Source organism: Theobroma cacao, chromosome 2 (assembly GCF_000208745.1).
Source record: "Theobroma cacao cultivar B97-61/B2 chromosome 2, Criollo_cocoa_genome_V2, whole genome shotgun sequence".
NCBI classification, from domain to species: Eukaryota; Viridiplantae; Streptophyta; class Magnoliopsida; order Malvales; family Malvaceae; genus Theobroma; species Theobroma cacao.
Window position 1 is genome coordinate 35,187,175 of NC_030851.1, and position 63,888 is coordinate 35,251,062.

Genomic DNA, 63,888 nt, shown 5'->3' on the forward strand with positions numbered 1-63,888 from the left:
TTGGTGATGTGATTCCATCCACACCATTCACGCCATTCAATAGCAACTTCTTACAACCCTATGTCACGCAATGCAATTCAACATGTCATATAGGCTATAAAGTAAAGAAGCAAAGAGGGGTTAGCATATGCAAACGAATGATGTTTGGCCTGGCTTTAGCTATTAAGAGGTAGATAAGATGAAAGGGCAAGCCGAATAGGTACTTAATAACCAATTCAGCTCTCATTCATTGCACTGATATGGCTGTAAAAAACAAAGAGTCAGCATTCATGCCTATAAATAAAAGGAACCATTAACCATTTGAATCAAATTCAATTATCTTAATCAATCTCAGATAATTGAAAAATGACCTCTAGAGATCCAAAAGTCGAGAAGGGGAAAGAGGTAGCCTCCGAAGAGGAGGAGGTGCTTTTGAGTTTGAGGGACTAGTTGCACATATTCCAGCAGAAAAGCAAATCTAAAACACAAGATGTGTCTCTGAAAGTGGATGGAACTTGTATGAAAGAGCAAACTGAATTGTCTGGTTGAGAATGAAAAGTAAGATACACAAGATGTCCATATGGAAGAGAAAGCCTTTAAGTCCAATAGTGGGGCCGTTGAAACTAGTTGGAGAACAATAGAGGTCCAAAACAACTGAACATAGGACTTGAAGGTTTTCTCTTCCATATAAACATCTTGTGTATCTTCTTTTCATTCCCTAACCAGACAGTTCAGTTTGCTATTTCATACAAGTTCCATCCACTTTCAAAGCAGCTATCTATATATTCATAAGCTATTGATACTCAAGTAGGTCTAGAACAACTAAACGTTTATTGAAACAGAAGGATGGGAAGAAGACGAAGAAAAATTGCTAAAAGTGAGGAGAAAGTGCTGGAAAAAATTAGATATTTATCTTATAGTTGACTACAGTTCTCTTAATGTACAAAAATGTCATTGCATAGTTGGATCATAAAATTCCAATTAGAGTACTTAGCCCATTTGTTTATCCTATATTCATTTAACCTATATTTCATCCTCGTTAAACCTCGCTTTTGACGGCACGAGCTGACAAAGTACCCCGTCCGATGGCATATAATGGGAAACAATGATGTTAGTGGACTCATCTGTTTATCATGCAAGCTAAAATTCAGTGCTTCTTTTTTATCGTACGATGAGTCCACTAACATCATAGTCCATTTCAATAAGTTAAGGTGCACTACCACCCAATGGCCGTTGAAAAAGCACGGTACGAGAATTGCTCAACCTCATGCCATGGCAAACCCCACGAAGGTCTCTAACCCTTTGCATACTCAAGCAGATCGTCTGACGTAACCTCCTCACTCGACTTAAATGTCTTCTCGGTGGGGGAAGGTTGCATTTCTTCACTCAATTGTAGCAAAATAAGCTGTCAATTACGTTATGCACAATAGTTAGATGCAATTAAGTAACCCTAAACCCTATACATTTGAATAATTACAACTTAGTAAAATATAATATACTTACATAGAATGTGGTGTCAACGATCAATATTCTCTACTTATAGTGTTGTGGATGGTGCTCGCGCGCCTACTTACACAACACACTGATGCATGCATCAATTTGTTGGGTGTCCATCAATTCTGTCGGCATCTTTAATCATCGAAAAAAATCAAGGCCCTCCTACCTTTCGATGCCCAGAATGTTAACCCTGCAAATTTAAAATAGTGTTATATTAAAATTATAGTATTACGGATTGTTTAATAAATATCCTAAAACCGTTAACCCTAATATGGTCTACTGTTTTCATTTTACCTAGCTTGGTTGTTTTTCAAGAAGGACTTATATCTGTCCTTCAAATCGTCCTTCGCTTTGCGCTAGACTAATAGCGGGTTAACGTACGAGCTTCGAAGGTATTTACTGGCCAAGATCACACGTGCATCTTCGGGCTCAGGTGGAGGTGGAGCCTCAGCAGAAGGTCTGATCTCACCATGTGGGGGGGGGGGGGGGGGGCGTCTGTTGAAGTTGGGATAGGAGCAGGATGCGCAAAAGTTGTAGCTCCACTACTCGTAGGATGAGGTACCTCTTCGACCTCAAACAGAAGAGGTGGAGCCTCGGGAGAAGGTGTGGGCTGAGAATGTTGGGCTGCCTCTATTGGAGATGGGATAGGTGCAGGATGATGTTTAATCGGGCTACTAGGAGGTGAGCTTCGAACTTAAACGATCAAAAAAATCAAACACATTAAAATAGTGTATACATCGTACATGTTATAACTCACGCGATGAATAACCTAAAACCTCATACCTCAAAACGATCGATCAGTCGACCGACAATCCGATCCTTCAGCCCTTGCAGTGAGTGTTGGATATGCTCATGTAGTGACTGCGTCTGCGTCTGCATCTGCATCGCCCCCTGGATCTCCAACTGCATTGACTGTATCTGCATCTGCATATTTGTCTGCAATGACTGGAGGTTTTTCTTCCATTGTGTTAGCATCTTTTGCAGCTCTCTCTTAATGCTCGTAGTCATTTGCGGATGCAGCGTTCGGTTGCGATGCTCAACATGAGGGGCAGCACCTGAAGTAGAATGAGGGGCAGCAGCAGAAGCAAGAGGAGGTGCAGCAGAAGTAGCAGCATGATGACCAGTAGAAGATGCACCATGAAGAGCTGTAGGAGGAGAATGAGGTGCCTCAGTAGCACCGAACTCGGAATGGACCTCTTCGTCAGTGGTGCGTCTTCGCTTAACGGCTCTTCATATTGGACTTTTCCCTTTACGGTCCATTATTTTCCTCCTTTGTTGGGGACCAAATTCTAGGCAACCCTCCAACTTCCATAATGGAATGTATTGTTGCCCCTCGGAGATATTGACCTCAATGTCCACCCAGTATGTGGTCAACATCTCTTCTGTCGTTGGCTCCAACATCCTTACTGCCCATAATTGCACCAAAACATACATTGCCATTGGGTATAACCCTTGTTACCCTATGACAATAAAAATAAAAATTAATAAAATAAAAAAATATGGTTTCTTTACTCACCTTTCCCTATCTCTCCAAACTTGCAATATTGGCGTGGAAGCTTGAAGGCTTCTCGTCACATTGCCATTTCAGCATTCTTGGCCAAACCTGTCCGAACTGTCACTGCCTTTCGAACAAGCTTCTGATTTCAGGTATTGCTTCTAACGCCCAAAACTGCACATCAATTGTGTAACATTTTTACTCACCTCATAAATTCTTATGGGAAAAGAATAATGATAATGATAAACATTAGGCTATGGCAGACTACTTGAAACACCCATATGAATCCGTAGATGTGGTAGCGCTTCTTCTCTGCTTTGTCCGTAACAAGAGGTTCGAAACCCCTCCGCAAGTAATCCACGGTCAGACTCCACACATATGTGCCCCATGGAATGCATTCCACTCGTCGATGTTCTCAACCAGCGACAACAACCATGGAACCACAGATCGTCTGTAGTCTTGATCGAATAAAACATTGGTCGCTATCAAGACAAGGGCCATCTTGCTCGCGTATCCCTCCTGCTGAAATTGCCCTCCCTTGAACGTATCTAAAACCTGTTGGATCTTTACCTCCTTCCCCGGTCCCCAATATCTTAAGTGAATTCCTCCAAGAAAGGCCTTGTACCGATTGACAATGAGGGTCGGTAGGGGACCAAACTTCAATCCTATCACCAGACAAAACTCCCTCTTAGAAAAGCGGGACTTCATTTTTCCTATTGTGAACCATAACTCTGCCTCCATGGTGTCAGGATCGTTGATTTTGCGCAATATTAGATTGTGCACTAGACTGGCGCAGAATAAACTCTTGTTTGCTTCGACATCCATCATGTGCCCAAAGCATATTCTCTTAAAGTTTTCCAGCTCGTTCACTTGACACAGCATCTCATGTATGACATGCAGATGCGACCACTTACAGTGGATGCTAATGCCTGCATTGAACCCCTACCGGTGCCTTGGCACACAAAGCAAGGACTCCACATTTTCCTGCTCTGTTCCTATGCTGGCCATGTGCAACATAAAACAGATAACATTCCCATTTTAGTCATGTCAATACCATCATTGTAGATTAACAAAAAAACTAGAGGAATTTTTGAGAAATAGCCCTCCTCATAAGCTCACTCAAAAAATAACCCTAACAATATTTTTAACTGTTTTTAGACATCCCTGAAACAGAGTAATTAATCCGAGTGTGGAGCATGGATTATTAAGTAAATCAACATATACACATTGAAGCATTACAGTTGACCCAAAATAATACAGAATGAACCCATGCAGATAAATTTCATGCAGTTATGACACTCGTGCAATTTCCTACAACAATAGTCACGCAATGCCTAATCAATTAGTCACGCAACGATTTATAAACAAGTCATGCAATTCTAAGAACAACTAATCGAATCACGCACACACTAACTGACGCCATGCCTGAACAATATTCTTGCAATAACATAAAAACCAGTCACGCAATGACTTGTCAATCAGTCACGCTAAGTTAAGCCCTTTTTCAATCACGCAACCCCAACGTGACCCCATGCCAAAATCCACTCACGCAAAAGGTGCCAACCACTTAAGCACGCCCTCACTCACGCAATATCTAAACCCTCAACCGAATTCCTAACACATACATATCAACCAGTCACGCATGACCGGTCACCTTTTCACCCCAACAACACCAATAATACCACCTTCATGTTTATATTCAAAAATTCCAAACAACAAAATATCAATATGAACATGCAATATGTATAGGTTTATGCTCAAAAACCTTAACCCTAAACATGAACAATAACCATTCTGTCAAAAACCTCCACATGGTTCAAAATAAAATAAAATAATTCATAAAAAATATTATACCTTTCTCAACGTAATGTCAACTTCCTCACACTGCTCAATATGTGAACAACCTTTGTGCGAATAATAACCACTCCAAAAGGCTCCTACCATTGCCAAAATGCTTGGAAGTTGAACTGTTGATGAATGCTTTTGCAGACTTGTTTCTGAGGATATGTACGGTCTCTCGATGAAAACCGAAGAGTTGTGGTCCATATAAAAGACATACTTGACCCGTTAATATGTTTCGGGTTGAGGCACGGAGCCTAACGAATGGGTCGGTTTCATTAAGGACAATTTTGTTCAATTTTTTTTTCTCTTGGCTAACAATAGTTAAAATTATAAGGAAGGTCATTCTAAAAAACGCCTTATGCTTGAGGCTCATTTATGAAAAGTACTCTAAATTCAAGCTATAGCTTAGGAAGGTGGTAATTAGCATGGAAGTGGGAGGGGCCTGAGAGAATTCAGATGTTTATTCTTCAATGCTTACATAATCGACTTTTGACAAATGAAGAAAGGTGTCATAGATATCTTACTATTATTTCTTTATGTTTGCAATGCGAGGTCGAAGAGGAGACCATTATTCATGTACTTAGGGATTTCGCTAAAGCTAGTGTGACACAATTGCGATTATTACCACCAGTTGCGTATCCCATGTTCTTCAATCTTTTTGCTGCAAAGTGGTTTTTGGCTAATTTGGACAAAGCTAACGTGAATGATAATGGCATTCAATGGAATATTATATTTGGGACTACTTGTTGGTTCCTTTGAAAATAGAGGAACACATTCGTTTTCGAGAACACAGAAATTCCTATTGAACGACGATTGTCAATGATATATAGTATGGTCTCTGCTTTGCAAAATGTTGAGGTGGCAAACATTGCAAATGGGGGATGCTCATCTAGTTCTCAAGAAGAAATTTTGAACGGTTGGAAAGCTCTTTCCATTAGTTGGATTTCATTAAATTAGGACAGTACCTATAGTAGTTGACAGAACAAGCAGCAACTGGTGGTGTTTTGAGAGATTCAGTTGGTCAATGGAATGGTGGATATGCAACGAGACTTCGTAAATGTTCGGCTTACAGAGCTGAACTTTGGGGAGTATACAGAGGGCTTAAATATGCATGGGACCTTGGCTCTCAAAAAATAGACTTACAAGTTGGTAGTAAGCTAGTTGTTCTAGTACTTTCTTCTCAAATAGATCATCCATATGCAAATTCAAATTTGATTCAAGTTATTCAAAGACATTGGAAGGTTCAGATTGGTCATGCGTTTTGAGAAGGAAATATAGTGGCAAACTTTATGGCTAATGAGGGATTCTCTATTATTGAAAACTTCTTAATTTTTTCTAGTCCTCTAGAGAGGGTTAGAAGTTTATTATTGAATGATGCAATAGGAGTTTTTTTTCCTAGATTAATCAGACAACAATAATTTATTCTTTCTCCATAAATAAGATTTATAGTAAAAATTCTATAACAACATTCTCTTTGGCTTAATTTGGCTTCCAATTGGCAAAACAATTTTTTTTTTAATTTTCTCTGTTGCATGGTATGGAACAATTAGCATTTAGCTAAAAATAAAAATTAGTGATGACACTTGAAACTCCATCCATGATGAATACAACCTTTTTTCCGGAATATAATTATTTTATATTTATTTTATTATGTTTATTAATTGTTTTTTCTTAAAACAACACTATGGATTTACATGAAAAAAAAAGGACTTAGGCTAAATAAGTAATTAGCTTCAATTTGCACCCAATCTTAATTAATGGCTCTTTCACTTTTCCTTTTTATCTTTATTTTTCCTTAGCATCATCTTATTCTTCAAGTATGCATTGGAGTTTCCTGTTCAGATACTATGTATCTAATTTCAACAATCATGTAGTTGTTTGATTGGAAATTAATTCCTTCCCATGACAGAGACATAAGAGGAAAAAAGAGTCAAAGTGAGGTACCAAAGAAAAGTTGCATGAGGGAATCAAATAAAACGAAAATTCATCCATCTGTCTTCCTCTATGAAATTCTTATATTCTAACTTAATTAGATTTCGAACTTTTAATTATTCAGCAAAAGGTGTGTGTTGAAAACCCATTTTTTGAGTCTTATTCACTTTGACCCATTAGAAAATGATTAGTCATGGTTACGTGGAAGAAAAGCTTACCTCTGTCTACCACCCACATTTCAGACTGCTTATATTAGCTTCAAAATTTCCCTGTCTTTGGCTCATTGAGAAGATTATGAACAAATTTCTGAAAAATCAATTTGCTTTAGCGAGACGGCAATTTGAGTGTGATAGTTGTCTATCTAACCGTCCATGCATGCATGCATGGAATTAAACAGACAAATTCCAAGTCTTTAGTTAAGTACGATTTAGTCAACTAAGGATTTACAAAGATTAGCTAGAAGAATGAATTTATGAGCTAAGGACAGATGAAAGCCATATAATTTCTTTGTGAAAAAGTTTTCTTTCTTTCTTTTTTCCTTTTGGAGGAACATTTTTTGATCCTTTTGATAATCTTCCTTTCTACATAAAGTTTGGACTAAATAAGTGAGGCAGTATTTATATGTATATATATAATTAAGCAACGTGATTGTATTAATACTAATTAATCAAATTAAGATTAAAGCTTGAAAGGGCTAAAGTAAAGAGAAATCCCATGAACTAGTGACTGGGATTAATCCATACCAAAGGGGAATAAAGGGATATGGAAGTTCTTGAGTTATAAACATCAATCACATTCACATACCTAAAATATCAGTCTGCTTTTGCCCCAGCATGATTGAATACATTATCACACAAAAGTAGCGACTTTTGGCAGTGAGGCTTACCCACCATAAAATTCTTTTTCTTTGTAGATTTTTTTTTTTTAAAATCCCCAACCTATAACCTATTTATTAGAACCCAAAAATATTAACTAGGTTAAAACTAAAAAATAGTAGGATTTTCTGGGGCGAAAATAGTTACCTTCTATGCATTGTGTTGTTCTAAATCGTATAGGTTTTCATATGTCAAAAAAGGAGAAGAAGAAGAGAAACGTTGTTATTTGTGGGTTAAATGCTTATTTTAGAATTTAAGGTTTGCCAAATTTATATTTTATGATTCAACCTATTATTTTGTTGAAATCTAGATGTAACCTTTTCAATTTTATCCATTTAACAAATACTGATAATAAAAGTTGATAAAATTACCATTAACAGAATTAAGCGATTTCAAGTTTATATTTGTTAAGAATTATGTTTACCATTAATCCTATTAACTCCCTTGGCCACCTTTTATCATCGTTTTATTTTATCATGAATAAAATTTCGAAAATTGCATCCTAATTTGAACAAAATAATATATAAGTTAACTTATGAGATAAAAGCTTAAGAAACATTAACTCTAAAATGGAGCATTAGCTATTTATGGCATGCATCTGTTGTTGTTAAGACTAAATGGAAAAAACCTTTGAAGATTTCCTAAAGATCAATAATAGAGAATCTTCTAAATTAAATGAACCTTTCTCTTTCAAATAAAAAGTGGGTTCCATCTACATATATAGGGTTGCTAGCATCTGAATAAATCAGAGTTAAAACTGTGCTGCAGATGGAATTCAACGTCAACCACCTATCCAATAGCTCAGCCGCAATTCTGAACCAAAATATGCAGGAATTGAGCAGTGGTTGTAAAGCCTGGTTAGAGGCGCATGAATGGCAGAAATGAGTGCCAGGACTCAAGACTGCGCTGGCCATATGCCGATGGAAAGGTTTGAATCAAATGCTGGGGGTCCATGTGTACTTGATCAGGAAAAAGAAAAAAAAAAGGCGTAAAAGGACCCCAAGAAGCCTAATAAAATTTGAAGGGAGAAAAACACTGGTCACACTGACTTTCTAGCAATGTAAAGTTTCTATCATAATAGCACGTGACAATCCACATGCAGATGCATTCTTTCCGAGGGTCACCACACACGTGCACATCTCTCAAACTAAAGCAGCCCTCCCAACCCTATCTTCTTTCTCCTTTCTCGTTGGGAACTCACCACTTCTCTTGGACTTGGAGTTCGTATATTTTTTGTTGGTTTTGAGTATTTAGCCGTGGCATGCCGCCCACTTCCTCCATTTGCTACCCCAAACACAAAACGATTTAAAGAGTGCATAGGACAAACAGCATTTATAGGCTATAGCGATATTCATGTGCTAACCAATACCAACGGTAGGTCCCCTAGCTAGCTAGTCGATCCATAGCTAATCTTCTTGAAAGAGCCTAAATGTTGTGTGCTGGCCCTTAATTTGAGACTTATTTTACTCGGTAATTTCTTTTATTTTCTTTAAAGAAAAGAATTATTGATCACTTGGAATGTTTGATTTCCAAATTTCAAGCTATTTATATAGTTCAATTTCGTGGGATGAGAGTGCATGCATCTTCTTACTTATAATTACATATTCGGTCGTTTGCTAATTTTCTTATTATGCATTGATCAAAATGTTAGGCTTAGATCTCCATAATAATCGATAATCGATTTGAAAGTGGAAGAGAATGATTGAGATGTGAGTGGAAAAAGCAAGGGAAAAAGAGAAAGGGGTTATATTAAGGGTCCAATGGTTGAATGGTTCAAAAGATGACACTATCATTTTGCGTAGATAGTCATAGTAGGTAGAAGGTTAAGTTCGGGAACACAACAGTATATAGTCTAAAGATGCGAGGCTGTCGGCCCATTGGGCTTGTCCCCCACCACGCCCCGTCGCACCCTCGTGCTCGTCCCCATCTAACCACGCGTGCTGGAGCCCCCAACCCCATATCTCCCCCCCCAATGCGCCTGAAAAATTAAGCTCGATGCTCTCCCACACACATGCCCAGTTCCTTTTCTTTTGTTTCTCGGCGATAATGATAGAAACCTGTACAACTGGCAAGAGTTTGTGATTGAAAAAGTTCCTTCCAAAAGGCCATTCTGCACACTGCCAAACTCAACACTGAACCACATGCCCCAAATTGGTCACATGAACCACATTCTTTACATTCTTCGTAGTATGTGATAAAACTGTCCAAGGGGACTAACTTTGTGTATATCTTTAGCTTTAAATCAAATGATTCTTATTAAATCTTATGGTCGATGTAGCATTTTAATATCACACTCCATTCATTTGTCTCCTTAAAGTACCTTTTCTCTTTCGCTACTTTATTTATTTATTTTTAATTTTCATCTTTCTTTGGGGAGGACAAGGTACCAATCTTTAAACCCCACACAAGGTTTTGGTGCTAAAAGGTTCACAAAACCTTAATCAAGAACAAGAATCTAGGACCATAGTTCAACTTGGTGGTGGGGATGGATTGGCTGTTAAAGAGGCTTACCAAACAATGTGGTAGGGTTTGAGACCCTGGACGCGTGAACCAACATAAGCAACACCTTAGTCAAAAAGTGTGCCCTTGATGCAATTATATTTGATGATGCTTGGTTGATCTATTCATAACACCTAAAAAGGTAACTTAGATTGGGCTCAGAAGAACATTACTAAGATTCTCAAGGAAAATATCAACAAACTTTCATTTTTGTTATTGAGACATGACATGATTATTGTCTAATTATTACTACAATTTTCCTTTTTAACTTCTAACTTAACCAGAAATATAATTATATAGTTAGTGCTCCTAGTTATAATAGACTAGGCAAGGCTTCTTTTTCTCAAGAACTATGATGATATGAATGTTTCTTCTCAATTATTCTCAGCATTGACTACTCGTACTGTTCCAAATCAATGTGCCATTTTAGCAACCGAACCAGCCATTGCAATGCCAACCAACACTTTCTTTCTCTCTGTCTGATCCAATCCTCAACGAAGACCAATTTCATCCAACAAATGCACGTGCAAACTGCAAACACCATCGGCCCACCCGTCAAGGAACGGATCCTTCCATCATTGGGCCTTGTACATATTTTTGTTTGGACCAACGACGAAGTGGCCCAATTTTGAGGATTCCCAGATAAAATGGTACCATAAATTGGAGTTATGTAGCAGACTGAAAACAAAAGCAAGGAAGCCGCTCCGTCCGAATACGACAACTCTAACTTAATTATACACTTCACAATTAAAGCAACACAAAGATTGTTGTCATGTTTAGGCAACGCTATGTTTTGGACCAAACCTCAACATTTTCACATGCATCGTTACGTGGACAGTTAAGCCAGCATTAGCCGTTGGACACGTGATACGTGGAGTTGACTCCATTATAATGGATCTCAATCTCGAGCCATGATCATGCTTAAGATAAGGTTTAATCATCACTAGAAATAATTAAAGATGAAGGAATGATGAGATTAATAAACTTGATTAGCACCAATGAAGAGTTTTGTACAATTAGTGAGGTTTGGAAGGTTTCGTGGTGGTGGAGCAATGCTTGATTATAATGATTGTTTATTGAGTCCAAAGCCTTCCATGTGAAAGAACATTCTTTTTAAGATAGTGTCACTCGATCACAACAAAATCCCCCCCAATGGCTAATGCTTTCCATACTCCCATAAGCATTTTGTCATAATTAATCTCTCTTTGTTTCTCCAAAAGGAGGAGCAATTTCCAAAAGACAGCTAAGGCTTGCATTGAGCGATCTCAATTCCCCTTTGGAGTTTGGACTAACCGCTTGGATTTATTGAGAAAATAAGGGAGCATATTTGATGGGAGTTGGGAACATGTTGAGTTCATGCTTCTGACAGATTCTGGGTTGGGAAGGAAATTTGGTGACAAGTTCTCTGAGCAATGTGTCACCGCTGCCGCAGGCGTACCCGTGAGCAACCATTTGCGGTTGAGTTTGAGGCCCATGTGATTTGGTTTAGCACTTGGAATGGATCAACTTACCTCACAAATGTTCGGTTGGGAGGGAGTCCACGTTAATGCTTAATCATATTCATCTATCCTCAAAAGAAAAAGAAAAAACACCAACCCTACTTTTCTTTACCCTTTTTTTTGTTATTATTATTATGATAATATTTTGGAGAAACAAAATCCAAATCTCACTCCTTAAGGGATGCATATACCTATCGAACCAATCGAAAACAAGCCCAGAACAAGGATCAGACTCCATATGCCATGAAAATCAAGCAGAGCTTTGATTTTAGGCTACATGCCCCACAAAAATAAGATCTGAGTTGTAGGGGTTAGGTCTTTGTCTCAGACAGGGTCATAGCGTGTCTCCTTGGGTTTATGTGAAAGGGGGAGAACCCCTCCTGTTTTCCTAGCTGTTGCCCAATTGGCTTCTGTTCATCAAGATTTGTCCGTTCCATGTTCAGCATCCATCAGCAATTTTCAAATTAAGAAATTTCAAAGACTTGCAGTAAATTCAACAAGGTCTTTGCACACCTCCCATGCAACCCCCATAAGAAAATCTCTAGCACTATTCTTTTTTCTGAGACAAAATCAGGCTTTGGCCCAATGCTACTTTTATCCAAGCGTTTGGGTGAATATAAAGGCGAAGCTCCAAAGTAGGCCTTGATTCAAAGGAAGGCTTTGGTCCAACTTATAAACAGATCTCTTTACGCACCCATTTTTAAAACCAAGCCACTCCCTCATTTCCATGTGAAACTTCGTTATTATATAATGTGAAAGTTAAAAACCTTCTCGTAATACGAAGTTTATTTTCTACTTATATTCTGTTTAAAATAGTACTTACTCACATACTTGAAATATTTACATTTGGCGTTGGGACTTGGTTTTGTTCTTTTACATCCCCCCGATATAAAAAGGTTTTACTCAAGGCTTTTAATTTTGAATAGGAAATGACTTCCCCAGAGTGAAACTTCCATTTTGTTTTTCTTTTGTATGTTAGGGGATTGATTGGATCTTGAGTTGTGCAATGAGGTAACCACATAACTCTTTTCATCTTAAAACGCTCAACCTCAAATTTCTTATTTAAGGTTTGACGGTTGTATACTTAAAGAGACTTTCTCAAGAATGTTCCCCTGGTTGTGGACAAAAACAGGAGAGCGAATGACTACGGCTCGTGAGAAAACAATTCTTGGTAGGAATTAATGGTGTTATTAGAATGACTCCATGAGCGCGGTTAGTTTGGCACTTGTAATCTCCACACCACTCCATATAAGATGAGGAGTTGTATGCTGCACATGGAGACATGTAATCTGCAAATCAGATCTTAGGGAATTTATCACATTTATTTGGAACCAAATGGGCTAGCTGATCAACTGGCTAAGCTTGGGGTATAACGTCCTCAAGATCTACTGTTGATTTGGAGTAAATGAAAACTACTGGGGTAGTAGCTGCTGTGATAGGGACACTAATTTTGTAGTCCCTTATGTATATGTTTATGTGGGTTGTTGCTATGCTAGTTTTATAGTGTGTTATGTTCATTCTGTTGCGTCTCTTTTTTGTACATGCCAATGACTACTGATTGGTTTTCACTTGTTGACGATGTGGTGGGTCTGGGGTAATTAAGCAGCTTGTTTTTTACTAGTTTGGTCTATTGGCAGACCTTGATGCCCTGTTTATTGGGTTTTTAGGTTCTAGTTATCGAAAGACACTTGTTATAAGGTTCATTGGTGGTGTGGAACCTAATAGGGTAGTAAATGTTATAGTAATAAAATCATCTTGGCTTTTTTTTTTTTAAAAAAAAAAAAGAGCTAAAGGATCTCTTGTTGTTTATTAGGATAGATCTCACCATTTGAGGGATCGATGCCCTTTTCAGAAATTTTTGAATTTCAGGTGCAAAGATCGATCCCAAAGGTATCTATTGGCTGTAACAAAGGTGGAAATTTAGCATAGCAACGGCTTGTTTCTTATTCAATGGTATACAAGGATTCCGATAGGATTTGCAAGCATAAACACGCCATCTTTGGATCATTTTTGCATAAGAATTAGAGGAGAAACAAGACACATATTATGAGCAAACATTTTTCACATTCTTCTAAGTATTTCAAAGCATTTGAACCTTCATTCATATTCTATTATAATCATTTTTGATATTATATAGCTTATATTCACTAAGCAATATCTAACTATTAAAGGATTTCTTGCTTGTATAGGTTATCAAATACTCAAAAGCTTGATAGATAGGGAGGTTATACTTAGCCTTCAAAATGTATTTGTATTGGTTGAATTCAATAGTAGACTGAACTCCTTAGCAAGCTACAGGAGAGGACGTAGGCACAAAGGGAAAAGATCGAAACCTCTATAATTCTTGTTTGCAATTCTCTTTATCGTTTACTTTGTATTTTTTTTTGCATTAATTTTTGATTAAATTTTTATCAAATTGTTATCATTTTAATATTTGATATATTTCGTTTGAAAGTTTATTTTTTCAAGGAGATTTTTAAAAATACAATTCAATCTCCTCTTGGATTATTCATTATAAGTGAGCTAACATATAAATTTTCATATGACAGTTGTGTAAATGATCTTTAAATTTAAGATCATTTGGTTGATTTTTGTGAGGATTGGCATATTTTGATATTATCATTCACAACAAGATGGAACTTAAGTAGGACAAAGTATCGATTAGTTTTGGTCATGAGGGAGGCCATAATCGACCGAAATCGACCAAGCCAAGAGAGAAACTGCCTAAATCTTAATTTTGAAGAAGGGTGATTGTTGTCTGCGGTTGGCGGTTGTAGGAAGAAATGAAGAAGGGTTAAGGATTTTTATAGGGTTTCAACTTATCAGGAGCTTTGAGGGGACTCGGGGAGGTGGTGGAGGCGGTTAGGGTTGTAATTCCCCTCCCCTCCCCCCTATTGAAAATAATATGTACATTAATTGGTTATTTGATCAGTGCTGGGGGAAGGATTTCCCATCGATGATCGAGCCAAGAAACTGTCGCAATCAGTAGCCTTAACTAGCTCCTCAACTGGACCATTTTCGGTTAAAAATCATCTACACTTGTCGATTAGGCAATTTCAACCGCTCATTGCTCACCCCTAAATTCAAGTATAGTATGAAACATATGGAGGTCAATAAATGATTAATAGAGGATTGATTGCTCTAAGTGATATAAAATGGAATGTCCCATTACGTCTTGATATGTAATAAATCAAGGGAGTCTTTGACCAAGGAAAATAAGGATTCGAAAAAAAGAGTTTTTTGAATCATATTAATAGAATTGATTACAAATATCAAAAGCTAAAAATGATAAAGGTAATATAAATTAAGTAGATAACAAGCGATGCTTTATGTCTTGCTGAGATATTAGATTGATGAAAGAATATTAATTAAACGGTAAGTTGTACACGGAAGGATTGAGTCAAACTATTATGACTCTTTTTAATATTTGGATAGTTATAATGCATTGCTAGATACCAATTGTAACTTATAAATATAAATTAATAACCTCAAAATTAATGTTGAAATCAAAAGAGTTTGATTCATCTAATCCTATATATATTTTTGTTGAAAAACTTATGAATTATCATTGATATATCTTGACAAAATCAGATAGTGGCTAACAAATAAAAAAGGCCATTGCCAATACCTAAAAAATCCGCAAAACGGAGGGAGCTTAGCGCGACCACCCTTTCTAGATAAGCAACAGCTCCAAAATTTGACACTGTACAAAGTCAGATATACAACAATGCTATAAACTTTGAGAATCACACATTCCAACATCTACTTACAGCATTCAAACCATTGTTAATTCACAGCAAACTTTGAGACCTCTACACCCCATCTCTTGCTAGTGTGGAGTGCATCTCATCCTTTCTTCCTTGAATGTGATTCCTGCAACGTGGATAGTTGGGTCCAAAACCCGTTTGAAGTTCCCTGGAGATTGAGGTCACATGTCATTCAAATATCCAAGCTCCTCGATATGTTTATTGTTAACATGTTAAGAACTTAATCGGTCATACACATAATTGCATGGTGAGAAAGTAAAATGGAGAAATTAAGTTGGACTTAATTGCATGGGAGTTATGAACTTGAAGGATTTAAGTGAAATGCTCATTAAATCATTTAAGTAAAATGGAGATGATGTTGTTTCTCCCCTAGTGTTCTATGAGGGCCCTAACATTGGCACAATCCTCTCCCCTTATTCGACTCTGCCTCATGTGGTCCTGTTATGGTTAATGCCACTGCTGTTTCTCTCTGAAGTGCTACATCAACGGATTTGTTCTGCTCCCAGTTGCCCGCAGCTTTGATTCTGCCCCATCAAACGTCTCCACGTCATTTAGACTTCATTCTCCTTGTTTTTTTCGTCTCTTGTTTTGCTGTTTTCTGCTGGTCTCTCATGTAACACTGCTTTCAAGCCATGACCCCTTGGCTTTTCTCAGAGCTCTTCTGCCATGAGCGATAATTGCTTACTTTCATATATTTATCTTTTCTTGTCAATAAATATCTATCTCTTTGACTGAGAAAAAAAAATCATTGAGACAATTTTGCAATAACTTAAGAGTTAAGTTAACCTTAAATTGCTCATATAAATACTATGCTTAAGGGAAACCTAATAACACAAGAAAAACAAGTGACTAAGGCCAAAAATTGAAAGGTAAAGGCAGAAAAGAAAAGAGTGAAAAACACAAGTCGGGAGCCCTAGAGGATAGAAATCGGCTGTTTATCTTTTTTTATATAATTGAGGGAACGAGAATTCGAACACTACTCTTCAAAACAAGAGAATTATACATCAATTAATGAATTAAATGCTCAAGTGCAGTTACCCATTTTATTCAACAATGAAGTCGATTTCTCTCTTCATCCTCCTTGCTTTGAGATTTCGGGTTTTCCTTTTGGAAGAGTGTAAACTAATAGTCCCTTGACATTGGTAGCATAAGAGGTTCGATCAGCACAAGCAACTCTTTCCTCCTTGGAGTTTTCCTCACAAGCAATTCGTGTGACAACTCTTAGAGGCTGAACAAGTGGGCAGCTTGTGGTTTAGAACAAGCAAAATTTAGTGGGTTGGAGATTTTGGTTTCTTGATTTCGACATCAAGGGTCCAAAAGTATACCATTTTTTGCCCCTTAATTACTGTTTTATTTTGAACGAACCCAAAGGATGATCTTGATTGAAAAAAAAAGTTTGGAATTTCCATCACTTAAACAATATGATGGCATGGCTTTTCCCATACGGAACATACTTTCCAACAGTTAGGTAACTTTGAAGTATGGAGCCAGTGATTATGAAAAGTACTAAAGCCATCAGGTGTCATCCACTTTTTCTTTGTTTCCTTGTTAATTTTGTTTGATTCTTTTACCGCCATTCTTTTGTTTTTGGTTGAAGCACATTATGAGTATTTTGGGTAGTGACAAAAGTTGACATATGAAATGAGATATTTAAGAGAGCTCATTCTTATATTTTTGAATGAGTTTTGGGAGTTTGGTTTTAAAATGCAATGACAGTGAAGAATCCTTTGTGGATTCTATTTATAATTTTCGATAGAGTTAAAGTGGACTGTAAGATTATTGAAAATAAATGTATAAAGGGTTTTGATTTTGATTCGAATTATCAAATATAGTGATTTACATGTACTTCTAATTTTTTTATAATAAAGAATTACTTTACTTGATAGACATAGATAAATAACCAAACTACATAAATATTTATGTATTTTGTCGCTTGATTTCACTGCATTGCATTTTGCTAAGCTAACATGAGGAAACACGTTCATTGGAACCTTTGTATGACTTACCGTATACCTTCATTATTGCTGCTCCTCCGGTAGATATTGATGAGTATTCGTGCCCTATTACTGGGATCTCTACCTAGTCTATAACTTCTACTTCTAGATCAATATATATGTTTGCACTTGGATACCGGTCTAGGAAGTGCCACCTGCGGTTCAGGTCTTAGACCATGAACAGACACCTAAGTTGTTAATACAATTTTCATAGGGTGGCGGTTCTGGTCATGAAGCTCTCATGCTTTGGTGGAAGGAAGGCATGATTCAAAACCAAGTTTTGAGTAGAATTGACCAACCAAGATAATTAGCCGACAAAGTTGAAGGGTTAAAACTGTGGGGAGGTATCATGATCTAATATAAGCATTTGATATTAGGGTTAAACCTACCACGCTTTTAGCATACATAGACCACGATGCGAGAGGTGTGTCTACCAAGTTCGCGCACATTAGTGTGTTTTGTTTCTTCTGGCAAAATCATTTGAAAGTGACCTTGGTGAACTTTTTGCCACAAGTCATTATGGTGATGCCAACGAACCCCACCCCTTCTTTCAAACACTTACAACTGAACCTTTTTTGGATACCCATTGGTAATTGCTCAAATGCTCCTGCCTTAGCAATCCAGCTCGTGGTTGCTACCTACGTACCGCAATCAGAAGGTATTCGCTAACCAGACATTGTTCACTTGAGCTAGCTAGCAGTTTTTGACTTAATTAGGATGCTTAATTGTAGCTTCAACCTTTGTTGAATATTGGCTAAAGGCGGCACAAATTCATCTTCATTCGCAGCTAATAACAGGATTTTGACTCGTATAATTTCCACAATTTAAACTACCTTTTTAGCTATATATTGACCTTGGAGCCTTAAAGTCTCATCATGTATGTGTTGGTTTAATTTTGTAATAATAGATATGTCTAATTACATGTTGATTTGTTTGGCTATTTCATTGATTTCTTATAACAAGATGTAATAATTTACTTGTAAGTTGTAACTTAAAAGAAAAACCAATCTTTTACTTTTTTTTTTTTTAATTTTCATAACTTAAACCAATTTAATTTCTCTTTTCTTAGATCTTCCTCCCGTTCTTTTTCTTTGCTTTTTCAGGACAAACAACCACAAGAAAAAATTGCGGATTTCCAACAACTTTTGCGGTTGGAAAGAAAAAAGAGATATATAGTATAGGGGCAGGCAATAATAATTAAAGATTGATCGATAAAATAAAGACAAAGCAAAAGCAAAGTAAAATCCCTATATAGATTAGATACCAACATATTGTATCTATCCCTTACATTTTTTTTGTGTAGACTAATATGAACATTCCCTAAAATCATTTCCTTTTAAAAACTCTTAAAGTGGGTCATTAAGCCTGACTAACAAGCCGCCGAAGATGGCCTTGATTGGAGGGCCGATGTCCCAACTTTAGACGACAATGTGGTGGCAGTGGCGGTGGCGGCGGTCATTTTGGTGGGGCCCTTGTCAAGGGCAGTGGTGGTGACTCGCTCGCACCGAGGGCACATTGTAAGGGTTGATGCTGGGAGAGGCTCACAGCTGTGAGGCGAAATCACGGTTGGTGGCCCTACTTTCATGGCCCTTAGCTCCTCCACCTCTCTTTGCAGCCTCCTGTTCTGTTCAGTCAGTGATCCAAACCATCTTTTCAGGTACTCACACTCCATCTCTGTCTGCTTCAACTTGCTCCTATACCATGTTATTGTTTATTTGATCAACATAAAATATATACATATAATATCCGAATCTAAGTTGTATCAAAACTAAACTAAACTCTTATCTGGCTCTTTGTTTTATGATACGGTTTTTTCCTTTAGCTATGCACGATGTACAAATGAGAAACTCATACCACAGAATTTTAAAACTTTCCCAATCCGGTACGATATGCCTTTGCACAAAAGAATTGGTACTAATTTCAGCACGATCAGGGAAGCCTTGCTATAACTTTTTCTTTTTGTTCTTATTCCCTTTTTCAAGTCATTGTTTGATTCCAAGGGGATGACTCAAAGAAATTTCATGCTTACAGAAACATGATAAACACTGACGTGCAAGGTCTTTACACTTTCATGTGGCGTGACCAACCTCGCTTAAGAACTTGAGAACAGATATTGCATTTAAGTATCAAATTCATAAAGCTCTTTCTTAAATAAGTGAAATCTTTCTGTAATTATCTTTTCCTCCCTCGTCCCTTTCCTTTCCCTAAACTGGTTAATGAAGAGTAATAAATTCAAACTTGGATTTTATTCATATCTAAACATGAGTGCATTTATTATCATATTAAATGCTAACCATTACATACTAGCTAGCCAATGATCTATAACCCAAAGAAACAGCAATTTCTATTACAGTCATAATGCTTTAATCTGTTCTCACTGCTCATGCATTGATAAAAAAGAAAACAAGAACATGATTACAATTGTAAAAAATTAGTTTAGGTGTGTCCTTCCCCTTTATTGATTTCATTCAATAATGTAATACACGAATGTAATAATTCATAAATGCATGGCTAAGTCCAAAGAATGATGGGTCAAAGCAGCACTTTATTATAGAGGGTGATGATCTGACTAGCACACGAGGCCAGAAACAGACATGCAATCTCAATTGCTGCTATCATTGTTATATTGATGTTGTTAGACAAACCATCATTATTTTGATCCTCCAACCTCAGCTCATGAAATAGAACCACATCATTAATTCTTCATAAATCTGTTCAGCTACTTGTCGGTCATGTGTCCGTTTTCTGCAACCTGTTATAGGTTTTGTTTATTGTTCGTGACTGTTTTTCTGTCTATGAAATATTAAGAAAAGGATTTAATAAAGTGTTCTATCTCTCCATATATCCTTCCTTGATATTCATCTAAAATCCGCGCTAAGTTTAATAATGAGAAAATTATTTCGAGAGTCTGAGAGGAAAATTATAAACTCTCTCTTTAATTGACATTAATGCACATAGTATTATATCATATGGCACTGCAACTTGATGTGGCAGCATATATATCAAATCCTATGAAGTATTCTCTGAATGATAAGTTCTACAAGAAAAGCATGCCCGTAAAGCTAACAAATGGCAAGATATTTTTCCTATATTATTAGGTCCTGCATACACGACCAAAAAGAATAGGTAGGAAAAAAAGGAAAAAAACGAAGTAGTTTCCCTCTAGCCTGTTATTCCTTGTTCTTAAGGTGCCTCAAGGCCCTGAACAACTGGTTTGATAGAATTTTACAGTGCAAAACGTGGTATTTGACTTGCTTTTACTCTAAAATATAAATTATGAATGATAGTGATATATCAACGTCCGAAGGCAACCGTTTTGTCCGGGAAATGACTAGAGAAGCCCATAAAAATGAATCAAGTTATGGTAGCATCATAAAATATTATATCCATGTAACTAAAACATAGAAAGTAATTTGTTTTTTAAAAAAATCTATTGTTTCACTTTCTACTTTACATTATTAGTGTACGAAAAATATACGGGTAGAATCTGATTCAGATTATACACTTTGTGATATTCTGTCAACGTTTCGATATTACTCTAAGCTACTTTTAATCCCAACAACCAACAAAATAATAAGGACCCAGAAAAATGAAAAGAAAAAATCTATGGAGAAAACTGGGAATTCTTTTAAATGAATATATATATATATATATATATATATATATATATATATATGTATATGTATAGATAGGGTAGGGTAGAGTAAGTAGTACCTGGCCCTACGGTTCTGGAACCAAACTTCAACCTGCCTTGGCCTCAGCTTCAGCTGCATAGCCAATGCTTCTTTCTGCTTCTGCAAGCACAAAACTCCAAAAGGCATTAAATAAAGAGATCATCTGATAAATTTATTGGCTATTTTATGTCCAAAAAAAAAATGTTGGTGTTTGGTGTTAGTTAATTGCATAGGTAGTAGTGGATGGGGGTTTTGAATTACATACAGGGTTTAGGGTATGGTTTTGTCTGAAACTTTCTTCAAGAAGGCGAGACTGTTCTTTTGTAAGACGAAGTTTTTTGCGAGGAGGGGCTCCATTGCAGCTTTCTTCTTCATCCTCCATGCTTGCTGTGATCCATTCATCTTCTGCTCCTCCCGATGGTACTTGGTTTATATCTAAATCTCTCACCGTACAACCCCCTTGATCACCTTCGGTGTAGTATTTTCATTCACAAAAACAGAAACAAAGAAAAATATATCAAATTTGAATCGAAATCAATCAATATTCGTCAAACATGAGGATGATCATATGAAAAGGAAAACGAAAAGCAAAAAAAAGAAGACCCTTTTGGAAACCATGCATGGAATCGGGGTATAGAAGATCAAAGGCTGAAACTTCTAAAACATGGGATTTCAAAAAGAAAAAAAAAAAGGTTTGATATATATCTTATTTAAATTAAGAAGCAATAAAGAAGAAAAAGGGTAGGACAAAAAAAAGTGAAGAGAAAGAGAAGGAAAGGGATGTTTCTGTTGCTTACCAGAAGAAGGAAGAGAAGGGGAAGAAGAGAAGCCGGGAACAGATATTGTCAACTCCAAGTTAGAAGAGCCGGTGGGTAAAACCGCCATGTAAGTTGCAGAAGCAGAAAGAAGAGAAAGATAACGATTGATTTTAAGGAGAGAAAAGGTAAAGTTTTACAAAAGATAAATAAAAAAAGAGAGGAAACAAAAGGAGACAAATGAGAGACACGGAGGAATATGATATGAAATGAAACGAAGGAAGGAAGGAGAAAAAAGAGGTGTGGGGGTGTGATGGATTTTAAGGTCAAAGTAATTAATAGATATAATAAATAAATAAATAATTTTTAATTAGGAAAAAACAGAAGCAAGGAAGCAAAATAAGAATTGAAGATCTTGAGAGGAAGTGCTAAATAGCTAGGGTTTTTGACTGTGGTCATCAAGTCAAAGGGTCTGACCCATCTGATCTGGGACACGTGTCAGAAGATTGAAAAATCTTGGTGGTGTAGGAGAATAACCGGCAGGTTTTCTGTTTATAAGTGGTGAGTCTGATTGTCGGTTCAAAGGTCAGCTGATGAAATGATTGGGAGCTTGGGCTCGGGGAGGCTTTGGGCAGCGCAGGGCAGGCAACCATCCCATTCCCATACATACCTACAGCTACTGTATTAATAGCGCCCTTTTTCATTTTTCTCCTTTCTTTAATGCGTGACCCTTGACCTTGAGGCTTCGGCTTCAAGTTCAAGGGCAGGGGGGGTTTTTACATCCTACAGCTCAATCACATTGCTTGTGATGGTGCTTGGGGCATCTGGGTCGTTCACTTTTCTGACTTTTGGTGGAGAAATAATGTGAATGGTGTCAGAGTGGTGGGGTTGCATGGGGAAAATGTTGGGTTAGGATATACTAGGTATTACCATTATTATGAGAGAGTTAAAAGCACAGAAAAAGCGTCCATGAATAGTTATTGCGTGGGGATGCTGAGGAATTTAATGCTGTTTTACCTGTTGACGGGTACACAGGAATTGTAACGCCCCCCATCTCACATTAATGCAAAGGGATGGAAGTCATAATTCAGGGATGTGGAGTTTGGACAATGGACATTTAATGGAGGAAGAAGGCTATGCCTGTCTTCAACCTTTTTTCTTTATGTTTTTGGGATCCCACTCTTCTTTTATTTAACCTTTTGGACCATATTTAAGGCTACAACAATATCTCGTCGTTTATTTCTCTCCACCTTACAATTTATTTGCCAAAGTTTGATGCATAACAATAATAATAAACAAGGAAAATTTAACGTATCCCTTTTTTTTTCTTTTTTCTAAAAAATATACTAATTTATTATTAACTTTATTCTAATTCAAACATATGTTCTAATGATAGCGTCGCATTAAACCTATAACAATTTCACGGTAAGAGACTTCAATTAGTATTTTGATGCTCCTATTCAACGTATTTATAAAATTTAATGACGACTTGCATGTGTAAAGTCTGAATAGGTGTTTCCCACCATTTTAATTAAAACAAGTAAAGGAGGTTTTGTTAGCGATAAAAATTAATCTTATGGTTTGACTTACGAATATTGAAAGGAAATTTTGGTCCACAAGAAATGGGGATGAACCTTGATGTGGCCAAATTTGACCCGAACTCCCACCGCCAATCACAAGTCAAGATTGAGTCCATTGCACATTCCAGGGGTTGGTTTTCGGTTGGGACCTTGACTGCCACGTTTGTATGCATATCGCCAAGCGGCAGTTTCCTTCAGTTTTCACCCCCATTTCCATTGCTATTAGTTATAATCCCACACAAAGGAAAACCTTTGTTTAAATCAAGGGTCAAAGAAAGGCAACAAGGACACCCCCCCTTCTGACTCAAACCCCTACACTGTTTTTCTTTTCTTCTAATTATACTATAAATTCTTCGATAATTAATGTCACATAATGTTTAAATATTTTAATTTATAGATTCCAATACGAGGTCAAGTGGTAAGAATATGGGGTTGGAGAATTATTTATATGTCAATAAATCAGGCATTTAATAATTTGGGCAGGAACATTTATTTCCAATTAAACTAATTACTCATCATGACTTTTTGAACATCCCTACTTAGAACAACTTGATGCAAAATCTCCTGAAAAACTCCATAAGATTAATGCAAAATAACAACTTTATAAATATATATTTATATATTTATATATGTCAGTGCTTTCCGGGTGATTTACAGAGCCATGCTGACTCTTTCTTTCCAACTGCCACTGATTTACACAGCTCAAAACTTTTGAAAAATATCACATATGCAGGCATAGTTATTCCTAACCACCCCTTGTTTCCCCTATCAGAAAACTGTACAAAAATCCTGATTTTGCATTGATAGCTTTTGCAGAATCTGGTAACCTGTTTTTTTTTTTTTTTTTATAATTGAGGGAGGGGATTCAAATTTTACTTTTTAAGTAGGGGATAATACATCAACCAATGAGTCAAATACTCGGATACAGATGGTAACCTATATTATTTGTATTTCTTTTCTGATATACAAAACAAAAATTGGAAGAAATTAGATATTTTAATTTAAAATTTTTTTTTTTGGATGAAAGGTGTGATCAGCACTATATATTGCACTAAACTGTATATACTTATTTTCTTGTACACAGCCAACAAAAAGCTTCAGTTTCTCATTTGTTATCCAATGTAAGAATAAAATTTCATGGAATGGTTAAGTATTTAGCCGAAGATTTATGTCTCATTTAGTTAATATTTTTTATTTAAAAAATTTATTATAAAGCAAAAGCAAAAGGTAAAATGCAAGATCATAAATTAGAAGTTTATGAGTTAGGTTTGGGCTTAGCCTCAATCAAATTTAAACTTGGCCCAATGCAGGTATTTACATAATATTTTATTATATTAAAATATTTTAAATGATTTTATATTAACCATTTAATACATTTAATATATTTTAAGTCAAAATTAAATAAAAATATATATTATTCATCAATAAATAATCTTTGAATCGATCTAATCAAGTTAGGACCTTAAATAATATATATTTATGTCTCAACTTAATCTAAGTTGTACTACACTTAGATGAGCAGCTTAGTTCTTGGACACCTTTTAATTATAATCTTATAACAATTATCATATGATTAAGTCATATAAGAGTAGATCATATATATGTTTTGTTACATAAAAAAACATAACTTTTTAAAAATAATAATGTTTGTTTTTGTATAATTCCGAATCAAAACTAGCAGCCAAATTAAGGAGGTAAAAGGTTAAAAGATGTGCATCGTAGAAGCTTTTTCCCACTTTTTGGGCCATAGCTAAGGTAGTATTGAATCCCTTATGACATGCAAACTCATAAATAATGCACCCACCACGAATGTGATGGAAAGCATAGTGCCATTGATGAAGTTCCAATGATGCAGGCAAACATTTGGCTTGACAACAACACCACCACCCAGCCCCTTGCCTGGGTTTACATACCCCTGGCCTCTCTGTATATATCTCATGCCTAAGTTAACTATCTTTCCTTTTCTTTTCTGTTTTTTGAATAAAGGAAACTCCGATTATATGTATAATGGACTTGTTTAGAGTATTCACTAAGTTGAGTCTAATTAACCCTAAGATATGGTCTAAGGTCTATTTTTGGTCAAAATGAGGGAATTGTAGCTGAATACCTCGTAACAGTTGGTTATGCCCCAATAATTGGTTTGAATTCTGAAGAAACAGAGTCTGCACTTTTTCATTGGAATATTAACTTATACCAGCACGATTTATGTGGTGGAAAACCTTTTGTTGAATGTCATGTCCTTGCATGCCCTCTTAAAAAGACTAGTGTAGGCAGGTAAATGTTTGATGAGTACAATGCCGACACTTTGGTCACTAAAGTAAAAAAAAAAAAAAAGTCAATCCATTCTTTCATTATGCTTTGAACTTGTCTCGTACATGAAACAAAATCCACAGTGAATTTAATGTATGCAAAGCTTTTGTTTCTACTGAATGAACAATGATTATCATTATTATATATATTTTAATAATTGATCAAAATATTGGACCAATTAGAAAAAGAAAAAAAACATCTAGCCTTCTTTTTTCTATATTTGCCCTCTTGAAAAATTGAAAGGTGAAATCTTATTTTGAATTACTTTATAACCTCTGATCAGCATCTTTTTCCCAATTAAAAGTTGGTACAAAAAAATTGAACACTTATAGTGGGAATAATTGTAACTATTTGACAAATTACCAATATAAGAATGATAGTGGGTAGAGGGAGTTGTGGGCTTGAGGTTTGAACCCCTTAGCATTAACATCGTACCAATTAATAAACTTTGATTGATTAAACACAAAAACAGGAGATGAGCAAAGGACATCCCTATCAATCACGGGTGATGCTTGGTTCAATTGACGGAGGGGGATAGGCATTCATTCCATCAAAACATAAATAAACAGAAAAAAAGCACTTGATATTTGTATTCACCATATGGAAGTGGGGGAGTGTGACAATGACAATCATAGCATATAGTACTATGCATACTAGCTAGCTAATCGATTATTTTATAAAGCAAATGATGCATTGATTTTGAACCTGGTTTGCTTTTCTGTAAAGTGTTGTTTAATACTCCCAGGCAAAAAGCAAAGGGCAAACACAGCAAGCCCACCCTTTTTTTTGGGTTTTTCTACCCAGTGTGCCGTAAAATGTCATGCACGCCCGGACTCAACTTTTCCACGGGGAGGGGGCATGGGGAGGGATGGGAATGGGATGCTACTGATAAGGAGAAAGGAGATCCTTGGAGCGGAAGAGTTGAGCAAATGTATGGCAAAAGCGTGGGCTGTGGGAGTCGAGGGTCCAGGCTGGGGCCCACGACGGATGATGATTAGGTTTAGGGACAACACATGGAACATGGGAACCTAGTGGGTCCCAGCCTTGATGATTGGGTAGGGAACCAAGTGTGGGCTCCACTTGTCTGCTTGTCCTCACCCTCCCGGGGATCCCTCATTGGCTCGTCATCCACATCCCATGTTTTGTAATCTCAGTGGATAACATGTGGGACCCCTCTTCACTGCCTCCCGGCCGAATAACTGTTTCAATGGCCACATGTGTGAGGATTATCATTGCGGTGAAAACCAGTACAAACAAGAAAGCAATTTACGTTACTTTTTAATTTATTTTTAGAGTCAGGGACCCCGAAACTTCTGAAATTAATTATGCTTTGATTGAGAGGCATTATTGCTATAGTCAAAGGGGTTTGTCGTTTGTGTACCACAACCAAGATGAAGTGAGGGGAGGGCACACTGTGATGTAACACAAGCCGTGTTATAACAACATATGAATGAATGGATGAATTATATAGGATATTGTTCCAACAAACAATCCACACATGCATGTTTTCAGCTCAAAGACAACCAAAAATAATCTGAATTCATGTTTGGTACATGTCATCCTAATATCTTATCACCCTTTTTATTCATATTATTAGGGTTTTGGGTTTACAGGTTTTGGGTCAAGCTGAAAGGCAACTCATTTCCTTTATATGATTGTGATTAGTGGTAAGAATGTAGACTAGATTTCCTCTTTTGATACTGAAATACATTTCATGATTTTTTTAAATTTTTTTGACATTAAAAATTATAGAAATATAATATTATAAAAAATTAATAAATTAATTTTCACGAAAACCAACTAAGAACTAACAACTCGAAAACAATAATACAATTCTAGAATAGAACAATATCATTTGACACTTTCTAAAAACAATGTATATAGTATGGGATGTGAATAACAAAAGACTAGTTCCTTTTCTTTGACTTGTTCCATGTGAATCCAAGGTGCTTCTTCTTCTTTTCTGTTTTATTTTTTAAATACAGTGAAACAGAGCCAACGATGTTGTAATGTATTCACAAAGTTTAAAGTTTTAAGGTTGAGCTTCAGATATACAGTAATGGGGACTGGAAAGGAAGGAAAAAGTATAAAATAAAATAAACAAGAATAGAAAAGTCAAAGGAAAGGAAGAAAATTCTTCCTTGTATTAGTGTAATTAAACAAAGAAAAGTTATAAACACATATAGTAAAAAAAATGTAAATTTCCTTGGCCTGGTAGGAAAGCGAAGAGAGAAGAATATAAAATAAAATCATGAGCCGTACTACTGTTGGAAGAAATAAACAACTTACACAATTTGACCGTGTCACCTGAATTTTCTCTTCTAAATTGATTGTTTACAGGTGCAGGTGACAAAATGACTCTTAACTACCTATAAACATTTCCTATAACTTTTTCCCCTTGTACCAAGCAGTACTAGTTTAATTTTCCCATCTTTACCATTCTCACACCATGCTACTTTTCAGCCACAAACAAGTCAAGCTGTCTCAGATAGCACGAAACAACAAAATATTTGGTAGAATTGACAATCAAATTAGTCAAAACTAACCCAACAATCCGTTTGAATACTCGAAAGCAAAAGAATCAACCCTGCTGCAATTTTAAAGAATGCCCGAATCCAACTCTTACTCAAAGTGGCTAGATGCTGTGACATGCCAGTAGTATGAACTTGTAGAATTGTATTTCATCCTTTTTCTTTTAAATGGAAAAATTCAACTTCATTTATTCACAGCAGAATATACAACATTGAAAACTATACAGCTTTAACTAAACGATTGTGGATTTACAGCACATCGAACGAGCATACAGCCAAAATAGCAAGTAATCCCCCTAAACAGAATGCTATAAGAGGAAGGTCTAAGTTCCATGCAAAGACTGCAGCCTATGTTCAACATAAATTATGATAACTTGAATTTACCATGCCATAGCTCAATCACCCAGAAGACAAAGTGGCTGTCGCATGCTAAGTTCTGCTTTGAGTGCTGGAAAACGATCTAAGTCATGAGAATCACTCAAGATTTTCTGCATATAGAGAAACCAGTGTGTGTTATAGATGCACAAAAAGTGCACCAGAATTAACAGTAGAACTCATTCTGAGGGGCAAATCAATGCAATATGGTAAAGCTTAAAGCCTAACATCGGAATTCCAGAACAAAGACACGGCATTGTCAATAGTCGAGAAACAGCTCGATAGCACTATTATCAAGAGACTATGGTTACTTGCATAGTTTTAGATTTTATTAATAGTGATTATACTGCTAGGAGTGCATGTTTGAATAATTATTTCATGCAAACAGTGAAGGACGTAAAGCAAACACCTATATATGAGACATCCCTCCATAGAAATGCAGAAATCCTAGGACATGCAGTGATCAATTGTTTAAAGAAAACTAGCATCTTAATCAACAACAAGGATACACATATTCCCTGCAATGGATAACTATTAACAAGGAAAACTATATGCTATAGGAAGACATGCATAACTCAAAAGAAATTAAACAAAAACAAAAAGCATTTAAATAACAAAGAGGGATGACATTTACCAATGCAGCAACATGTGCCTCTTGCAAAATATTGCCATCCATTTCCAATCTGGCAATAGGAAACTCAGGAAGGTGTCCAGACTGTTTTTTGCCAAGTAAATCACCAGGTCCACGTAGAAGAAGATCCACACTTGCTAAGTGGAAGCCATCTGATGACTTCTCAAGCACGTTCAGGCGATTTAGGCTACCAGCAGTAGATGCTACAAATATACATTTAGACTTTCTTGTCCCACGACCAACTCGTCCTCTAAGTTGGTGTAACTGAGCTATTCCAAATCTCTCCGCATTCATAACAACCATCATAGATGCATCTGGAACATCAACACCAATCTCAATTACTTGAGTGGAAAGCAGTATATCTGTTTCTCCAGACCTAAACCTTCTCAAGGCTTCTTCTTTTTCATCACCCTTCATTCTTCCATGTAACAACCCACAGTTATAATCCTGAAACCGATCTGATATGGTCTCAAGATCTGCAGAAGCAGCCCGAAGCTGAGGCAATTGCTCAGATTGTTCAATGACTGGATATACAAGATACACTCTTCCTCCTGCTTCCAACTCCTCTAGCATCATCTGTTAGGAAAAAAAAAAGTTCAAAATAAATTATTGGAATCTTCACCAGTTGAAATAAAAAGCCAAACTGAAATTCATGCACAACTTAACAATCTGCATTTTGTTGAAGGAATATTATATATATTTCTTGGTCTTGGCCCTGTCTCTTTTTATTGCTCTGAGAACTATAATAAATAATTTCGTAATTATACACAAATCAAGCATTCATTATAATAATGCAAGGCAGGCTCATAAGGATTTTCTACAAAATATAATAATAACCCACGCGAATAAGAGAGAATTTTTATTCTACTGTTCTAGTTTTTCTCTCTTCAATTGACTTCTCCAATATGAAATGCGTTGTTAGCATTCCCAAGCAGTAACTACTACAGCGGTAGTTTTTTTGACTCCAAAAGCACAAATAAAACATGCTTGTGAAGGCAACCAAAATGATGCCAAACACATTATACAACTAAGAGTATACTGTATCACATTTCAGTTACCCAGAAATCATCATTCTTTTTCCCTTTAAGTAAGACAGAAGCAGACACATGAAGAGTTTCAACAGATTTTTTTTTTGGCCAAAAGTATATCAATAGATTCAAACAAGGAAATGCTTTACTGCATAAATATTCTCAAAGCCCTTGTCAGTTCCTTCAATGACATGTGTTTCAACAGGTATTCTTCCAGGAGGTAAGTCTGTAATCTGTCATTACAGGAATGAGAGAATAATCATTAGCAAGAAATGAGCAATATAACTGTAAATAAGTCCCTCAAGTGCACTATTAAGTTGTCCAAATTATCCTAAGGGTCTGATTCTGTAACCCACCTCAATCTATCATTTAAATTTTTCTTCTAATTTTCAGGGATTTTTTGTTGAATATTAGATGCTGTAAACTTAGACACTCCTTTCTTTCCTAGTCACCTTGTATACTTCCATGTATCATGCTTCTATTCTTTTTTTTTTCTTTTTATTGTATAAATTTTTGCATCACTAAAAGATATATTCAAGAACAAATTGAGCAGAATCATGACAAAGTTTTCAATAAAGAAATTAACAGAATTTGAGAATGTATTCTAGATTCTGACAGGTTGTTCAATACAAAGCATTTGAAGGATTTCATCTAATTTAAATGCAACTACAGAGAATTCAAGCAACTGGAAGTATAGCAAATTGTACATACATGTGTCAAGGACATATCCCCATACAAAGCCAGAGCAAGGGTCCTTGGGATAGGAGTAGCTGACATGGCAAGAACATGAGGAGCCATATGTGTGTCATGTTTAGAGGAAACATCCAAGTCAGCCACTTGCATTCTCGAGCTTGTAGAAGTATAATATAGCTGTACGGTTAAGTTTTTCCATTAACTCATGATATAACAACATTTGCACATAACAAAAAGAGTAATTCCTGCTAAGCTATAAAGATGGAATAATCATGTCTAGCAAAGCCAAATAAGACAAATGACACCTTCACAAACATTCAGGGTTAATCAACATATTTCATTAATCAGACTCCGGGATAAAAACTTCCCTTTTCCTGCATTGTGTTTGGGGCAGGGGCACCTAGCAGTGTTTCTTTCTGATGACCAGCATTCTGGTATCAAATGGTAGTTAACTTGTAGATAACAATCATAATTCAGGAGTCAAGCAGTGTTTCTTTCGTGATTGCCAGCATTCTAATGTCAATTGGTATTTAACTTGTAGATAACAATCAAAATTCAGGACTTCAAGAAGTTGATTGATATGTAAATGTATTGACAAACATGTTGTATGTTAAGGTTAAAAGTGACAGCTGAATAAGATGTCAATTTGTTAGTTGACAATAATATCAATCCAACATAAATATAGCTACACTTTCCATGTATCAAACATTTCATGAAAATTGAGCCAAAAAACAAATCATGAGAATGTTGACAATGCAATGAAACACAAGATTTTAGGTGAACAAGGTACCTCACCACTAACAAAGCAAAAGGGGTTAATATATTCCAAATGTAATTCAATGATTAGAAGATAAAACTTATATAACTGTTGTGATATATTTTTATCTCTTCAAAATGATACTACAACTCCACAGACTAAAAAACACAAACACCCACACAAAATTTGGGTAAGAAGACAATAAAAAAAAACATGAAGCAAAAATTGAAACTTGATTGCACAGAGCTCTTTTGTCAAACTTTGTAATCATTAAGAGGGCATAATCAACTTTTCAGCTTTGTGATAGTGAGAAGTCAACGTATATTTTACAAGACCCAGGATCACACAGGGACAACATACAATGTGATCACTTCTGTTAGAGGAGAAGATGGAAAACACCAACATAAATATAGCTACACTTTCCATGTATCAAACATTTCATGAAAATTGAGCCAAAAAACAAATCATGAGAATGTTGACAATGCAATGAAACACAAGATTTTAGGTGAACAAGGTACCTCACCACCAACAAAGCAAAAGGGGTTAATATATTCCAAATGTAATTCAATGATTAGAAGATAAAACTTATATAACTGTTGTGATATATTTTTATCTCTTCAAAATGATACTACAACTCCACAGACTCAAAAACACAAACACCCACACAAAATTTGGGTAAGAAGACAATAAAAGAAAACATGAAGCAAAAATTGAAACTTGATTGCACAGAGCTCTTTTGTCAAAATTTGTAATCATTAAAAGGGCATAATCAACTTTTCAGCTTTGTGATAGTGAGAAGTCAACGTATATTTTACAAGACCCAGGATCACACAGGGACAACATACAATGTGATCACTTCTGTTAGAGGAGAAGATGGAAAACAAGAAAAGAATCACGTCCAAACTATTATTATCCACCATTTTATTGATGACTAAAACACAATCTCAAGATATCACATTCAATAAGAATTCATCATCAGCACATATAGCTCCTTAGATAATTGCATATTATGTATGATTTTCTAGCCCAATAAAAGTGGACAACCTTACTGTTAAACTTTCCTCTCTGGATAACACCAAAACGATGCTGCTCATCCACCACAGCAATACGTAAAGAAGAAAACTCCACTTTTTCGGCTATTAAACTATGGGTTCCAATGACAAGAGAGATATTCCCAGTTTGGAGATCCTGTAGCCTAAAAGGTTAATGAAATTCAAGATGGTTACACACAATGTAAAGGCAGCAGATGATGATACATGCCTTATGAATCAGACGTGATTGCTTCAGTGGGGTTGATCCTGTTAGTAAAGCAACAGAAGGTTTACACTCAACCTCCTCCATAATCTCTAGCAGATTGATGAAGTGCTCATAATGCTGGATTGCAAGCAACTCAGTAGGAACCATGAAAGCTGCCTATAAATCAGATAAAGTCAACTCAAATCAATAATTATATGCTATTAAAACCAGTCAAGAATAGCACACCAGGGAACACTAATAATAACACAAACAAGATTACCTCATACACTACCATAATTAGTGAAGTTACCAACACCATATATATGCTTAGCAGCATGTATTGATCAATTTTCAAAAGTTTTATAAAAGAGGTTTGAGCGTGGAAGTAGCTTAAATTTACCAACCTGATAACCAGAGGCAATAACCTCCATGCATGCCAAAAAAGCTACCACAGTTTTCCCACATCCAACATCTCCCTAGAAAGAGCATCCACATATATCAAGGAAGTTTATCAGTTTCTAAGAATAACAGTTACATATACAACAAAGATCAGATAAAAATCTAATCTCAACTCTCTTTATATAGATTGTGTTCCTCTTCCTTTCAGGTAAAAAATTGTTCTTTGTCTATTCAAGATGAAGCTATTCCTTATAAGGTAAAGTCACCACTACAAATATATATCTTGCTCTTAAATACAAAAACAAGCACATATAAAAGTTCAGGGTTTCTATGAAGATTATATGTTGCCATTGGATTTAGTATTTTTATATTTATTGTGTCAAGGATCATTAGTAAAAATATTTCAGGCATGAGCAAGTTGTTGAGATTGAATTTTCCAATGTAGTTAGTGCCCCATTATCTCATTCTGGGTGGTACAGATTGTCATACCGTCAACAAATTCAAGGTTCTAGAAAAAATCCAGGTTCTCATAATGTGACACCTCAAAATCTGAATCCATATCTACATCTCATAGTAAACTAAATCCCATTTGCACACAATAGTAACTTGTTGAATATATATTTATTATTCATATTTATATCAGCCCTAGATATCCTTCCTCTACTGCTTCCTGTTGTTTCAATTAAAATTGACATTCTTAGTTCTTAGCTCTTATTTGCTATAGCTATTGTCTCTTTTAGAAATTTTATCAAATACACATAAACATAATGGGACAACCAGAATATCAAGGAATAAAAATGAAATATCTCCAGCAGGTAGAAGAACCCAAAACCTAAACCACTAGAGGCTAGCCTTAAGCATTGTCCTAAACTAAAATTTTGGGCGGAAAATAATCAGGAAAGACACAAGCAAGTTCAAACTAATCTTTTTATTTTTATCAGGAACTAGTCAAACCAGTAAGCTTTTCTACATTCCATTAGATTTGCAAAACCTCGCAGAAAGTATCAAGAAGTCTGCAACCTAAAGCAAAAAGGAGATTTACCAATCCTTTCCTCTTCAATAATCATAGAATGATAAGTGAAGCAGATGAAATGCAAGATCAAAGAGATTTTAAAATTACCAAGAATTTGCTAGTAATTGTGGCAGAGTATCATAGTCTTAGAAGGGAGGTGCACATATATCATTTTGTTTTGGAGGGCTGATTTGGAAATTCAAATTATTGGATGTATTTCTTTAAAGGGAGTTAGGGTAGAAGGTGAGGGGGGAGGCACATGCAAACCAAACAGCACATTATAATTGTTGACTCATAAACAGCTCATCTATACTTTTGCAGTGAGAGCAAATTCGCAATCAAGATTACAAATATTAGCTTCAGGAACAACAGCTTTAAATATAATTTCAAAAGAAATATGCAAGCCTCAATACAACTAGAAACAGATTGTAGACAGTTGAATAATGAAAGAACAGTAGCATTCATGCAAAATCCAGAACCTGTAAGAGTCGATTCATGGGGACTGGCCTCTTTAGATCCCATATAATTTCTGAAATAGCACTAAGTTGACCAGAGGTAAGGGAATATGGAAGAGCTTTCAAAAATTTCTTGGTCAGACTAGACCATTCTTCCATGTAAGCAGCATTCACTTCAGGTTTTCTGTACTTGTCCAGCAATCCATCTTTTTCAATTTTTGTGCCAAGACCTTCAAGCATTTGAAATAAGCGTCCTAACTGCAGATAGGATTATTTTTCTGTTGAGTATTTGTGCAACTCATGCAAAATATTAAAGACCAAGGCATTACAAGCAAGAAAACAGTATGATATTCAGATATGATACCAGGAATGAAGACATCATAAATTTCTAATTTATCTACTTAATCACAAATAGCCAATAACCCTTCCAACAAATTATCCATCAATGACACAATTGCATTCTCATCTAAAACAATGTTCATTAACAAGAATCTCAGACAGGACATTCTACTAATGCAAAGATATCACAACTGTATTTTCAAGGTGCACAAAGCACACCTAATAACAATGTCATAAAAAAGGGATATCTCTTTTTGCCCATGCGGGCCCCATATAGGGTTTGATTAAAGTAAACTATGAAGACATAAAATAAAGATAAACTATTACATATAAAAGCACAGAATCGCAGCTTTTATCTTAGTTGAATCACTTGATAAACTTGGAAAGAAATACAAGATAATCAACCAAAACTGCAGCCAAAAAAGAAACAAAAGAAAGCATGTCTAAACACAATGGCAGCATCACACAGTGCTACAGTTGAAGAGCACACTCATGGTCAATGAAATCTGTAAATCATGCAACGCTGAGTAGCCAATGTATGCCTAAGCTCACTCATTTGCAAGTAATCTTTCCCTGAGTTCAACCCAGCCTGATATCACCTGACTCAAGTATAGCCCATTATAAGGAATAAGCTTCAGACAGAGTTGTATTACATATCAGCATTCAAGTGCCAAAAACCACATCTCCAACATTTCATGTAAAGAAACATTTTCCTTACTTTACGTATGACGATACAAGTAGATGCCGTGATAGTGCAGATTCACCACTAAAAATAAGAAATAAGACAACATTTCAAGAATTCAAAATATCTTGAAATTCAGAGAAGTCCTCAAAATCAAACTTGGGAAGAGACAATGAAGAAAATGAGCTATCCAAACTCCTAGTTTAAAATCTGATGTGTAACAGCCAGGAGGTTGAGGTTTATAGCTGTTTTGTAATCCAAATGCTTGAGGAAAATAGGAATGTTAGATAAAGAAAGAAGATCCTAAGCTTCACCCGAAGGGTTCCTCAAGAATCACACCTAAGGTTGATTACATCACAACAATCAAAAAGCAATAGTGCTGGCAATAGACAATAAAAAAAGGAAATGATCACAGCGCGGGAAGGTGGTTGCAGCTATGGACAAGAGACAAGAGAAAAAGGAAATGAAACAAAAAGAACAAAAGGAAGAAAATGGTCTGACAACTGAGGGATGAGGGCAAAATGGTTCAAAAAATTTTGCTTAGGATTCTCAAGTTGTGCAATCTCTAAAAGACACCTGTTTTGAGGGGAATTGAATTCCCACAAGACTTGGTGGTCTGGCCCACTCAACAATCATTGATGACCCCTTCAGTTAGCATGTGAGTAGTTCTGGACTTTGAGATATTTCATGGTTCCCATATAATTCTCAGGAATAATATCTGAATCCCCCAAATCCAACACACCCTTAAGTATTAAGGCAATCATCTTATAAAATGGAGTACATGGAAAGGAATTTCAACAACGACAGAAGAATTGGCCAATAAAACAAACAGACAAAGCCAGAAGGGGTAATAGAGTAGTAGTGAGAACTGAAGATAAATGTGGTAGTAAGTATCGGAGATCAAACATTGGCTCACCCTTTCAAAGGATGGCACAACTAATGAAAATGGCAAGCATAAAAATATATGTAGGAGGTATGAATTGGCGAAGTGCATCTGGAGTCTAGTATGACTGCAAAGTACCACTTAAGAAAAAAGCTTTAAGGACATCTAACACTAGCAATATTTTATGGCACTATATATTAGGCAGTTAAATATCAACATGTACAAAAAAAGAAACGTAGCCGAGATTAGGCTGCTACAACAGATGTGTGAGTATACAAGAAAATGACTGCTAAGGCAGAAGGTGCATCGTAGAGTCAGTTGAGAATAAAATGAGGAAGAAATGCATAAATTAGACTACATGTGAGATAAAGGCTTATGTACGGTCCTGTAAGCAATGCTCCCTGGTGGAGGATGTGTATGTCAAAGCAGAAAGGGAAAGACTAAAGAAGATGGGTGAAAATTATTTGAAGGAAAAATGATAAAAAAACAATGTTTTTTCATGATCTCACAAAAAATATGATACGAAATAGGGCACAGTGAACTTAGTATGATTCAACTAGACAGCCCACAAAGTGGAAAAAGGCTTGATTCTTTGTTATTATTAACATAATACCACAAAAGTACTATAACAATCATGTACACATCTCCTAATAACAATACATGTCTACCAATACAATACAAAAAGAAGTAATTAACGACAACTAAAAACCTAAACAAAAGATCCACACTAAGTTTCCACGAAAAATTATATTAATTGCCCCTCAACATGCTTTCTACCACAAGACAATTTTAAAAGAATAGCTACTTTAAACTGCCAAGACTCTGTCAAAAGTCAAGCCCAACTTTATAGCAGAAATCTACAAAACAATTTAGCTTCCTATTCTTAAAATGTAAAGTGAATCAATAGAAGGGCCAAACTGACATGAGGTGATAGCAAGAAGTGCCTCAGCAGTTCCATTTTCCAATACAGCACTAAGATACCACAATGCTGGTACGGTGGTATTTTGTGGAATGTGGAGGTTTTTAACTATGATGGAAGTAAATCTAATTAATTGAAAGAGATGTCATCCAATAGAAACAGATGCTAAAGAAAAAAAAAATCATAATGGTAGCAATAAATTAATAAATAGTATAATACTAACATCTAGCAAGTACTAAATCACAAATGAAGATTACCTGTAGATAGAAAAACTCATCAAATATGAGCCTTTTGCGAGCTAAATCAGCCTCCTCTAAATTCTTTGGCTGGTGAATCCCACTGTATGCCTACAATGTTAGCAACACATACTTAGCTTGCCATAGAAAAAGAAACAACCAATGAGAACAAACCACAGAAATACTGCTAAACAATGGAACATCAAAAGGTAAGAGATCGCCTGACCATTTATCTTTCCCTTCCCTTGAAAGAAATTTTGTTAATTTTGTACTAATACCAAAATCCTCTTTTTTATTATTTTTTTCTATTCTAACTCCTCAAAAACTATATAAACCACTCTTTTTTATTATTTTTTCTTTTTTAAATCCTAAAACTATCAAATTATCTAGAGTGTAAATGGTTTCAAGTGGCTTTCAATCTCTAGTTTAATGATGACTTGAAACTCATATTTTATACTTTAGATTTAATCTCATAAAAATCGATACTTGAAACCATTTGGACTATTAAATACTTTATATGTTCTTTTTATATATTGCTAAAGGCAATACTTTATAGAGATTCATAAATACACACACAACCTACAACAAATATACACATATCTATAGACACAAACCTTGATACATACATACACGTGTCTATAACATGCTATGTTGTATAGTGCTGAAAAAGCTAAAATCATATATGAAACAACTGATACCACTGCATATGAACCATATTTAGAAACACTGAAACCCCGTCCACTACAATACTAACAACCTTGCTTGACAAAGCTGAAACCATGACAAACTCATTCAATTTCACTCCTATTTAAAAATTCTTTTTACCTTTAGTAGTTTCAGTACCTGCACAAGTCACAAGTCCTCAGTGTAATTCATCAAAAGATTTGCTTTGGGCCTTGTACTTGGGGTTTTTGAAATTTGGGTAAAGTTTCATAGACATGCTAGGGTTGTGGCTGGTTTCTATAGCATATCTTCTTAAATGGTTTGATTCATGTTTGCTTTTTCTTGGGAATTTATTTGCAATTAACTTAGGTGTTGTTAGATAGACCATTAAATTTTATTTTTCTTTTGATAGACCATTGTGATGATTTTCATTTCTTTGAAAATTCTTAATTTTAATGACTTAATCTTTCAATGCATTTGGTTACCCATTTTAAAACCAAAGAATAGAATATTTTCAGTGGAAAAAGTTCTTGAAAGGTTACTTAATACATTCAACGGTATTTTAATTTTTTTAATCATTTGACCATATAAGTTTCATATTCTTTCCTTCTTAACTTTATATACTCTCTTTTCTTTTAACTTTTATTAGATGTGGAATCTTGTATTAAATCATCTCTCTTTTTGTAAAATAAGCATAAAAAATTCCATTTAGTATTTGATTGTCAGCAACATACTAAACAGTTTTAGAGTATAAATTCAGTGCTTAAAAATTTCAAGACTGAATACTTAGCACTTAATTTTTTAGCATTTATTCATCAAACAGCATCATAGTTCCAAAGTTTTATAAATCTTTTTGAAAAATAAAAATTAACCAAGTTACATACATCTCTACAACTTAATCAATTTGTAGTCACTCTTTAGAATGACAATCTCTTTTCTTTTTTATTAATAAATGATTTAAGATGTTTCGTACTTCTTGGACCAAATTATTTTTGACACAATCTGTGACGATTAATGGAACCTTAAATAAATTATTCCAAAAAACTGCAGATAATTCAGCAAATCATTGAATTTGTAGCAGATACCGTAATCCGCACACAAGCTCCCACTTGAACACAAATTTTGTTTTACAAGCCAGGCTTGCCAAGTGCCAACCAAACCTATAAGTATGACCAGTGTCCCCCAAGACTGGTCGACATCAATAGAAAGATTATTTTGGGTCAAAGCCATTGAACCAATAGTCAGTCATGATGGTCATTTATCCCATTCAGGTAAAGATTTTAACTTGAAAACATTGTGCGTTAAAATTTTTTATAAATATAGCTTCAAATTTCAGTAATCAGGATATCAATAGCTTTTGCTGTCAAGCCGGTCCTGTTATTAAAGCATATTTATTACTTATCAGAGTCACAGAATATATGATTTCCAGGGATAGAGGACATAAGCAAAACATAAAATTCATAAAATAATTCCAAATGAGAATATTGCGGTGAATGTTTGATATTTGGAGTAAGGGTCTGATTAACAGGTGCCTATAGGAATTTATAAGATCAGTTAAATTTTTATTTTAGAAAATAGTTTTTCACTTAATGCACTTTACTCACCAAATTCAAAAGAATCAATACATTAATTAAAAAAAATACTTTCTATGAGTATCCCCTTAACCAGTGCTTATTGGCATGGATAACATTTCCCTCTAGTAAGATAAAAAAAAAAAAGAAATAAAGCCAACTGAGAAAACGTGAACACCAACATTTATTGAGGAACACATAAAAAATGGCAAATTAGATGGTTACAGGTTAAATTACAAGATAGGCTTACAGGTGCATGTGTAATGGTTGAAAGAACAAAGAGGGGTAGATGTCATCTAGAAAGATTTGACATCTAACCATTTCTGAAGGAGTACGGATTAAGATAAAGGAGAGGAAGGAAAAAACTAATGTAACTGTCCAAACTAGTTTGACAATAGGCTTAGTTGAATTTTGAGGAAACAGTCGAGGTGAGTAGGGCTGAGCTAAGTTTTATGGGAAATCAAGTAAAAACTCTTGCCTCTGGGCTTCAAATAATGCCCATCTTGGGAAAAAGTTCAATATTAATAATCTGATACGTTAGCCAAAGTTGTTCCAGTATTTTGAGAAGTAAGATTACAATGCAACCACCAACAGATGCTTTGTATTGCACCAGACCAAACTTGTGGGAAGCAATAGTTTCATTAAATAAAAAAACATGAAGCGTCATGAGTGAAGAAAAAGTCACTTACATCATGGAGACATAAAAGTCCAAATTCTTGGATGATTTCTTCAGGTATTGGATCAATATTGACCGGCAAGGCTTGTAAAGCCCTAAAAGATTTAAAGGAATAGCTCTATTATAAGTTAAGAGGACTATTCAAAAAAATAATAATAACAATAAGTTAAGGGGCAAAACTAAAGTTAAGACAAACGATTGCAGATTAGTTAAGTAAATTAAAGCAAATGCGATGAGTAAAAATCAAATTTTACTGCATAATAGAATTTATAATTATGCCATGAAGGAAAGCATCTCATAGGATTCTCATCATTGACACATTGTACATTGAAAATCTTATTAAATAATTAGAGTCTAAACAGTTGGCTTTTGTCCAAAAACAAGAACCATTGTACCCGCTGTACATCTTTCTTCCTGATCAGTAGCATTTTATGGTGAACATACTTTAATTATGTTGTCTATTTGTACTTGAGTTGTTAAACATAAAGGAAGTGAGACGCTTGATATGGGAAACAACTACAACCAAACAGCAGCAATCCAGTTAATGAGCTGAAAGATCTATCTAGAATAAGCTCAAGTCACATGATTGTCATGATGGTAGCAGTTTAGACCATAAGCTATAATGTCTTCAGAAAATGTATTAGTTAACGTGGACTACAAACCTAAATCACTTACAGTCCTGCTGCATTCATCAAAGAGGCACATGAGGACTTAAAGTTTTAGTGCCCTCACCACCAACCCTCATTTCTACCTCAATGAGGCATCAGTCAACCGGTACAACAACATAACTCCCAGGACAAAGTAACACAGATGAGTTAATGCTACACTGCACCATTCTGGTCAAGATGTTAGGACATTAAAAGCAATCATGATTCAACTAAATTATGATGCAATTGTTGACTCAAAGATTAACAAAACAAAAATTTCTCCCAATAATCTTTTTGGCCATGATCAAAGGCATTAGAGGAGAGTGCACTGGATATGCTCCAGGGTTAGGCATTCTCCAATTGCATTGAGGCACAAGATTGCTTGATTAAGCCTCTAACAAAAAGCACAAAGACTGAATACAATTCTTCCTTTTCCTGTGTTTTGAAACAGTGAGAGCACCTCTGATTTGTTTTAGAATAAAAAAAAAAAAAAGAAAAGTGAAGCACAGTGCTAGAGTTATATTATAAAAAGAAAAAGAATAAAGCAGTGGAGGCTGATTAAAAAATTTTAAAAATTAACTCAATGATTTTGAATTGTTAGTCATGGTGTTTTTCAATTCACAATGTTTAACTAATTACATCAATTTTTTAAATAAAAGATACAACCTAAGAGCCATATTCCCAAATGCTTCAAGGCATACATCTCATCTAAGCAAAAGTAAAACACCTTGTCCCACTCTTTCCCCTCTGAAACATTGAACTGAATCAAAGGATCCACCCAAGATGAAACACATATACGTGCACATCTATCAAAAACCCACCAGAAAAGCAAACTTTCCAATAACTAGGTATTCAAGTATAAACTGGCTCCAAAAACAATTTTGTTTCCATACTCAGTCAGGTAGATAATATTCATAGCAGCAATAAACACTATTACAATAGTTCAACTCAAATTACCACAGAATAGAAATTTTTCAACACAGAAACAGAACCTTTATGGATTGAGACAGCTTTACAGTTCATAGACATACCTAGATATTAAGAAAATTGTTAATTAATTAATTATACGTACATACATACATATATATGTATACATATATATATATACATAACATAAAAACATATAAAGTGGAAAAGAATTAGTGTTAGAAAATAAAATCATGCAGACATAAGCACTCGAGCACTGATCTAATAACTCTTTGTTGAAATCCACTGATAGAATAATGAAAAAAAACATTAAGAGGGACAAACCTTGCAATGATGTCTCTGAGAAAATTAGGCTTTAAGCCACCTTTTGAAGGATAGATAGGATAAGGCCTCCCTTTTGTGAGAACGGATGAATCATTTTCATCTTTTAGCACGTCAATACTGTATTCCCTCATTTCATAGTGATCTTTAGTACCCATAGCCCTCACCTAGATTGAAAACAAACTATTTGAAAACAATTTTTGGATGAAACATTCTGTAAGAAGTACAAAGCAATAGTTAAGGATGAACGAAAACATCTTAGAAATGGCATTCGTAGAAGTTTTCGTTCTTTTTATATAGATGAAAAATCTATATGAATCAGTGTCTATTTTACTATGCTGATAAGAAAGCCAGTCAATACAATAGAGACTCCTTCAAATCATGAAAATTACAAGTGAAACCTGAAACAATAAGCTCAGTAATCCAGAATCCCCCTAAGTAAATGTTTTATGTTCACACTCCTGTTACAGCATTTGCTTCGCAACACCCCACCAAAATGATCAAAAACATGTTTGCCAAAAGAGTTAAGGTAACTGAAGCAAACAATTAATTAACAAAAAACAAATCCATCAGTACTGATGGCCATATAGATGACAATAAAGCAGTTTCAGAAGCCAGAATTTAGCCTATATATGTCAACCTTTATGCATGCTATTACTCTTTGAAAGAAACAACGTGTTGGCAAGGATATTAGCCAAAACATTTTGAAGGGTATGAAAGAAAAAGAAACTCACCTTACCACTAACACATACAAATTCTCCCAATTTATGCTTTCCTTCAAGACTTCTAAGAAAAGGTTGAGAAGCAAAACGAGCACCGCGGAAAAACTTCTTCAAATGCAAATAAATAGTCTTCTCCTCAGTGTCTCTATCATCATCATATATGTGCCCCAAAGTTGGTTCATTATTTGCAACTTCACAACCCACAACCACCTCAAGAAATGAAAAAGAATAACTGGCTCGAATTCCCCTGCAGGAAAAATGATAAACATGAACAACCTAGAAGCATCAGCATATCATTCACAATTGAGTATTTCAATATTTATTTGCTATAAATGTTAATCTGTGTTCTACTAAGAAATTTACAAGCTATGGTACATGATTTTTCCCAATCTCATGGTTTATATTTATCATTTGCTAAACTAAATTGTACAAACATATTTTTAGAACTTTCAAAAGATAAGGCCAATTTCATTTCAATATGCATTTTTGTATGTACGACAATTTTTAATATGTATTTATGTATGCATGAGAACATTTTCAGGTTTTTGGGATAAATAAAGACTACAAGGTCAGGTTTAGTTAAATGCTGTGATGTTATATGCCAAGTGGGCTTCTCATCAAATAATATGCAAGCATATCTTGTCATCAGTAAACAACTTCACTTCAATGCTTGATCCAAACAATTGCATTCTGAAACATCATAATTCCAAATACTTTATATGTTCTGGTTTTGATTTACCAAGTAGACGAATATTAGAACCATAGAAGAGTTGGCACCCTAGGTATATCGAGGCACTTCAATTGAGGCTTGAACCTCATCTCATCCTTAATGTAAGGTTAGCATCAAGAGCAGCTATAGAAATAGTAATGAAGATACCTAGTAGACCAAACATAGGCCTAACAATTAGTGCCCCAGTCAAGAAAATGATTAGAATTTCGTGAGCAAGTCGTTAGTCACCTTGAAGACAAAATTTTGCCAACAAAAATCAAGTACTGCCCATCATTGATCTCAATTTGCGCATTCTGTAAATCTGCATAAGTCCGAGGAAAATGATGTAACAGTTTCCGCAACTGCATGGCAGGAGGGTAAAGAAAATGTAAATAAGGTGAACCAAGCTTGTATAAACACAAGAACCTCCATCAACTGTGGTTTTAACATAATTTCAAGAGAACCTACAGTGTAAAAGCCACATTCTTCTAGCTGGTGAGAGTGCCTTTTACTTAAACCAGGAATGCAACTGATGGATCTATCAAGAAATAAAACAAAAGTTGCAGTATCTGACTGTGGTTCAATCCCCACTTTGCTAGAGGATTCCTCCTCAGTAAGACGATCTGACTTTCCTTCAAATTCTGAAGTCATGGACCAAGAAGATTGATGCAAATTGCCAGTACTTTTTTCCACAGTAACTAGATGACCTGTCTTATCTTCAGATTCCAAAGTTGTGGACCAAGAAGACTGATGCAAATTGTCTGTACTTTCTTCTACTACTATAGAAGAACCAGCCTCTGAAAGGGGTTGATATAGAGAGGGCCATGTTTCACACAGACCATTTGGATTAACCCACTTTTCATCCATAGAGTTAGAGAAAAATCTTTGAGCAGCTAACAGGCCCCTGATTCGTGAGCTACTAGTTGTCTCATCATACAGTTCTACTGGAGGGGAACTACCCAAAGTGATGGAAGGAAATCTTTTACATGCCAAGGAAAGTTCAAAATCATCTGTGGCATCTTTGAGATTTCCATCAGGTTGCTCATCAGGTCTTTCATTCTCAATTAAATCATGAAGACCATTATAACCCATCAAAACTGATACCTGTAAGCAATGAAATTTGGAAGTTTTGAATGGAAAAACTCCAGATGTATACAAGGGCAGAGCAGAGGATCATTTCAAAGTCCATAAGCAAACACCATCAGATTCGTTTACAAAACTTTCAAATGCCTCATTACAAACTGAAAAGAAACATTTTAAATACATTACTGCAAGCTGCCAAGAAATTCTTGAGTGCAAAAACATAACTTATCCCAGGGAATGACTCAGAAGATATATCATAAATTAGTATATCAGCATCAAGTAACAGACATAAAATTCAAGTTCATAATATTAACCATAATCTTAAGATATTGCAAAAGCCAAAACTGAACTTTCTGTGCAGCAAATTCCAGCAAACTGCATTCTTGCTTGCGGCCCCTATCTTGCCATCTGATCTGAACATAAACTCCCATTTCCATCTATGATACAGGAGCCCATTAGCCTAACACCCTATTTTCATACGTTTTTGTAATTTTTATTTGTTTATTTTCATTTCCTGATTTTTTATTGTTCATGATTTGTTTAAGAGTCATGTAGCACAAACTTAATGAACTTGGATGGCTATTAACTTAGATTGCGAGGATATCAAGGGCTGAGATTATTGGGCTGCCATATAAATAATCTTGTAATGCCTTGTTAACAGTGTTTTGCCATATATTAAGATTTATTCAGTTGATAAAAAGCCAGACTTTTAGATTTGATATCTTTGGCTGTTCTTCTCTTATGTACTCCTTCTAGTGTGATTACTTCTAGCACAACATCAATCTAGGAACCCAACTCCCTTTTCTATACAAAATCAACCTGTAAACCCTTAATTTCCAAGCCTTGACCAACTGCAAGAACCAAAGAAGTAGATTTTACCCAAACCTGATTTCCATTAAAGACACCCTGTGATAGGTCAGAAGAACCTAGCTGCAGACAGCTGCTTGTAAGCAACAACCTAAAAAACTTGCCCAGAGAAACGGCAAACTAGTACAAAGAACAAGCTGAGATTGGAAATATATGAATGGATTTTTATCCAAAACTGAAAAACGATAATTTCTTACACATTTTGAGATTGCAGAAACAATCGATAAATCAGAACAGCCCCATTTGGCAGAACAAGGAATAGGTGACCCAGCCTGTGGGCTGTTTTCATAATTTCAAACAGATCGTTGAATACTACACAGTCTACACTTTCCATCTGTTGTGGTTTAAGAAAAAAGCACTTTCAACTTGGTGGCTTCAACTTTCTGACTTGGCACTTTATTTTGCAGCATTTAACATCAGGGAGTTAAGCTCTTAATTTGTAAATAAATTTACATTAACACCCACTCTCCAACTATAACATGTATTCTCCATTTTATAAATTTGTTCATTCTTAATTTAACCGCACAAGTTTTCAACAAACTTGATATCAACCATTAATATGGAAAAATGTGAGATATAGAAGTATTAAATTTTGATTCTCAACACATTCGCTTATATCAAATATTATTATTGTACGATTCAAGCCCTCACTGGCCTTTTGAACTACCAAAAAGAAAGAAATAAAGAAAATGTAATATTAGTCAGGATTAAATACTATAATATATAATAAAATAAATAATTTCTCATGAAGAAATGGCAGGGAAAAAAACAGAGAAAGAAAAAAGACTTTAGAGATCTGCTTCTGCATGGTAAGGAGTAATATAAAGTACTGCATGTTACAATGATATAAGCATTAATAGTCTAAGAGTCCTCTTAACTCAATCATCAGGGCATCAGTATGGATTTGAAGAAGAAAATAGAGAGAGCATAAGAGAGGAGAGAGGGAGAAATTATGAAAGAGAAAAGGTGGAAAATTTTTATAGAGTGGCATTGTCATTATTTTATTTTAAATTAACAGCATAGACTCCTACTATTGGACAGTGCAAACCACAAGATATCACATGATAAAACTACCACAAGGTTTAAAGTTATTTTATCTCAAACCACAAGGATTGAAATTCTAATTAGCCGTGTATGAAAATATGAGATCTTACCAAGGAGCTAATTAGAATGTTCTTTTAGGGTATATAAATTTGAATGTTGAGAGTTATGGATAACAAAATCTAGTCACCCACCCAATTAATCTGCAACAAACAGTACATTGGAATAACATTTTAACATATTAAACTCCTATAACTTCTTGTTAACTTTGATAGTTATTATATAGTATGTGATTAAATGGAGACTCAATAAAGATAACTCCTGTCCAGGTTCAAAGAGTGTAGATGCTACAGAGATGAAACACAAGATATAACCCCTTATAGATGAATGCATAATTTCTTATGAGTGAAAGCTTTAAACATCCAAGCAGTCCAACAAAGAACCAGAAGTTTTATAATCCTTGGAATCACTCACTCAAAGGCTTCATAGCTTCTTTATCCAGTCTTTATGCAATAATCTATTACCTCTTCCTGAGGAACATCTCCAATTCACTAGCAACTCATTAACATTTTAGAAATCACAGTTGATAGATTTCCCAAAGTTATAATTACCCTGCTGAAAAATATCACTTGTAAACCCAATAAATTCACTAGATACACTGTGTAAATTAATAAAGTCAAGTATGGCAAGCCAGGAATCTGCCTAGTTTAATAATCAATATGATATTTGGATTTTTACAAAAGCAGACACATATTGTGAAGATTCCATCAGGCCTAGGAAAAAAGCTGAACTGGCAAACTGATAATAGATTGTATTTGATTTTGTAGCATCTCAGCATAATGAAGCGACATTACATATATGCCCATTCAACAGCAAAACATGTACAAGTCAAGTTACTTGGCTACGGAATGTTCGTTTCGCACCCCTCCATTATTTATTTTTAACCAATATTATCCACTGCATAAGATCCACAATTCATGTTAGGGTATTATACAATATGGTTGGTAACAATGAATGTATTGGAAAGTATTGGTCAAAAAATAACGAGGGTTAATCTCAACCCATAAAATGCAGCTTGCTTTCAACAAGTAAAATAAAATATGAACAAAAAAATGACCACAAAACAAAAAATATATATATATATATATATATATATTCTACACAATGCAACAGATGTAAAACATAATGTAAGCATAGAAACTGAAGGAAACATTTATTTCAAACAGAGATACAAAGAAAACTCTTTGAGAATTACAAGCAACATCCAATAGCGAAAACTTGTACATAGGCATCTACCTTATTTAGCAGCTTTGAGCGATCTACGATACTGGCTGTATCATAATTATGTACTTCCTCCAATAACTTTTCTGGAAACTTGTGCTTGGATCGAGAACAAATTTTTGAAACTTTATCGAGGAGAAAATTATTAAACCTGAAATAAATTTGAAGGCAACTCAAAGTAACACACTCCTCAATCATCATGCTTTAAGCAACCAGAAAGCTGAATGTAGTGCATTACCTCATTTTTCTTCCTAAAGCATTCCTATATCCTCTCTCTGCTTCAAAAACTATAGCACTTCTCAACCCTTGCCCACTAAAACACTGAAAGAAAAGGAAGAAATTTCTTTAAAAAAATTTACATGTGACAAAAATTCAGTATCAACTGCCTCATTTGATGCATAAGATGCTAAAAAGGCATAAATAAAAATTCTATAATGGAATAAATAAAACTTGCAAAGTTCTCAGAAGCATATCTAAGGACCAGGCAACATGCTTGGTTGGATAAATAAAACAACTACGAAATAAGTTAAGGCAAATAAAGGGGTCTGAGCAACATGCATGCAAGTACCTTGACATTGGCAGAAAATGGCGGAAGAGAAGAATCAATTTATGTCAATGAAAAGTGCTATGAGTTAGTGAGAGAGAGAAACAAAATTTCTAATTTGGCCCATCAGAAGCATATCTGGTTCTTAATAGGAGGAAAATTAATGAACAATGGTATCGATGACCACAAGAATGTTTAAAATATACTCAAATTTCCATAACATAAATTTGATTTAAAAACTTTCGAGAAAAGAAATGCAAGCAAATATAGACACAGTAGATAGAAAGACAAGAAAAAAAGCTCTCTACTTTGCCAAGACATTGTACAGAGAGGAGAAAACAATTTAAAAGAAAAGCAAAAAAAGGAGTGGGAGGGAGCAAAAGAGAGAGAGAGAGAGAGAGAACCTTAACCAATGAGCAAAATATAAAGGTGTTGAACAAACAGTTTCTTTAATAAGACAAAGAAAGAGAGCTCGATAAAACTTTCCAGATGTATAATTTATTTAAAACAAAAAAATCTTAAATAATAGTAATAATAAACATATTCCACAATCAGCCAAGTGAAAATTCAAATTGAGGAGAAACCATGTCTTTAACTCACTTTATCAAACAAACACGTAATATTTGTGTCTAAAATCAAGGGAAGAAGAAAAAAACTTCATATATGCAGTGAAACTTTAATCATAAGTTATAGAAGTTATTTAACATAAGAAACGAATGGGGCTAATCAGAAAGCCTAACTTAAAGATCCTAGAGAATGGATAGTTGTTATGCATGATTTGAAATAAAAAAAAGAGCACAAACCTTCTTAAAACTAATAACCATCGGGAGCCTAGTTTCCATAATTCGCTCAAACCCTTACAAATTTGGAATTGGATCGCAGGATCCTAATCCTGGATAATTTGCGATCCAATTTAGTAGTTTCTGTATTATTATTTTATAGCTTAAAGCTGAACTAGCAGAGGCAGCTACAATAACAACAAAATTACTAACAAACACATATGTATTTATCGCTTTTTTATTTTTCAAGAAACACTACTAGATATTGTTATTAGTTTTGACAAATTTTAATTTTAATTTTTAAATTAATTTAATTATCTCATTAAAAATATTTCTAATTAAATTAATAAATAAACAAGAAGACTACCCCTATTGTACTGCATTCCATATAGATAATAGATTACATTTTGGTTCCCATTCCACGAACCATCTATGTTCCAGGTAACTTTAGATCAAGAGATTACATAAATAAGGTCATTGATGCAAATGTGTTGGATCTCCCATAAAATTTGGGAACGTGGATGAGAAAAAATCAAATTTCATGCTCTTCAAAATTCATATTGAGATTTTGATAAGAACAAAATAAAAGTACCGAACACAATTATTTCAGCAAACCAGGCAAGCAAAGAAGCTTAGAAAATTTGAAAAGATCATTGTCTGTAAAAAGCCAACGCAGAGTCATCATCACAAGAACCTTTACTAATGTCCTCTCCAAAAAAGCCAATAATGAGAATTTGAAAGCATGCAATAAGCTGGCAGGTAAGAATTCCTGATGCTTGTTATCTAATTCATAATTCTAATAATGTGTCTGCCATCAGAGCAACCACATAGTTTAAGATTGTCTCCTTTCCGTAAGCCAGCAACTAAAAGAAAGGGATGCTTGTGTTGCATCTCTGAAACATTATCTTTCATGATCCAGATTGCAAATGCACTGCTGATTGGGATCATGCAATCTAAAACATTATTCAACAGGGAGTGGGGAAAATTAGCCAACTCAGGTCCTTCCTTTCCCACTCAGTACTTGGTGGATGGTTTTGTCTCCAAAACGATGTGGGGAGAAAAGGAGAAAGAAAGGACAGTAGAGAGTAGAAACTAGAATAAACCATGCACTAGCAGTAACTGCTCAGTATTTTAATAATCGCATCATCTTTTATTATCCAACACTAATAACAGATATAGATACGGGAATGGCTTGATAAAGCAGTCTCCCTCATCTTCTAGGGCCTCATTGGCATCCCATTTGCAGACACTATACCGTGAAGCAATTGTTGATGGTCACCTTGAAACCACTCCATTTATGTTACTCCTTCTAAGTTCAAAACATTATCTCACATTGAAACTAGATCTATAAATGCAACTCGACCATTTAAATATACAGTGTGAATAAATAAAACTGAATAGTCCAATATTTCTCTATTCTATAATGGCCAGTCTCACTAAACCCTTCAAATTTGCATCCTATATTTAAGATTGTTAGGATCTATAGACCTGGAAGAATTTAAGATTTTCATATTAAGAGAATATGGTTGAATCTGAATCAGATATTTCACTTTCAAAGCAAAAGATTTCAGGATTTAAACTCAGCAGTTACCTTTCAACCTATGAGTTTAACCAGGTATTACAACTAATGAAATGGATTTGCCCAACATTGCTGTCTTTGGCAGTGTTTCCACTAGTCATTTATCCTACTTGGTTTTTCACCTGTATTTATATTTTTACTTTACAGTAGCCTCTCAAATTTTTCATACACACAAAGACACATGCATTACCGTTCATCGTTCTACTCTAAGTCTCACAACTTCATGGCAGAACCTTAGCAGAACCTAAAACAATAACAATCTAAATTGACATATAAATGCATGTTCTAATTATTCGTTTAAAAAAATGAGATTGGTGGCACTGTAAAGACAACTAAATTTACTAAACATAAATTTGATTCATACCATGCCACATGAATGCACGATTGAGACCGTCAGTGCCATGTGAAACAAACTTACTGCACCAAAAGAACATGCCTAGCCCACCAAAGCATGTATAATCCTGCAACACAGCATATGAGATAGAATCTAGAGAATCAAATCAACTGCCGCAGCCCATACAAAATGAAAACATAAACAATGGGATTTAGAAGACTTGGGTTTCATTCAAATCAAAGAAAAATACAAGTTCTCGCTCTCCTGCTTCAATTCTGGAAGGAATTTGAAGCTGTGACAATTGAACCAACGAAGTTTATGCAAGGGGAGTTTGTTTGCATGCAGTTTCTCGGCAACCAAACATGGAAAATGTAAGAAATGCACGCAAAGCAAATTGAAAGATAAAATATGGATGGAGATTATGAAATTACGATGTAACTGGATTTTGCAACAAGATTTCTTGTGTATGTGGATGTCAATGCTTCCAATGGCTAAGAGTATATAATAAGTTCTCAACGAAATTTGCTCAGGAAAGGCGAAAAAAGGAATATATCAAGAAAATTGGAAAAAGAATATACCAAGAGACTTGAGAATATATATAAGAAAGACTCAAACAAAGCTTCCGTGTCTGAATATCATTTTTATGCTCGGTTGGAAACTGCTACTGCTTGACGGATAGAGATGTTCTGTTCCTTCTGCTACTACTCTCCGTCTTACCCTTTTCTTTCTAACTCCAAACAACAATAACGAAATTAAAAAAAAAAAAAAAATCAACCATGAAAACAGTAACATATATCACCACGTGAGCATCACGTGACCGATTGCCCTCGTTTGCTCAATAAATAGACCGAGTTTTATCACTAGGGTTTATTCAATTTCAGCCGCGATGCCATTGCCAAGCAGTACTCAGGAGAAACTGCAGCAATAACCTAGGTCAGGCCTTCAATGTTCAATCATAAAGTTTTCATTGTTTTCCCATTTCCAAAAGTTCTAATAGAGAGAAAGGGGCTGAGGCGAATAGGGGAGAGCAGCATTTTCATCAGTGGCTCTTAAAATACCTGTGGGTTCTCTACAGGCTGCCCTGCCTTTCCATCGGCCCTGCACATCAAACTTTTTCAATGGCATCATAGTACGGGTTTTGTGCTTTCTTTTGCTGTTGGGTTTTGGTCGTCAGAATGGGATCTTTGGTTTTCTTTACCAATTTCCCTTCTTTGACCTACCCATCAGTTTCTTTCACCACAATCCCGCCTCCAAACGCCATTACATCTACATGAATACCACTGCTTTAAAACCTCTTTTGATTCTCCTTTTTCAGAATTTGAAAACGAAAAATGGGTTTGAATTGGTTATATATGAAAATGGTTATGGCAAATTTCAAGGGCTTTTCTAGATTTGCTTGATAACAAATATCATAATTTTATTTAAAGTTCTAGCTACTGAGAATTCGTGGCTAGGGCGGCTGTTACTTGCTCTGGAGCTCTATTTTTAGTTCTGAATAAAATGATCATGCCCTTGGATTAAGTAAATGGTTGATGCTAAAAATCGTTAAACTGTTGGTTCAATAATAGGTAATACATTTGAATTGGTTCAGTATAGTATAAAATCAGTATAAGCCTATAAGGTTACGTAGCTTGAGTCTGCTAGTCACTACAAAGCACAAAAACGAGAACCAGTTTCCGAGGAATAAAATTCAGAGTTCCCCCATGACATTTGATTATGAACCTTTTTGCTCCCAACCAAACTTGCCCTTCTCCAAAGCCCAATCCTCAATCATAGCCTAAAGCACATAGCAAGCAAGCTCCCCATTTACTTTCCAAACTTTTCTGTCAGCCATCAAGAACTTCTCAATTCCTTCTCATTTTCATTGTCTTCACCCATGCTTCTGTTGACACCACACCATCCTGTAATCATAGAGCCCTTGATACAACAACACCTTACTCTTCTTCACCAAGGATTCCATTATGTACTTCACGCTCTTCATCACATCTTCATGCAATGCAGCCCTAAGAACATCACTGCACTGTCGACAACCATTGACTAGTTCACTCGTAATGCTTTCTTTACCTTAGCTTTGTTTCGAAACTCGTCTGGTAAACTTCTGTGGTAGGGCTTTCTCTGTTTAAAGTCATGCAAAAGTGGCCAAACCTGTCATTTTTTACAACAGATTCAACCCCTTGGTTCTAGGCTTCTAGCATCTGTTGCCTCACTCCAGTTCCCCATCTTAACCAATTTAGCTCCCTCCCATTGTGCTTCCTCTAGTTCTCCTTTCTGCCTCTCATTAACCATCACTAAATAGCAAGCATTGTCAGCATAATTTGCAAATTGGGTGATCGGGTCCGTTAACCCATCACCTATAACAAGACCTCTCAGGTTCACTCGTTTTGAAACTGGCAGATGCAGATTTTTGTTGAAAATGTAATATACCCAATTGCAGGAACATAATATCCTGCATAACTCTCACCGGTAACATAAATAAGACGATGCTTAAACGAAGGATCTAATGAGATAAAACTTGTAATTACAGCAAAAAGATTCTTAGCAACATAATCTTGGTCCTGAGGATGTTCTCATGCCGTTGAAGTTATGCTAAACTCTAAACCCTGTTCCAATAGGATTATCAAGAAAAAGAAACCAAATAAGCGATTCTAAGCCTGAAATAGCTCAACAGACAAGTGCTCCGCATTTTGCCCGTTAGAAGAAACAAAATGCCATGGCCCAAGCTCGAAGAAGTTTCCAAGGTGCAGTCAAATGAGAAATCGTGCTTTTGCTAGGGGTGAGCTGGGATTTCTAGCTTCATAGGTGTAGAAAATAGCAGAACTAGCAGTAGGATTGACTGGGAGGTAACCCGATTTAGTGGGACGGCTCCTTTGGGAAAGAGAGGAGTTGAAGTACTGTGATGAAGCATGGAGAGGAGGAAGAAGAAGAAAGCATTTGTTGACTCCCTTCCCATATTTGTTAAGTGCTCCTTAACTTTTAGTGATGGTTCGTAATGTTCTGATACACATAAGAGCTAGTTGCTTAAGAGTGTGGCAACACCGGAAGACTCCTTGGCTTCTTTCATGTACACGTCCTGCCCTGGTAGTGCAACAAAAGAGAAGTTGAGAACTTTAAAAGCAGTGGTGGACACTTCAGAATTGAGCACCGCTGGAGTTTTTTGTTAGTCTGGGTAAATTGAAATCGTCATTTTCAATTTGAGTTACTTTTGATTTCTTTATCTTCTAAACTGTGCCTAAATCATTTCATTTTTAATATTGTCAAACGCTTGTCATTTAATTTTATTTTCCATTTTTTTCTTTTCCTCTTTCATCAGCAGTTGAATCAACAATTTAATCATTCCATAAAATAAAAACGAGGTAACAAACAATTCTCTTTGCTATATAGCTCAAAATGAAACAGTCATCATAATTGATTAAGTAGCCAGAAAAGGTCATGGATGTATCTAAGACAAAGAACTCCTTCATTTCAAATTAAAATTTCCCATTTGATTTTGAGATATTCCAAACCGCTTAAATTTTTAGTTTTGTTAAATATTGAACTTTTTATTGAATGAAATTGATCACGTAGTTTAAGACTGCCAGTCAATAGAAAGCAGAACAACAGGAACATGTTTTAGAGCAATACAATTCAGAGTGATCCTCTGAAATTTGATGTTGATGAACCTTTTTTCTGTCCACCAAACTGGCCCTTCTCCAGAACCCAGTTCTCAATCATATCCTGAGAATTCAAAGCTTGGTCGGCAGGCAAAAGATGCCCCGCCCCCAAAACCACAACATGGGTTAAGCTCCCCCACTTTTGCACATATCCAGCAAGCTCTCCGTTCACTTTCCAAAGCTCTCTGTCAGCCATCAAGAATTTCTCAAGTCCTTCCCATTTCATTGTCTTCACCCATGCCTCTGTTGATACCACACCATCTCTTAAATCATAGAGCCCTTGATACAACAGCACCTTGCTGTTCTTCACCAAGAATTCCACCATGTACTTCACGCTCTTCATCACATCTTCATGCAATGCAGCCCCAACGACGTCACTGCACTCCTCGAAAACAATCGATTCATTCACTCGCAATGCTTTCTTTACCTCAGCTATGTTGAGAAACCTGGTTGCAAACTGTGTCTGGTAAGGCTTTTTCTTTGTATAGTCATACAAAGTGGCCAAACCTGTCATGTTTTGCAGCATCCTCAAGACCCTGGACCTAGCATTTGTTGCCTCACTCCAGTTTCCTATCTTAACCAACTCAACGGCCTCCCTTTGTGCTTCCTCTAGTTCTCCCTTTTGCCTCTGGTTGATTAAACCAGAATAGTAAGCACTGTCAGCATGAGTGGCAACCTGGGTGATCGGATCTGTTAACCCATCACCTATAGCAACACCTCTCAAGTTCACTCTTTGTGACACTGGCAATTGGGGATTTTTATTCAAAATGTAATACCCAATTGCAGGAACATACTTTCCTGCATAACTCTCACCAGTAATATAAATAGGACGATACTTAAACAAAGGATCTAATGAGGTAAAACTTGTGATAGCGGCAAAAAGATGCTTGGCAACAGAATTTTGGTCTCTAGGAATCTCCTGGGGCGTTGAAGCTATACTAAACCCTGTTCCAATAGGACTATCAAGAAAAAGAAGACCAAATAAGCGGTTCCAAGAACCTGGATTGCGCTTGAGAGACAAGTGGTCAACGTTTTGGTTGTGAGAAGAAACGACCCACCATGGTCCAAGCTCAAACAAGTTGCCGATCATGGAGGAGCAGCCCGGGCCACCTTGGAGCCAAATGAGAAGTGGGGTGTGGGAGAGAGGGGAAGTGGGGCTTTGAGCTTCATAGAAGGAGTAGAAAATAGCAGAACCGGTGGCAGGATTGACCGGTAGGTAGCCTGATTTGGTGGGGAGGGCTTCTTTGGGGAACAGAGGAGTGGAAGAACTGCGATAAGGCAAGGAGCAAAGAAAGAGGAGCTTGAGGAGGAAGAAGCAAGCGTTTGCTGCTGTTGACTTGATCCTTGCCATAATCGTCACGTGGTTGTAAATTGGAGCCTCTGCTTCTAATATTGTGATGCATACTATAGCAGAATCTTTTTCCTTTTTTGTGCTTAAATAATAAAAAAAAAAACCTCAGAACTATTTATGTCTGTTTGCAACCACGTAATTCCCCTTACTTTAATAAAGGCTTCGTAGGCTATGTGTGAATAGGTTGGACTACCCTATTGGCTTGTCTTGGATTAGTGACTGTATACATATGAATTTGAGAATATGCCTATGTACCGTGTATGAAATTCTGGTATTTGACATGCTTAAGGGTTAATAAATGACTATGCATATGCATAGGAAAATAAGCAAGTGGAATTGTGTCAACTATGTATAGACACTAAGGTATGATTGGTAATGTGAATTTCTTGAAGTTTGGTAAGGATTTATCATTTTAAATTGAAATCAACATTATGAGAATAAAAGTTCATTTGTTAACAACAAAATAACTTGTTGAAAGAAAACTTTTTACGTATAAAAGATTTTATAGAAAAATTTAATATTTTTTATTATTTAAATAAATTATTAAAAATATTTTTTTGTTATTTGAGTTCTCTTATGAAAAATATTTTTTACTATTCATTTTGAAAAAAAAATAATACATTATCAATTAAATTAAACTCAACAAATATTATTCAAATATAATAAAAAAAAAGAAAGGTTACTTAAATTACATACATGTTAAAAAAAAACTTATTTTTGAGGGATTAAGTATAGTTAACTAATCTCTAAGCTTCAAACTAATTCAAACTAATATGATAACTTGAATTTTGGAATCTAAAAATCAAAGATCTGCTCTATGGGTAGGTAGTACTGCCTTTGATAGCATCAGTTGGAACTTTCTTGATCATGTGATGGGATTCATAGGGTTTGGAGTTAAATGGAGGCGCTGGATTAAGGACTGTATTTCCATAGTTAAAATTTCTATTCTTGTCAATGGTTCACCATCGAGACAATTCAATATGGAAAGGGGCCTCCGGCAAGGATGTCCTTTCTCTCCTCTCTTGTTCAACATTGCAGGTGAAGCCCTCAGTGCCATGCTATGTAAAGCTGAGAGTATCGGGATTTGCAAAGGAGTCATGATTGGGAGAAATGGCTTGTCTCTTACACATCTACAATATGCAGACGACACAATCTTGTTCTGTGATGCGGACCTTGAAAGCTTATTAACTCTGAAGAGGATCCTTAAATGTTATTAAAGTGTTTCTGGCCTTAAAGTCAACTTCACAAAAAGTCATCTTATCGGGATTGGGATTAATCTGATGTTGGTGGGAAGATGGGCTGAGAAGATCATGTGCAAGGTAGGATATCTACCCACCACCTATCTCGGGCTCCCCTTAGGTGCCAAGCATAACTCAACTAGATTTTGGGATCTAGTCTTGGAAAAAGTGAGGAGAAAGCTTGCTAGTTGGAAGACTAAAATGCTTTCATTTGGAGGCAGGATCACTTTACTCAAATCTATCTTGACTAGCATGCCCGTGTTCTGTATGTCCCTATTTCAAGTTCCTCACAAGGTAAAGAATGAGCTTAAAAAACTACAACGCAAATTCTTGTGGGGAGGGGATGATCAAAAAAGAAAAATCCATCTTGTCAAATGGGATAAGGTTTGTAACTACAAGGATTGTGGGGGTATTGGTATTACAGATATTGAGATTAAAAATCGTGCTATGCTTAACAAATGGATTTGGAGGTATGGAATGGAGATTGACAGTCTTTGGAGAACGGTGATAGTCGACAAAGGCAGCAGCAACCCTTCTATTCTTTTGCCAAACACGAGTGTAAACAAGAGAGTTTCCACCTTATTGAGGCACATTATTAGTCTCATTTCCCCTTTTAACAAGTTTTACTTGTAGGTTGTTCCTAACTTTGGTTTTGCAGTGGGTAAAGGTGATAATATGCTCTTTTGGAGTGACGAATGGATCGACGGGATCATTCTGAGTCAAGCTTTCCCGAGAATTTTTGCAGTGACTGTTAATAGGTAGTTAATTTCGGACAATGGGAGGATGACTCTTAGGTTTGAAGATGCAAAGATGGCTTTTCGATTGGGAAAATGAGTAATGGGAGCTTTTAAGATTTGTTCTAAAGGAATTTCAGTTGAGTAAAGTGTTAAAGGATGAATTAATCTGGAAATATGAGGTCGATGGTGTGTATACTGTCAAATCATTTTGTAAACAAATCATGGCTCCCAAAGATAAAATTGAGAAGATATGGAAGTATGTCTGGACGAGACTGGCGCCTTTTAGAGTGGAAGCGTTTTGTCTGGTTATTGATGCATGGTAAGATTATTGTCAAAGATGAGCTGGAAAAAAAGATATGTTACAAAATAACCCCCTGCTTTGTGTTCTATGTAATCTCTATAGAGAAACTTGTTGTCACTTGTTTATTGAATGCAAAGAATCATGGAAAGTTTGGGTTGGTTGCTGGAAGCTGTGCGGTTGTGAATGGGTTATTCCCATCGACATCAGAACCTTTTTTGAAGTGTGGAATAATTGTAACTGGGCCAATATTGATGTTAGAATTTGGAAAATGGTGTTTTTTGCTATTATTTGGTCTATTTGGAAATGCAGAAATGAAGTCATCTTCAGTGGCAAGGAATGGAATGTTGACCAATGTCTTGACTTAGTTAAAGTGAGAGTTGTTTCTTGGTCTAATGCCAAATGGCCAGCTGATTACTCTTCAGTTCTGGACACTTACAAGGAACCGTTAGCTTGCGGTCAACCTAGGAAGAATAGGAAGAATATTAAAAACATCTTGTGGACTGCCCCTGATGAGAGAACACTGAAGTTTAATGTTGACGAAGCAACTCAAGGATGCCCCGGACCTGCTGGTATAGGTGGCTTGTTACGAAACTGTAAAAGGGAGGTCAAAATTATTTTTTCCAAACACATAAGTGAAGCCGACTCTAACCTTGCCGAATATAGAGCTGTCAGGGAAGCTTTTGCCATCTTTGTTGCTTCTAAATGGAAGGAGGATTACAGCCTGCTAATTGAAAGCGACTCATGTAATGCGGTTAAATGGATAAAAGCCCTTGCTTCAGCACTTTAGAGACTTAAGAAGTGGGCTTTACAGATTGAGAGATTTAAAGAGATTATTGGCAACTGGAGTATTGAGCATACTAAAAGAGATGCCAATCAAAAAGCAGACAAGCTTGCAAAGAATGGGGTCCATCTTTCACATGATATCCTCTGTGTTTTTTAGTAAAAAACTCTTTTCCCTTTTACTTCCAGTGCCTGTTTTCATCCCCTAGATGTTGGTTCTGCTAGCTTCTACGACTTCTTCCTGAAGTGCTGATTTTTCTGAATGGTTGCGTATTGCTGGCTCCTGTCCCTACAACAAGTGGACTACAACCCCTTTATGCCCATTGTGTACCTTTAGGCTGGTGGATAATTGGAGGTGCTTTGGACTGATGGGTCTCACAAGGCTGAAAGAGTGGAGCTCTGTGTTGTCAACCAATGACCAAAAGAGATGATTAAAGTGTAAAGGGGAGTTTCTATACTTTTGTTTTTACCTTTGCAGATTTTGTTTATGAACAGCTTGATTGTTTTGATGTTTTGTTATGAGATATGTCTGTTTGTTTGTGGTTGTGTTAACCTCCTTTTGTTTGATGGGGGATGTTTATGCTACCTTTGTGGGGATGGCAGGGGTGGTGTCGATGTTGTAGATCAGTTTTTTATTCCTCTGTAGCCTTTCCTGTTGGATTGGAGGTTGGGCTTCCTCCTTGATGATTTATAGCTACGCTTTTTTTGTTGAATGAACTATCAGCTTTTCAAAAAAAAAATTTAAAGTATTCATGGTTGGCTTTGAATTTTTATACCAAACTTTTGAAACCGACAACAAATCTTGAGAGGAAAAGGTTATTGAAAGAAAAAAAAGTTTTCTTTTGAGAAAAAAAAAGGAAAAAAAGGAAAAAAATAGGAAGATAAAGAAAAAAAAGAGGAAAAGAAAGAGAGTGGGAGGTGCAAGTCACTAATGGCCGCTACAATAGGAGAGAGAGAAAGCGTTTTACTAACTAAAAAGAGAAAGAAAGAAGGAAAGAAAGCAAAGGTTGTTGGTCAAGAAAACTTTCGATGCTACTAGCAATGGTGGAAGGAGGAATGAGAATTAACAGATCAAGTGAGAGAGAAAATGGATTGGGATAGGGAGGGTCATGACACAGGGAAGGGAAAGGAAATGGAACGTCGATACAAAGAGGGAGCTTATGTTTTGAAAATTGTCTTATGCCATTTCAAAACGTGAGACAATTTACAGGATAAATGGGTCTTTTTCCCATTGACCCGTAAAATGTTTTCAATTTTGATTTTGTTTTCAATCTTTCAAACAACCTTTGCTCCTGAAAAAGTTTTTCGGAAAACATTTTACTGCAAAACAAACGGAGCTTAAGCTATGTTTGTTGACTTTTGGAAGTTGAACGAGGTAAAAATGAGTTTGGAAGCTTAGGAAGATAAAGTAAGCCTAAGTGAGTAAATGTTTAAGTGTTTGGAACCATGAAATTTCTAGAAAATGGAGCATGTCTTGAGACCAACCAAGAGGGTCTCGATACATAAGGCATGGCATTCTGGGAAATTGACCATGGGACATGATGTCTCAAGACCCTAAGAAGAGGTCTCGATACATGGAGCTTATGCTTCTAGAAATAGGCAAATTGCATGCAAGTTTCGAGATCAAGGGGAAGGAGTCTCGATACATGGCTACATGTGTTCTAATTAAGGGTGTTCTAACCTTAAAGTTTTGTAACTTTAACAATAGGCATCAAGACCTACAGTGAGATTTGAAAAAAAAATTTATAAAGCTTTGGGTAATTTGCCCATTTAAGAAGTTAGAGGAAATAAGCTTTGTATTTCTGCTAATGTACTCCCAAGCTCTCCACTTATGCTTGGACCTCATTTGAAGCATTTAGAAGCTTAGAAATCCGTAATTAAGGTAAGAACAAGCTTCCTAGTTGCTTAAACTATGCTTTGATTGGTTGTAAGTGGAATTATGTTTATACTTTAACTCAGCAGCATTCCCCTTGAGTTAATGGAATCCTGAAGTTAAAGTTGGTTCAATTTGACTATCAAGATAAGAATCTAACTACCTTGAACACTAGAACCCTTGGTTTAAGAAGTTGGAAGCTATTAGTTGGATTTGGAATCTGATCTAAGTTTTAAATGTTGGCAATAATTTGAAGTTAATAATTTAACTTTTGTATTCTGTTTAGGGGAAAATTCAAGCTCAAGATTTGTTAGTGAGCAAGCAAAGCTCAATTTGCTTAGCTAGTGGAGATCACTTGTTACAGTGAGTAGGGCATTGTTTTAAAATTTGTTTTTTGCATATAAACTAAGTATGTGAAAAGTATTCTTCCTAGCACCTTAGGTTAGAAGTAATATGCCTAGCCTTAATATTGTTATGACGATTGATCTTGACTCTGTTAGAGAACAAATTCTATTTTGTACGAAAGCTACATGTATATAAGTGTGTGTGCGTGTGTGTATAGAAATATCTTGAAAATGGAAACAAGCATCTTAAAAAAAATGTTTAACCATCAAGTGGTTTTCAAAAGCATCCTGCTATGATTTTATGAAAGCCACACAGTGGCAATTGGGCTTACTTTTCTTTGAAACCGAGGCTATGGTCTGTCGGTCTTAATATTCTGTTTTGAACTAGCCGAAATAGCTTGTTGTTCTATACTAGGAATATTGGATGAACATTATTGCTTTTGCCTCTAGATAACCCATTGAGAATTATTACTTTGTATTAAGATAGATGTTGAGCTATTTGCCTAATAATTATGCATTCAGAGATGCTAAACTTCTGAAATGAATACTTGCACATAAGATAATAGTTTATTGTGATTAATGATCTGATTCCTTCTGATGGATAAGATTCTGGGTGATATTATAGCCATGTTAAAGGGAGTTCCTACCCCATAATCTTGTTTACCATCCATGGCTTCGGCATCGAACATGTCTTGTTGCTCGAGAGGCTTCTTGTTATGTAACCATTCAATTTTGCCTCGTAGTCTTGTTTTACCATCAATGGCTTTGGTGCCAGATGTGTTTTGTTACTCAAGAGGATCCCTTTTATATAACCATTCAATTTTGCCCCGTAGTCTTGTTTTATCGTGGGTGGCTTTGGCATCAAACATGTCTCGTTACTTGAAATGATCCCTCTTATATAACCATTCGTTTTTACCCTGTAGTCTTGTTTTACCATCTAGTGGCTTCGACACCAAACGTGTCTCATTACTCAAGAGGACCACATTAATTGATCTTGTTAATTGCCCATGAGCATTTGATACTCGTAGTAAGTATACACTAGTTTTTGAGTTGTATGCCCAAGAGAGGCTTCTTGTTGATAATGGCTCAATGATTTCAGAAAAAAAAAAAGGTAAATGACCTCATTTGGTAAGTGTCGGTTCTGGACCCAACTTGGAAAATTTTAGCTAATGGTGGGCCTCCTGGTCAACCATTATTTGGTATTTGTATTGGATTACGTATAGGGATACCAATGAGTATCCTATTACAGGACACCTATAGATACCCAACTTAGAAATATAGAGTTAGGTATCTTATAATCAAGTTTGGGATGTGTTTACATAGTAATTTCACTACTCATATTAGATTGGGTACTATCCTTTGGGTACTTGATACCCAAACCCGATTATGTTTATATTTGGGTTCTTCGAGTACCCAAACTCAACCTGAACTCGATACCCATTTATAAATATTTTTATTATTATTTATATAATATATAATAAATAATTAAATTAATATTTAAAACTTTACAAACAATTCATTTTGTTAGAAATTAACAGACATATGGGAAGTATCGTTAGTCAAATTATTAATGTGATATCATTAATATATTTAAATTAAAATGTTATTAGATTATTATTTATGTTTAAATAATATGAATATCGTATCATATTACAAAAGAATATAATTATTGTTATATATATACTTTTGATATAAACATATTTAATTTCTATTTTGTGTTAATGTTACAAAAATTATAACGTATAAAATTATTAATTATAATATATATACCTTTATTTATATAAACTTATAATACACACACACACCTAAAGAAAAGTTATGAGATTAGAATAAATTTGAAACTTAGCAATTTTTTTTAATTCCATGTAATTAAGGACAAATTTTTATAATTTTTTAAATTAATTCATGAAACTATGATTATTAATTAATGTGTAATGTCATTTAATATATATACTATCTATATTGTATTAATTTATAAGGAATATAATTACAATTA

General features: G+C 35.5%; 4 protein-coding genes across 5 annotated transcripts; all 4 read right to left on the bottom strand.

Moving 5' to 3' along the window:
* Nucleotides 18,551-22,111, bottom strand: LOC18609772 (homeobox-leucine zipper protein HOX3). Its single transcript, XM_007045070.2, has 4 exons — nt 21,851-22,111; nt 21,319-21,521; nt 21,094-21,173; nt 18,551-19,073 (listed from the first exon to the last, which is right to left on the bottom strand). The coding sequence occupies exons 1-4, from the start codon at nt 21,936-21,938 to the stop codon at nt 18,749-18,751; spliced, it is 696 nt and encodes a 231-aa protein (XP_007045132.1). The 5' UTR covers nt 21,939-22,111; the 3' UTR covers nt 18,551-18,748.
* Nucleotides 28,355-52,161, bottom strand: LOC18609773 (ATP-dependent DNA helicase homolog RECG, chloroplastic). 2 transcript variants are annotated; one of them, XM_018115518.1, is made up of 18 exons: nt 52,050-52,161; nt 51,649-51,745; nt 48,621-48,703; nt 48,398-48,533; nt 44,579-45,214; nt 44,360-44,472; nt 43,414-43,648; nt 42,683-42,846; nt 40,798-40,879; nt 37,896-37,985; nt 34,840-35,073; nt 33,354-33,425; nt 32,974-33,126; nt 32,758-32,901; nt 30,975-31,133; nt 30,413-30,496; nt 29,239-29,811; nt 28,355-28,717 (listed from the first exon to the last, which is right to left on the bottom strand). In XM_018115518.1, exons 2-18 carry the CDS (start codon nt 51,685-51,687, stop codon nt 28,625-28,627), a joined length of 3,090 nt encoding a protein of 1,029 aa, XP_017971007.1. In that variant the 5' UTR covers nt 51,688-51,745; nt 52,050-52,161; the 3' UTR covers nt 28,355-28,624. The 2 variants fall into 2 exon arrangements, with proteins under 2 accessions (XP_017971007.1, XP_017971008.1); XM_018115519.1 differs by lacking the exon at nt 52,050-52,161 and adding an exon at nt 51,869-51,888.
* Nucleotides 52,355-54,861, bottom strand: LOC108660936 (serine carboxypeptidase-like 50). The gene is given in 9 exon segments (XM_018115521.1): nt 52,355-52,534; nt 52,677-53,473; nt 53,475-53,524; nt 53,527-53,646; nt 53,649-53,751; nt 53,753-53,794; nt 53,797-54,039; nt 54,042-54,478; nt 54,481-54,861. Coding segments are annotated over 8 exon segments (1,161 nt in total). The 5' UTR covers nt 54,569-54,861; the 3' UTR covers nt 52,355-52,534; nt 52,677-53,395.
* LOC18609774 (serine carboxypeptidase-like 50) lies at nt 55,057-56,684 on the bottom strand. Its single transcript, XM_018115520.1, has one exon. It carries the CDS (start codon nt 56,617-56,619, stop codon nt 55,243-55,245), a length of 1,377 nt encoding a protein of 458 aa, XP_017971009.1. The 5' UTR covers nt 56,620-56,684; the 3' UTR covers nt 55,057-55,242.

Coding starts and splice junctions, on each gene's coding strand:
- LOC18609772 (XM_007045070.2), bottom strand. CDS start 21,938: ATGGCGGTTTTACCCACCGGCTCTTCTAACTTGGAGTTGACAATATCT. Junction 21,174..21,318: donor AAAACCATACCCTAAACCCT/GTATGTAATTCA, acceptor TTGTGCTTGCAG/AAGCAGAAAGAAGCATTGGC. Junction 19,074..21,093: donor TTCCAGAACCGTAGGGCCAG/GTACTACTTACT, acceptor AACATGGTATAG/GAGCAAGTTGAAGCAGACAG.
- LOC18609774 (XM_018115520.1), bottom strand. CDS start 56,619: ATGGCAAGGATCAAGTCAACAGCAGCAAACGCTTGCTTCTTCCTCCTC.
- LOC18609773 (XM_018115518.1), bottom strand. CDS start 51,687: ATGGCACTGACGGTCTCAATCGTGCATTCATGTGGCATG. Junction 43,649..44,359: donor GGCAAAATTTTGTCTTCAAG/GTGACTAACGAC, acceptor TTTTTCCTGCAG/GGGAATTCGAGCCAGTTATT. Junction 32,902..32,973: donor AATCACGTCTGATTCATAAG/GCATGTATCATC, acceptor TTTAGGCTACAG/GATCTCCAAACTGGGAATAT.